The following is a 72,089-nucleotide window of genomic DNA, read 5'->3' as shown; positions in this document are numbered from 1 at the left end:
CTGGGCCACTGTGCACATCTATGGTAGGGGTCTGTCGCCAGAACGCCCCTACAGGTTCACTGGGAGGACAACTTCCTTTGAGCCACAAGCCATCCAACTGGCAGCCCGAGAAGCTATAGTTCAACTCCGGCACTTGTCGCCCAGAGTTAACTGTCGCTCGTTCTACTACTACCCCAGTCGTGACGGGTATGGTAGGACGCCCCAGGTTGCCAACGGAGATCACGAGACGGATCCTACACTATTGCATCTGGTGCGCTATGTAAGCGCACTGGAGCAACTGTTCGATCAGGTCACCCTCGATCTGATCTCAGCACGTGGAGAACTGGTTCGCCGAGCCCCGGCGAGGAGAGAAGTGGAGCCCGACGCCGACAACCCAGTCGTGCTGTTCGGACACCCGATCGATCCCTTGAGGTCTGCCCCAGCCATCAACCAGAGTGCTTTGGTGTCCCCAGAAGCGCTTCGTCGCCTTTTGGGAACCCACTCCAACGGGATTGTGGCCAACAACCCCCGCGATGGTCATCACCACTACCCCGACCCTGCAGCCCCTCAACCCCAACCAGTAGATCCCGACGGTGATACCCGTGGGGAAACCTCGGCGTCTGCAAGACCAGCCCACTTAGACATTAACGAAGTAGACTGAGCCGCTTGAGTAGTATCAAGCCTTAGTTTACCTCCGCTTGTAATGGTGTGATCTTGTATCGCCTTTATTAAATGATGTCTGCTTGTGCGTCCCTATTTTTGGAGTAGTAGCTATGCATATGTACGTTGGCGTACAGTTGCATTTTTAAATTTTCGGGCGCAGCTACCAAGACCAACTTCGACAGCACCCACAGTAAGGCGTTACATTTATGTGATGCGTATATCTGTGGCTTTGACCCAAGTACAGGATCGACAACCAGTTACCCTTCACCCCGGTAGATAACCCAGCCCCGATGCTTTATAAAGGCCACCTCGTGACCTTGCCGAGTACCCCTCGCCTTGTGCACAACACCCACAGCCATTCCTTTGCCATGCCGACCCCCAGTATTTATATGAGAACCCCAGACGCAACCCCGGGTAGTTTTGTCAAATTATTGTGGGACTTTACCTGCAGTACCATGAGTGCCACCCATCCACCCCAGTACGAGTTGCTCAAATCGAGGATCACCCCATCCACCTCGAAGTATTGGGCAGTGGTGCACATCCCTCCCGCGTACCCAAACCAAGACCCAACGGAAGTTTCCTTCGTGGGAAAGTCCATGCCGACTCCGCATATGGCCATAGAAGCTGCTGCGTACGAGGCGCTCGCTCGTCTTCGATTCGCGGTACCCTATGCCAGCGAACGAGGATATTATTATTTTCCGAGTCGTGCAGCACCTGGAGAAGTTGCATCTTTTCCCGGTGGACGAATTGAGAGAGATCCAGTACTGGCCAACCTTGCTCAGTACGTTATCGCTCAGGAGCGTTTGACTCAGCGGGTGATGGGTTATCTTCAGAGCCTCGCTGATTTAAATCCTCGGATCGCTATTGGCAGACCACTGAGGCCTGACCAGGAGAGGCGCATTCATCGACTGGTCAACCCGCTTCCCCCGATAGAAGAGGAGTGTGCCCCAGTACCAGAGGCGTTTTCTCAGGACCCTGTCTTTTTGCCATTTTCTTTGTAAACGTCACCACTGTATTTATTATCCCGGTACTTACTTTTGTGTTGTAACTTGTGCATGGTACCCAAAATTGGTGCGACAGATCTGATTTTTGGCTTCATTTATGTGAGCGGTTTTACTGCTGTCATTTTGTTTTATCTGATTTTATTTTTCTCTCACGAAAAATTTTTGTAATGAGTTTTCTTTCCCCGAGTTGTTGCAGCATGTATATCTCCACGACATAGATTTTCATTCACACAGCATCGTAACAGCAGAGTCACAGCCACAACCACTCGACCTCGTGCACTAATTGCAAAACCTTCGTACACATTGTTGCGCCTAACTGATCACACCCGAGGACACCACAGTCTCAGTGAGAGAGATCTGTGAGCGATAACTCAGGCGCGAGCTGCCCTAGCACACTGACAGCAGTTAGCCCTCGATGCCGCACCTAATCCTCGTGATCGCCGCCGCCGCGAAGAGCTAACACTCGAGCGGCAGCATCACGACGATCGTCTAGGATCATCGCACACAGGAGCACGGATAACCCCAGCAGCACCGCCAAACCTCCACACACCAGGACCACATACCAGTCCGGCATCGCCTCCGCCATTAGAGCCTCGTCTCGAGCTCCTGCTAACTGCAATGGAGGAGAAGGAAGGAGAGGTAGAAGCGAGGCCAGGTGTGAGGAAGAAGAGAGGAGCACCGCGATCGTTTTATAGCTCGAGATCGGTGTACGGTGGGCGAGGTCCACCAGCGTCACTCGTCGCTCGACCGCCGGTGTTCCGAGGCGAGTCCGCGAGCAGTGCCGACAGCACACTGGCCCGCGAGGTGAGTGCATGCTGCCCCGGCAGCTAGCATGCCGCGCACTACCGCAGTACGGCCTAGATGCCCTACGAGCTAGGCATCGCCGGTGGAGGAAGCGCGGGAGAACACGCGAGAGAGAAGAGAGAGCCAGAGGTAGAAGAAGAGGCCGACAATGGGCCCCGGGTCCACCTGTCAGCCAGAGAGAGCACTGTGCTCTCGGGTGCGACCAGCGTGTTTTAGTAATTTAGAATTTATTCTAAATTACTGTATCTGCTTAGAAATATCTCGTTTTCCCCGACCGTGGATTTTGCCACGCTACGCCAGGGTACCACACTGTGGTTTTACACCACTAATTGCCCTCTCACTGTAGCCGCTTGGTTTTTGCACAGTTGAAGGATTTCTTTTGGTAAATGCAATGATTGTTCAAAACAGCTTTTAACAAATCTCGAGGACAAGATTTTTCTTAAGGGAGGTAGTGTTGTGACACCCCAAAATTTTGACCTTGATTTATTAATTTAAAATTTTGCCAGGAAATAAAACTTTTCCATTTGTCTAGTTTTGTCCCTTTTTGATATTGTGGATTTTTCCTCTAGTGGAAAACTTTCCAAAAATATTGTTAGACTTGCATACTCCCTCTATAAAACAATTCTTTATCAGTGGGTTTAATTGCAAGATTTGTTTTTTCAGAACTTTATTCTTTTAAAAATGTTTTCTTTTGAATTTTGGAGCCTGTTTTGCACTGCAACCATTTGACAAATGCATTTAAAATTTCCACCAAAATTTGGGGATGTCATGTAATGTCTCCACATCACTTTTATGCAAAAATATCTTTTGTCCATTGGAGATTTTGAGCTCTACACCAACTTTTCCAATCTGGTCCAGTAGGCATTTTTGCACTGCAACCTATTTAAATACTTCTTTAAAAATTCTTCCAAGTGTTTGGAGATGTCAGTAGATGCATACAATTCATCCTCATGCAAAAAAACCAGTGATGTTCTTTGGAAAATTTGAGTGAATCAACCTCTTTTTCATTTTGGTCCAGTTTGGTGATTTGTACTGCAACCCTATTTTATTTTGCCCTAGTGACCCTGAGCTTTTTCCTACCTTTAGCCCTCCCTGCAAAACCCTTAAGTCCGGGAGAATGGACCCATTGGAGGATCTTAAGTGCATGCAATGAGACCCTTTCCTTTCTGTCCAAAACTATAGTTTTGCAAAACTTGCACTAACAAGTTTCTGGTTTCTCCCAAATGACCTTACCATCATCACCTACAACTAGAGAGACCCTGATCTGGAGATTTTGGCCCCTCCAAGAGTTGCCTAAGTGCACTTGGCATTCTGTCGAACACTTGGTGTGCACAGTCAGTTTTGGGCATGTTTCCTAGTTTGCACTATGATCTTGCTCCAATGACCCAGCAACCTTGTCCACTAAACTCCTAGCTATTCCTATCCTAGTTCTGTTAAGTGCCAACCTCCCCCTCGCACTCTAGGCCACCCTAGCATTTCGTCGAGCACGTCCCGTGCGTGCTCCGGGCGCGCCCAGAGCACACGTTTTGCACGCGCGCGCACTGAGCCGCCGCGTCGCACTGCCGCCCTCGTCGCGTCCCGTCCCTGGCCCCTGCTCGCCTGCTGAGCAGCGCACTACGCTCGCCCTCTCTCCACGCCACCTCTGGCCCCCTACAGCGCCACTGGCAGAGCGTTTGGCGGCACGCCGGCGTCGGCAGCGAGCCTCTGCCATGGACGGCGCCGCCCAAACCACACCAGCGCGCCAGCTGCCCCTGTGAACAACTTGAGCTTATCCCGAAGCCCGTCGGCACGCGCTCGTCGCCGCCACGTCGCCCTGCAGCTACAGCACGGCTGTCGCCGGCGATCTTATCCTCAGCCGCCGCGGTCCAGCCCCGAGCGCCTATTTAAGGGATCCCCGAGCTCGTACAAGACCTCAAGCGACCTCATACCTTCCCCCTGGTTCTTCCCTAGCCGTGGATTGGCCGGGAGAGGCCATCATCCCCAACTCCGGCCGGTTCGGCCGCCGCTGCCATCCGGTGCCATTCGCCGCAACCAGCCACTCTCCCGCCCATCCAGCGCCACCAACCGCTTCCCCTCGTCCTTGCGGAGCTACCCAGCACCTCAGCCTCGATCGGAGACCACCGGAGCTCAAAAACCACTTCACTCCCGTAGCCCCCTCCGCCGCGGAACTCGCCGCCGGCGACTTCTTCCACCCCCGACGACCCAGCGACCACCGAGAGGACCGCCCCGGTCTAGCGGGTCCATCCCTGCCCTCAGGTGCCCTCGGGGAGCCACTGTGGCATGTTTGTTATTTATTTACCCCTTCACAAGCCCTTTATGTGGCGTCGCTCAGACGCCCGACTGCGGCATTGTTATTTTATTTACAACTCTTCGAGGAGTCATTTCAGACACTCGGTCAGTGCATTCTTTATTTACTCCTGTATTGCATATCCATGTTTTTCGTGCATGAGTGCATCTTAGATTTTTGTTTTATTCGTGACAGACGTATAATCAGGAATACTTCAGAGCATGATTATCCCTTGTTATATTATACCCGTGTTCTTAATGTTTGCGAGTACATTCAATCGTACTCACTGGCTTGTCCCTGGCTATTGTCTTGGCCAGATTTCGCGCATGGAGATAAGCATCACGGTGACAGCCCCGGAACCTATGCAGTGTCGATAGCAGCCTCGTGAAGATAGGAGTTACCCTGGTCAGCTGTTCTTGTGGGAAATGGAGTCCCATAGACGCAGATGAACCACAAACCGCTTCCGCCATCAACCTCTAGAAACCAAGTGTTGTACTCCTAGGCCACAATGGTCTTGTACTACATATTTTGTACTTTGCTTGGAATTCTTGTATCAAGTTGGTGCCTCATCAGCTAACAATAATCCTGGGGCTGGTGAGCACAAAGGCCGTTTCTTTTGGGAAATTAATATCCCAAAAATCCGGTCGTGACACATTAGTCCCTGAACCAGGTTTGTCGTCAATACTCCAAAATCAATTAGGGGTGGCACTAGGTGCACTTACAAAGAGAAATAGGAAAAAGAAAACAGAATAAAAAAAGAAAACATAGAAAACCCAGGTGCAAAACATAGAAAAAAGCAAACAGGACGAATATGGGCCCGGCGACTACAATACCTAGTGTATAGAGGGTGTGCGTCCTGATTGAAATTGCCCTTAAGCGGCGCCTAGGCGCCGAATAGGCGTCGGGACGCTAGCGACAATTATTTCTTTTTTGATGCGACAGTTATTTCTTTTGTCACACCTCGTTACTTCACATCTGCTGAAGAACCTCATTACTTGACAAAGCGTAGAATAAAGAACAAAATCCGTAATTAAGGGATACTCCTTGCAAAGATCACTCTATCTCTTCTGTTGGTGACAAAAGGCGCAATGCATGTGCGATAGTTGGCACCACCTGTGAGTTCTGCGTTTATTTTTGTAGATTCTTTTTCTTTTCAAATCTATTAAACCGTGTGTCAAAACCACAAACCATTTTCACTATTGTGTTTTTCGCGTCAAGATCATCGAAACTAGCTCTGATGTTAATAGTTTTAGACAATTTTTTTGAAGACCCTGGGAACAGAAAAAGAAAAACTGAGAAAAAATGGAAACAAGAAAACTGAAAGCACAATTTCTGGCTTTTCACTTTAAGGGCGGAAGCACTGCTATGCTTCACCGTAAAGCACAACTCTATTTTTCACTTACCGAAAGCATAGTTGTTTTTCACTTAGAGCAACTATAGCAGATGCCGTATATCGCGGTACTGTAAAATCAGTTTACCAGATAGCGTAAACTGCTTTTGCGTTACTGCCAAAAAAAAGGGCGACGCTCTGGCAAGGCTCGGGCCCTGCTCCGGCAAGGCTCATGCAATGCTCCGGCAATTCGCCTACTCAGGCAATGCTCCGGCGGTTGTTGCCGAGCTCCTTCACCTGCTCCGACCGCCCGCCTACTCTGATCATGCTCCGGCGGCTGCTGCCGAGCTCCTCCGCCTGCTCCAGCGACACTCTGTCTAGTTCCTTTGCTCGATAATCCTAGACCTACGGGTCTTTACGTCACTGTTACATGACCCCGAATTTCAAGGTGGGGCCAATCCTCCAACTAATGATAGTCCTCCAAATCACCCCCTACATAACATACATAATGAATTTAACGTAGATGCAGCATTGCTCTTCCTTGCTACTGAAAGCAGCCTCATGGTTTTTTATCTTTGCCATTTAATTTTTTAAATTTAAAACATATGCAATTAATTAGTTGTTTGATAATATGGAAACAATCAACAAAGTCTATCAAATGTTTGGATGATGGATACAATGTCCATGATAAGAATAGAAGTGGGGGCTACTTTGAAGGAAAAGGTTAGTTATAGGCCAGACGCTACATGGGATTATGAGCTTGTCCGGCTGGTGGGCTGAAGACTTGTAGCCCTCCGAAAAGCCTTCAATTGGTGCCCTGTTCCTTCTCATGGGCTGGACATTTCTGGGTCTAGGCCTATTCAAGAATGACTGCTTTAAGCAATTGGCAGGTTTACTGCCTATATATTAAGAGAGAAAAATCATACAAAGTTGGTGTTACAAATGTTGGGTTGTTACCGGTGGGCACACCGTTGTTACATTAGCACTAATCAGGGTCTGGTTCACTTGCATTTTCATCATCGGATAGCCGGTGAATGGAAAGGTTTAGCTGATGAATGCTTGCTTTGTCCCAACTTTTACCACCACAAATTTACATTCTGTGGGTATTGATCTTCTCGGACAACTTTCTTCTCTTCTTCAAGCTAAAGGGAGGGCTCCTGCAGGTGAAGGTCACACCAGCTACGTCTGAAATGCCCGCGACCCTAAACAGGGAACCACAGTCTCAGTCCTAGAGCATCACGACTGGGCCGCCATTCATAAAAATGCATCTGGTTTATTTGGCTTACTCCAGTATCTCACGAAGACCTAACACTTCTAAGATCAACGTCAAACATTTCTCGCTATCTATATACACCTCCTTGAACGGTAAAGATCAAAAGTAGTCTGCGGCTTCAGTGATCGAACTATCAATGGGACGGCACGGCATGTTGGTATTATATAGCTGCACCATTTGTATGGAGTCATGAGTATGGTTCTTGCTGTTCATGCTGTCATACAACCTTCGTGCTAAGCTAGGCCAACTCTTTCAGAAGAGGAACGAAACCTGTGATTGCTTCATGTGATTCTTCTTCCGTAGAATCCGAGGCCTAGTGTGATTTGTTTCCTTTCAAGGTACGTACAACGGACTGGGCCACCGGTTGTCGGATTGGTGGGCTGAAGAGCAGTAGCCCTCAGAAACAACTTCAATCTCACGGGTTGCACATCCTTGAGTCTGGGCCTGTTCTTGAATGCCTGTTTTGTCCCAGCTTTTAGCGCAATAAACATACATTCTGTGGGGATTGATTATCTCACGCAACTTTCTTCTCTTCTTCAAGCTATATGGGTGGCTCTTGAAGCTGAAGGTCATACGATCAATGTCCGACACGTGTGCGACTCTGAACAGGAAACCACTATCTCAGTCCTAGAGCATCAAGGCTGCCTCGCCATTTGTACAAATGCATCTGATTTATTTGGCTTACTCCAGTATCTCACAAAGACATAACACTTCTAAGATCTACGTCTCGTTATATATGTAGACCTCCTTGGACGGTAAGATTTGTTAAACCAAAATCAGTCTGCGGCTTCAGTGATTGAACTATCAATGGGACGGCAGGGCATGTTGGTATATATAGCTGCACCATTTGTATGGAGTCATGATTCATGAGCATGGAACGAAACATGTGATTGCTTCACGTGATTTTTCTTCTTTTGAATCCAAGGCGCAGTGCGCTTGTTTCCTTTCAAGGTCTACGTACGCAACGGACTGGGCCACCGGTTCCGGCTCGTAGCCAGATTCGGACTCGGCCAGGCTCACCAAACCGAGCGCTAGCAGAAGAAGCAGGACGCCCGCACCCATCAATAAAAGCAGATGCCTTCTGTGTTTCTCTCATCTTCACGAACGAGCAAACTCACGCGCACGTATTGCTACGTATTGTACTACTACTAGGGCAGACATGGGGGCGCGCGACGAAGCTCGCGCGGCTGACGGCCTCGCTCGCCGTGGCGGTAGTGCTGATGTCCCTGTGCATCGCCATCGGCGACGCCGACACGAGGGCTGTCCCGAGCCAGAGCCACCGTCTGCGTCGCCCACGGTTCCACTACAAGTCCGACTACCTCTACATCGCCGACGCTTACATGGGGCCGATACGAGTCGGGCCCAACGGCTACCTCTACATGCGGCGACAGTGCTCGCCGTGGCAGCTCACGGTCTGCCCCTTCGCCTCGCGGATGGAGCTGTCGTTGCTCCGGGGATAAGCATTGTCTACGTACTTTAGTCACGGTTCACACCACCAGGTGAAGCATCGACGAAACGTTCTAGTACGAAGAGCAAGTAATAGCTGACCGGAACCGATTTTTTACAAGGAAGCGTTCATGAGTCAACAAAGCTTCAAGGGCTGGATCGACTGAGGGGCAAACATCTGCATTGCATGCGTCTCCATGTTCACAAGAAAGTATACAAGCACCAAACGTACAGGTCGCCCGGCTCAACTGGCAGTTCGTCGATCGTGCCTAGATCTGATGTACGCAATGAGCTGAGACCATCAGTTGGTCTACGCCGTGTATTTCCTTTTTTGGACATATTTGCTTTGTGATATATAGTCGCCATCAATTGGCATATGCTAGTGCCCGCTTGGAGTTTAATTTCCTTTTACGAACGCATTTCCTTTTCTCATAGTTCCCATGTGCACAGTTTGTAATAATCAATGTCTTCAGTTCTCTTTAGGTTCCAATTTGCACTTTTTTAGGACAAGCAAGTTTGGCACCTGGGTGTATATACACCCTATATGAAAAAAATAGTAATCAATAAGGAAAAATCAGCGATTTTATTCAGCAAAAACACCAATCCTGTACAAAAGGAAGAAGTGAGTAATTCTCTGCAAATTTCCTCTGAAGGGTTCAAAGGAAAATACTTGGTCTGCCGGCTTACATTGGGAAAGCAAAAGCCAAAACTTTTCAGTACTTAAAGGAGAAAGAGTGGAACAAGATACATGGATGGAAGGAGAAATTACTGTCGAAAGCTGGTAAAGAAATATTAATAAAAGATGCAGCACAGGCTATCCCAGTGTACACTATGGCTTGCTTCGACATCACAAGAACTCTATGTGATGACCTGAGTTCTATGGTCAACAGATTTTGGTAGAGTCAAATGGATAAGGAAAATAAGATCCACTAGATGTATTGGGAGAAATTATCAAAACCAAAGAGTGAGGGAGGACTGGGTTTTAGAGATTTACACTCTTTCAACCTAGCTATGCTTGCAAGACAAGCATGGCGTCTACTACAGAACCCATCCTCATTATGTGCTCCAGTACTAGCAGCAAAATACCACCCGAGAAGCTGTATTTTAGAAGCAAGGCCCAAAATGGAATCTCCTACACATGGCGGAGCATTTTGAAAGGTGTACAACTGCTTAAGAAGGGGATCATTTGGAGGGTAGGATTTGGGAGTAACATAAATATTTGGTCAGATCCCTGGATTCCTTGAGGCATCACCAGAAGAGTATCCTCACATAAAGGCAGAGACAGTAACTAGGGTAACACTAGTAGAAAAAGGCACATTTGTCCCGGTTCATAAGGCCCATTTGTCCCGGTTCGGCAACCGGGACTAAAGGGTCGGTACTAAAGCCCAAAACCTTTAGTCCCAGTTCGCCCACGAACCGGGACAAATGGGGCTCCACGTGGCCGCTGCGGCTTGCCCAGGCAGGGGGGCCTTTGGTCCCGGTTGGTAGCACCAACCGGGACCAATAAGCGTCCACGCGTCAGCAGTTCAGGGGCTGGGGTTTTTTTTGAAAGGGTGGGGGGTTTGGGGGTTTTGAGGGTTTTGTAGGGTTAATTTAGGGGTTTCATATATTGTGTTAGCTAGCTAATAAAGAGAAGTGTCCTCTCTTATCTCCGTGCTTGGTCGACGCTACGTACTATACGTATAGAAAGGACTTGACACGCTAGCTAGTAAGCAAATGAAGGAAACCATTAAGTACACAAGATCATCATGAACATATACAAAAAGAAGTGATCGACCTCACTTTCTCCGAGATATTGGTTGAACAACAAGTTTTCGTACATCTATCCGACGCTACTAGCTACATATATACAATATAAGTCTTACAATCCCTAGCATCTTATGTCAAGTTCCACATGGTATTCTCCGTCTTTATCTATGACATGGTCAAGAAAGAATCCCGCCAATTCCTCTTGAATTGCTTTTATGCGATCTTGTGGTAGGAGTTCATCCCGCAGCTGCCAAAGCTAATTTGAAGAAGGGGGTCAATACATATATATGAATGAAACTCAACACAAATGATGGTAATAATATAAAATTGTGAATATTATTGCTTACGCACTTCATAATCTTCTTTAGAGTAGCCCCGCTTGTTAGAGGTCGTCGCGTTGTAGATGTACTCGCAAATGTAGTATCCATAAAAATTATTCCCGCCTTCCTGCCACAACCACTTTACGAGAAATAGAGGTCAATCAAACTGATAATCAAGCATTATAAATGGTATTGATGAAACTAGCTAGAATCAATGGGAGATGCGCGAAACTAGCTAGCTAGTAGTACTTACTTTCGGGTGTGTAAATCGTAGCTTCCCCGGCAGTCTCAGAGCTTCTGCGGTGAACACTTTCCAAACCCTGCGAGACAAAAAAATAATTATTACTTGATATCAGGAAATGAACATAGTTGCCGATATGGTGCGATAATGATCGATTAAACTTACTTCTCGAGCATTTCAGTCATGGCCGCATACTCCTTGGGATCTTTTCGTCTTGAGTCTAAAACAGTTACTAGTCCCTGCTCAAGCTTAATCTCTAGGAGAATAAAGTGGAAGCTACGCACGCATGCATAGCTCATCAATTACATTACTATAACCTCGAGTAATAAGGGAAACCGAATATGCACAAGACAGTAACACTCACTTGAAGTTGTAAGGAAAGAGTATTTTATCTTTGTTTTGATTTTGAAGCAACGATTTTAGCAAGTTGGCCTCGACTTCTTTGGCATCAAGTTTAACCGTCCATTCATCTATGAGATTTGTGTTAATGAACCCAATATCATAGGTTTGTCTTTTCATGCATTCGACGATCTTCAATCTACATAATATAGTGAGGATAATTATATATACATGCAATGAAAGAGCTGAGCTATATATAGAGACTTAATTAGAGAAGTAGTACTTACAGACAGTAGCAAGTGACGATTATTTTATCGAGGGCCTTTTGATTGAAAAACTGGAAGACCTCCTCAAATGGAACAGACAACAGATCATTTCCAACGAGATCGTGCTCCTCTTTAACTCTCAGCGTCAAAATATCCTTCCCAGACTTGCAGGTGTCCATGTACCACTTATGGAATCTTCGCATCATCATTGTTAGAGGAGGATGACCAGGTTTGACGAGAGGCTTCCCGTACCGGTATTTGTGTTCGTCCACCTCCATTGTATCAAAATGTGCATCATCGGACGGGTAATCACCAGGATTGGTACCGGGCAGCACCCCCAGCAGATTTGCGACGATATCGCTATACACCTTCAGCGGGGGGCATGATTGGTTCGCCTGTTCGCCGAGCTGGGGAATTTTTTTCCCACTTATTTTTCGTTCTTGTAACCTTTTTTCACTTGAAGTGGTTCCTGACCGGCGCGCTTCTTGCGCTGCCTTTTTAAGAGCGCGGACATGGTTGTCATCCTTCTTGCGCTGCCTTTTTAAGAGCGCGGACATGGTTGTCATCCGGCGGAGCGGTGGTGGTCACTTCAGGGCATCCAAAGTGCGCTTCATTTTCACCGGATCTATCTTCTCCTCCGGAGGTGGATGTTTCTTAGCTCTTTGCGTTTCAAAGAAGTCCTTCACATAGGCTTGACAGATCTCCGCATTTTCCTCCACGGTCCTCTCATATGGTAACTTCCCTACAGGCTTGAGAGATGGACCGAATCTGTATTGCCTCCCGCCTCTGGCTGTACTGCTAGACGCCAGAGCGGTCGGAGCGGTGGCGTATCTCTTCCTTTGTTTCTTACGAGGCAGAGAAGGAGGAGGAGTGCTACGATGCCTCGGAGCAGCCAAAGCGGCGGCGGATCTCTTCCGCCCTTGCTGACAAGGCAGAGGAGGAGGCGGGCTGCTCGGGCACGCCGGCGCAGGCGGAGAAGGAGGCGGAGTGCCCTGATCACTCGCCGGAGGAGGAGGCAGAGGAGGAGGCGGAGTGCCCTGACTCGCCGGAGGAGGAGGAGGAGGCGGCGGCGTCCAGTTCGGAAGGTTGATGAGCTCCCTCCGCCATAGACATGGAGTCTTCAGAGGAAGACCCAGCTGAGTCTCCCCTTCACCGGTAGGGTGGTCAAGCTCGAGCTCCTCAAATCCTTCTGTTATTTCATCGACCATCACAACGGCATAGCCTTGTGGAATCGGCCGGCAGTGAAAAGTTGCGCCGGGTTCAGGAGGTGCAACAGAGCCGACAGCCGCCTTGACTTTGAGGTGCTTCCATCGCGTCATAAGGTGGCAATATTGAGACTCCGTGATAGCATCCACGGGGTAGCTGGGAGCCATGAAGTCAGGCTCCTGAAGCAGCTCGGTGGAAGCCATGCTGCTTCTCCGATGAGATGGCGGGGTAGCTTCTGGGGTAGCTTCGACATGTCGCTTGCTGTGAACTGTTTGTTCCTCTAGCGCTTGTACCCTTGCGTGCAGCTTCTACAGTTGGGTCTGCTCCACTTTCCTCCTCCTCTCCCGGGTTTTGTAACCGTCTGCGTCAGGAAACCCAGCCTTCCATGAAATGGAGCCTGGTGTGCCTCGTGTCCGTCCAGGGTGCTCGGGATTCCCGAGGGCCTGTGTGAGCTCGTCGTTCTCTCTGTTGGGAACGAACGTCCCTTGCTGTGCTGCGGTGATATACTCCTGAAGCTTCGTGATGGGTATTCCCAGTTGCTGGTTCGTCCAAATGCACTTCCCTGTTTCAGGGTCCAACGACCGCCCAACCCCGAAGAACCAAGTCCTTGACGGTCTGGCCAGTGCAATGTCTCTGGTTCGACCCCTTTATCAAGCAGGTCATTCTCAGCCTTGTCCCACAACGGCCGGGCTTTGAGGTAGCCACCTGAGCCCGTGCGATGGTGAAGCTCCTTCTTTGCAGCATTTTTCTTGTTTGTCACTGACATCTTCTTACTCTTCTCCGATGTCTTGTGGGCCACAAATGCGTCCCAGTGATCTCTTATCTTCTCAAATCGGCTGGTGAATTCTGGAGTATTGTCTTTGTCGACAAACGTTGATTTAAGCTCATTCTTCCACCTCCTGAATAGATCTTCCATCTTCTTAAGAGCATGAGCCTTGACCAATGACTCTATAACTGGCTTCTCCTGATCCTTCTCTGGCGGTAGGGTGAAATTTGCCTTCAGCGTGGTCCAAAGATCAGCTTTCTGCCTATCATTGACATAAGACACCTGAGGGCCTTTGTTCTTAGGCTTATACCATTGGTGGATGCTGATCGGGATCATGTCCCTAACAAGAACCCCGCACTGAGCAGAAAATGCTTCCTTGGTCCGGATGGGTTCAATCGGTTGGCCATCGCGCGCGATTGCTGTGATCGTGAACCTTTCATCCTGGCGCAACTTTTTCTTCAGGCCTCGTCTCGTTACCGAAGTTTGGCTCGATCCAGAGGGCTAGAAAAGAAGAAAGAAGAGAGTTAATATGTGTACATACCAAAACAATTAATGCATCAATTAGCTATAGTCAGCACAGGCTTAATTAATATATATATACCTGGCCAGACTCCGTTCGGTCATCGGAGCTGTCATCACGGTGTCCTTCTTCCACCGGCATTCGGTTACCGGAGCCATCATAATCATGTCCTTCCTCCTCCATTATTCGATCACCGTAGCCTGCTTCACCCTCTCCTTCCAGACCATCGGTGTCGTTGAGATACGACAAGACATCACCTCCGGCGAGGATTATGTCCCCCAACACCCGTTCTGCTTCCAAGTCTCGGTGCTCCATAGTTTCTGCAGATATTACAACATGGCAATTATTATACAAACATGACAGATGGATATATTATTGGCAAACGTAGACCTAGCTAGCTAATCACAACAAGGAATCATATTAGTGGCCTCGACGCTTCTCTAGGGTTTGGGGTGGCCTCGGCAACGCTTCTAGGGTTTGGGGTGGCCTCGACGACAACGCTCTTTTAACTTGGTAAATTTGGGTGGCCTCGGCAGCGCTTCTAGGGTTTGTGCCGGACCGCCTCTCTCATGATTGTCCGACGTCCTGACCGACAAGGGATTTAACAAAATGGCGCCATTCTGGATGTGCAGAAAATGGTCCATATTTTTCCTGATCTCATCTACCCTTCTATATGTCACGTTGTCTAGTGTCAAAGAATTCAAGAAAACCATGACTTCATCATTAGCCTGAAATGACAGGCGCATAATGGTACGAAGCTCTTCAAAGTTGTTTTGGAACGGAGTTCCCGATAAAATAACTCACTTTTTGGTACAAAGTTCAGCAAGAGCCTTCCGAATATCGCTATTTGGAAGGCCTTTGCTGAAATTCGTACCAAAAGGAGAATTATTCTATCAGGAACTCCGTTCCAAAACAACTTTGAAGAGCTTCGTAACATCATACGGCTGTTACTTCCAGCTAATGATGAAGCCATAGATTTCTTGAATACTTTGACAAACAACGTGACATATAGAAGAATATATATATATATATATGTGTGTGTGTGTGTGTGTGTGTGTGTGTGTGTGTGTGTGTGTGTGTATATATCAGAAAAAAATTGGATTAACTTATGCACATCCATAATGGGGGCATTCTTGATAAATCTGGACCATTGACCCTAGACCGCTCGGCGATCCACGACCCTCTATACCCTAGTTCCCGACCCTCGACCCCCTCGTGTCACGTTTGTCTAGTGTCAAAGTTTTCAACAAAAACATGTGTTCATCATTAGGCGAAAGTAACAGGCGCATGATGGTACGAAGTTCTCCAAAGTTGTTCTGGAACGGAGTCCCGGATAGGGTAATTCGTCTTTTTGTACAAATTTCAGCAAAGGCCTTCCAAATAAGTTGTTCTGGAACGGAGTCCCGGATAGGATAATTCATCTTTTTGTACGAATTTCAGCAAAGGCCTTCCAAATAGCGATATTTGGAAGGCCTTTGCTGAAATTCGTACAAAAAGACGAATTATCCTATCCGGGACTCCGTTCCAGAACAACTTTGGAGAGCTTCGTACCATCATGCCCCGATTACTTCCGGCTAATGATGAAGCCATGGATTTCTTCAATACTTTGACACTAGGCAACCTCTCGACCCCTCGGCGATCCTTGACCCTCGACCCCTCGACGACCCTGGACCCTCGACCGCTCGGCGATCCACGACCCTTTACCCTAGTTCCCGACCCTTGACCACCTGATGTCACGTTTGTCTAGTGTCAAAGGATTTAACAAAACCATGTCTTCATCATTAGGCGAAAGTAACAGGCGCATGTTGGTACGAAGCTCTACAAAGTTGTTTTGAAACGGAGTCCCAGATAGGATAATTCGCTTTTTGGTACAAAGTTCAGCAAGAGCCTTCCGAATATCGCTTTTTGGAAGGCCTTTGCTGAAATTCGTACCAAAAGGCGAATTATCCTATCCGGGACTCCATTCCAGATCAACTTTGCAGAACTTCGTACCATCATGCCCCGGTTACTTCCGGCTAATGATGAAGCCATGGATTTATTCAATACTTTGACACTAGGCAACCTCTCGACCCCTCGGCGATCCTCGACCCTCGACCCCTCGACGACCCTCCATCCTCGAACCCTCGGCCCCTCGATGACCCTCGAACCCTCGACCCTCGACGACCCTCGACCCTCTACCCTAGTTCCCGACCCTCGACCCCTCGGCGATCCTCGACACCTTCGTTCCCGATAAAAAGTAAGAAGAGGAAGAAGAAGAAAAAAAGAGGAGAAGAAGAAGAAGGAATAGAGGAGAAGAAGAAAAAACAGATTAAAAATCTATTTTTTCTTCTTCTCCTCTATTCCTTCTCCTTCTCCTCTTTTTTTTCTTCTTCTTCGTCTTCTTATTTTTCTTCTTCTTACTTCCTCCTTCTTCCACTTTTCTTCTTTTTCCTTATTTTCCTTCCTCGACGATCCTAACCCTAAACAGTACAACTAACGACAACGACTTCGCCTGCATACATATGAACAAATATGATCGATCATCTATGAACAATAAAAACATCATATGATATATGAACAAAAAAATCACATCTATGAACAAAAAAATTCGTATGATCATATATATATGTAGAAAAACACATCATATATGACGTTGAACAAAAAATCATCATATGTGCATACATATATATCCATACATCAACATATATGCAAAAAAATCATATATATATATATATATATGCAGAAAAAAAACATATATGCGGGGAACACAGCGGCCACGTCCACGGCGGCGGCGGCGGGGGGGCAGGGCAAGGGCGCGGGGCCCACTGGGGGGCGTCGGCGATGGCGAGGTTGGGGCCGGGCTGAGGCAGAGGCGGCGCGCGTGGGGCAGGGCAGGGGCCGGCGCGGGGAGGCGACGGCAAGGTCGCGCAGGCGTCGGTGATGGCGACGGCGACGGCGACGAGGAGCGGGTGGCGATGGGGCAGGGCGCGGCGACGGGGCCGGCGACTGCGATGAGGAGCGGGCGGCGTCAGGGCGCAGGGGAGTTGGCGACGGCGACGAGGCGTGGGCGGTGGACGGCGTCGGCGTGAGCTCAGGGGCGGGGCATGGGCACGGGCGACGGCGACGGCGTCGGGCAGCCTGGCGGCGTCGAGGAGGTCGGGGACGTCGGAGGGGAACTGCGATGAAAACTGAAAATTTTCACAAGTCTTACTTATATACACGAAGCATTGGTCCCGGTTCGTGGCACCAACCGGGACCAATGCCCCCCTTTAGTCCCGGTTGGTGCCACCAACCGGGACAAAAGGCCTTGTGTTGCCCGCGTCGCGACCAAAAGTTTAATCCCACCTCGCTACTTGAGAGAGCTCGAGAGTGGTTTATAAGCGCTGGTGCGCCCACCCTCTCGAGCTCCTCTCAACTGCAGGCTTTCAGGCCTAATCTGTCACTATGTGCCTGTGGGCCTACTAGGCCTGCTGCGGGTCTGAATCCTGGCCCATGGTTGTGTTTATAGTCGTATTCAGGCCGAGATGGCCCAGTAGGTGGCACTTTTTTTAATTTTTACTTTCTTTGTTGCTTTATTTATTTTATTTTGTTTCTACTTACAAGAAAATACTTATTGTTGCTATTTTTATTTATTTTATTAAAGTTTATTTATTTTACTTTATTAAAGTTTATTTTGTTTCTACTTATTTATTTTATTGAAGTTTATTTTATTTTATTTTATGTTGTTTCTACTTATTTCGTTTATTAAATTTTATTTTGTTTTGTTTTGTTTCTACTTATTTAATAAAGTTTATTTTGTTTCTACTTATTTATTTTGTTTTGTTTCGACTCATTTATTTTATTTTCTTTTTTATTTATTTTATGAAAATTCTTTTTGCTTGTAATGTTTTTAACAGAAAATACTTTGATAATTTTAGTTGCATAAATTTTATATAATTTTAGTTTCAATAATACTAGAGGTTTATAAAAGCTTTTTAGTTGATTCCTTTAGCTATTAGAGTTTCATTAAAGTTTTCTAGTTCATTCTTTTTTCTATTAGAGTTTCATTAAAGTTTTCTAGTTCATTCTTTTAGTTTATTATTTTTGCTATTAGAGTTTCATAAAAGTTTTCTAGTTCATTCTTTTTTATGTTAGTTCATTCTTTGAGCTAAATGACCCTGAAATTGAAAAGCACTTCAGATGAACTCTGAAAAGGTTGAAAATTGGCAAGGTTTCATCATTTCACCCACATAGCATGTGCTAAAAAATTGAGAGGGTTACGACAAAAACTGGATGCACTTCGTGTACAAATTGGACAATCTCTTTCGAAGTATCAGGGTTTCATACGGAAACTCATCTGTTACGAAGGGATTTCATTTTTTAACTTATTTGAACTCCAGACTTTTTGTGTGTTCAAAATGCACCATTCAAAGCCACATCATCAATTTTCAACCCTTTCTGACTTTATTTGTTATTTTTCATGCATTTACTGATTTTTTTTAGCTATATGACCCTGAAAATGAAAAGCACTACAAATGAACTCTGAAAAGGTTGAAAGTTGGCATGGTATCATCATTTCACCCACATAGCATGTGCTAAAAAGTTGAGACGGTTACGGCAAAAACTGGATGCACTTCGTGTACAAAACGGACAATCCCTTTTGAAGTATCAGGGTTTCATACGGAAACTCATCTGTTACAAAGGGATTTCATTTTTTTGAACTCCAGACTTTTTGTGTGTTCAAAATGCACCATTCAAAGCCACGTGATCAATTTTCAACCCTTTCTGACTTCATTTGTTATTTTTCATGCATTTACTGATTTTTCTGAGCTATATGACCCTGAAAATGAAAATCACTACAAATGAACTCTGAAAAGGTTGAAAGTTGGCATGGTATCATCATTTCACCCACATAGCATGTGCTAAAAAGTTGAGAGGGTTACGGCAAAAACTGGATGCACTTCGTGTACAAAACGGACAATCTGTTTCGAGGTATCAGGGTTTCATATGGAAACTCGTCTGTTACAACATGCATTTCATTTCTTCACATGTAACTACAATGATATTCTAGATCAAAAGCATCATCATAATAGTTGTGGAGAGAAAGTCTTCACTTTTTCTTTGCTTGTGTCCTTTGCTTATTGCGCCGTAACCATGGGTATTCTTCATCGCTTAACAGGGTGCTTGGGTCAGCCTTGACTTTGAAGGGATGAATTTCATGAAACTTTTCATAATCTTCAGACATGTCTGTCTTGCCCTCCAATCCCATGATGTCTCTTTTTCCTGAAAGAACTGTGTGGCGCTTTGGCTCATCGTATGATGTATTCGCTTCCTTATCTTTCCTTTTTCTCGGTTTGGTAGACATGTCCTTCACATAGAAAACATGTGCCACATCATTGGCTAGGACGAATGGTTCGTCTGTGTACCCAAGATTATTCAGATCCACTGTTGTCATTCCGTAATGTGGGTCTACCTGTACCCCGCCCCCTGACAGATTGACCCATTTGCACTTAAACAAAGGGACCTTAAAATCATGTCCGTAGTCAAGTTCCTATATGTCCACTATGTAACCATAATATGTGTGTCCTTTTCCCTATCGGTTGCTGCATCAAAGCGGACACCGCTGTTTTGGTTGGTGCTCTTTTGATCTTGGGCGATCGTGTAAAATGTATTCCCATTTATCTCGTATCCTTTGTAAGTCAATATAGTCGAACATGGTCCCCTGGACAACGAGTACAGCTCATCAGAAACAGTGTTGTCACCTCTGAGACGTGTTTCCAACCAACTGCCGAAAGTCCTGATGTGTTCACATGTAATCCAGTCGTCACACTGCTCCGGGTGTTTGGAGCGCAGACTGTTCTTGTGTTCATTGACATACGGGGTCACCAAGGTAGAGTTCTGTAGAACTGTGTAGTGTGCTTGAGACCAAGAATGCCCGTCCCTACATATTACTAGATGAAGACTCATAGGAAGCAACACAGTTCTTTGACATTCTCGAGATACCGGAGGGTAATACTCGAGGAAGATCAAAATAGAGGTTGCGGAGATGTATTGATCTGCAAAAGACACGTGCTTTAACTTGTCTGAGAAATGGGATCAAGGAGAAAATATGGTCGGAACCACGATTGCAATGGATCAATTTAGCGGTACCAGATGATATTATAACAAGGAAATAGGTATTATTGCACTACAAAAAATACACTTCCGTGATGATACGTGTTTGTCACAGTAGGTCACGTTTTCTATCATGCATGTACATCCATGACGATATTATGACAGAATCAAGATAGTCATACCTACGCTGTCATAGAAGTGTTCCATGACATTACCAAAATTATCATCATGGAAGTGTCCCCTTCCATGACGATAAATGGCGCGTCATGGAAGTGCTTTCGTCAAGGATAATCGACACGTGGCATCCACCGTAACGGGTCGCTATCGGGTCCAGTTTTGGATCCGATAACCCGTTACCAGCCCGAACCAATGGGGATTTCCACATGTAAAATTCTCATTGGCCAGAGGAACCACGTGTCGGCTCACCGTTGGGACAGATGTCATCCACTCATTGGACCGGAGGCGCCTATGATACGTCGACACGTGGCATGGCCCAACGGAGGCCCATTCCGGTGAAAAGGCCGGCACGTTTGACTTGGTCAAAAGGTAGAGGGCCAGCCCACGGAAAGCCTGTTAACGACATGTTCGTATATAGCCCATTTACGGCCCGCTAACTCATGGCCCGTTACGGCCTATCCGAATTAGGCCCAGTAGCGTCATCTGGGCCGTCCAATATGATTCCAGCCTGTTGTAACTTTCGGCCCATGTATGGCCCATGACGTCTTTTGGCCCATATGAGGCCCTTTGTAACTCTTGGCTCATTAATGGCCCGTGGTGAAACTGGCCCGTAATGAACAGTGTATTGCTTTATACCCATTAACGACTCATTATTCCATTGGGCCGTTTTCAGCCCGTGTTATCTTTCGGCCTTCTCAGGGCCCATTTATTCTTGGGCTCATTTCCAGGCTTCAGTTACCTACGGCCCGTTATTGGCCTTTTCTGCTTGTGGGCCAAATTCAGCCTGTGGTTATAGTCGGCCCGTTTGTGGCCCGTTAACCGTTGGGCCTTTTTCATAGCGTCATCAAATACGGCCGATTAACGATGGCCCGTTATGGTCGGCCCATGAACGGACGATTCCAGCTCTAGCCTGTATACGGCCCATAATGTGGTCCGTTATTGGCCCATGTTTGGCCAATCGATCATATACGGCCCGTAGAAGGCCCATTGATGCTACGGCCCGTAGAAGGCCCATTGTTTCTACGGCCCGTAGAAGGCCCGTTGTTTCTATGGCTTGTAGAAGGCCCATTGTTTCTATGGCCCGTAGAAGGCCCATTGTTTCTACGGCCCGTAGGAGGCCCATGGTCACTGCAGTAAACATGCAGCCCATGGTTATTGTGGCCTAGTTTTAAAAAATAGGTTATTGCGGCCACTAGCAAACCGTGAAAAAAGAACTGCACTAACTACAAGCAAACAAATAAACAAGACAACAAGAAAATAAATAAGCAAGCAACTTACGCTAGGCTATCACGGCTACGAACATAACAATTCCAAGAAAGTTAGCATTCAAGTATAGTACCGTTAGGCAACAAATCAATAAAGGTGAAAGCAGCGCCACACCTTCCAATGTAGAAAAATCAACCAACCAAGTGAACCTAGGTCCAATCGACCGAGTTACATAACCTGCATTCATTTGTGAAAAGCATGTAAAAAATCTATAATTCCATGCAAAATTGGGAGAGAGAGAGAGAGAGAGTATAGGTAGGAAGGAGGGGACACTGCCCGACGAAGAGTTTTTTTTGCTGAAGGAAGGAGAGGAACGAGGAAGGAGAAGCTAGGCGGTGGAGTTATATGAGTGCATTGACTAAAGAAGGAACATGAATCGGAAGTGTAACTGACCTACAATTATTTGTGAGTGATGCGCATCGATTACCATCAATGACTTCAACTGTGATTTACTACTTCCGGAATCGCCGCCGAACAAAGATGAATCGACAGGGGGCAATTCAGTGCCCCCGCCCCACCGTCACATCGCACCGAGAGGCTAGCTGGTTGGTCTGGGATCTCCATGTTTTCGTGCGGCCGTGCAACAGACCTGACTGAGGCAGCCAAGCGGATCAGTGTAGTCGCCCCGCGAGGTGCCTACGTCGCGTCGATCAAACCCTAGCATGGTCGTTGCTCCCGCATCGGTCGCCCGTCGTTGAGCCACCACGTCAAGGGTTGGTGAAGCTGTCGACATGCTTCATGTGGGGAGACTGGTACAGCCCACTTGGCCCAATTTAACCCAGAACGTCTAAAAAAGTTAACGGAGCAACGGCCCAGAAAGATCAACGATCAGTATTAGCGAACGAAAGAAGATTAGGTGCGATCCATAGCTAATCTGACGGCCGAAAATGCTTAAAACTAATGATCGGACGGCCAGAGGGCTATAAAAGTGCTCAGTTTTAATGTCTTTAAATTGAGTCTCCTCCAAGCGTGTCTTTTCCAGTCAGTCTCCCCTCATACCGCGATTGAGGGAGACCAATCTTCTTAAGGCCAGAAATGAAGTCAACACAAAACCCAATGACATCATCTGTTTGATGTCCCATGGAGATGCTTCCTTCTGGCCTAGCGCGGTTACAGACATATTTCTTTAGCACTCCCATGAACCTCTCAAAGGGGAACACATTGTGTAGAAATACAGGGCCCAGAATGAAAATCTCGTCGACTAGATGAACTAGGACGTGCGTCATGATATTGAAGAAGGATGGTGGGAACATCAGCTCAAAACTGACAAGACATTGTGCCGCATCACTCCTTAGCCTTGTTAGGACTTCTGGATCGATCACCTTCTGAGAGATTGCATTGAGGAATGCACATAGCTTCACAATGGCCAATCGAACGTTTTTCAGTAGAAGCCCCATCAATGCAACCGGAAGCAGTTGCGTCATAATCACGTGGCCGTCATGATACTTTATGTTCTGAAACTTTTTATCGGCCATATTTATTATTCCCTTTATATTCAACGAGAAGGTAGACGGGACCTTCATACTGAGCAGGCATTCAAAGAAGATTTCCTTTTCTTCTTTGGTAAGAGCGTAGCTGGCAGGACCTTCATACTGCTTTGGTGGCATGCCATCTTTTTCGTGCAAACGTTGCAGGTCCTCCGGTGCCTCCGGTGTATCTTTTGTCTTCCCATACACGCCCAAGAAGCCTAGCAGGTTCACGCAAAGGTTCTTCGTCACGTGTATCACGTCGATTGAAGAGCGAACCTCTAGGTCTTTTCAGTAGGGTAGTTCCCAAAACATGGATTTCTTCTTCCACATGGGTGTGCGTCCCTCGGCGTCATTCGGAACAGATAGTCCACTGGGACCCTTTCCAAAGATTACGTGTAAATCATTGACCATAGAAAGTACGTGATCACCGGTACGCATGGCGGGCTTCTTCCGGTGATCTGCCTCGCCTTTGAAATGCTTGCCTTTCTTTCGACAATGATGGTTGGTCGGAAGAAATCGACGATGGCCCAGGTACATATTCTTCCTGCATTTGTCCAGGTATATACTTTCGGTGTCAGCTAAACAGTGCGTGCATGCGTGGTATCCCTTGTTTGTCGGTCCTGAAAGGTTACTGAGAGCAGGCCAATCATTGATGGTTACAAACAGCAATGCATGCAGGTTAAATTCCTCCTATTTGTGCTCATCCCACACACGTACACCGTTTGCATTCCACAACTGTAAAAGTTCTTCAACTAATGGCCTTAGGTACACATCAATGTCGTTGTCTGGTTGCTTAGGGCCTTGGATGAGAACTGGCATCATAATGAACTTTCGCTTCATGCACATCCATGGAGGAAGGTTATACATACATAGAGTCACGGGCCAGGTGCTGTGATTGCTGCTCTACTCCCCAAAAGGATTAATGCCATCCGCGCTTAAACCAAACCATACGTTCCTTGGGTCACCTGCAAACTCAGCCCGGTACTTTCTCTCGATTTTTCTCCACTGCGACCCGTCAGCGGGTGCTCTCAACTTCCTGTCTTTCTTACGTTCCTCTCTATGCCATCGCATCAACTTGGCATGCTCTTTGCTTCTGAACAGACGTTTCAGCTGTGGTATTATAGGAGCATACCACATCACCTTCACAGGAACCCCCTTCCTGGGGGGCTCGCCGTCAACATCACCAGGGTCATCTCGTCTGATCTTATACCGCAATGCGCCGCATACCGGGCATGCGTTCAAATCCTCATACGCACCGCGGTAGAGGATGCAGTCATTAGGGCATGCATGTATCTTCTGCACCTCCAATCCTAGAGGGCATACGACCTTCTTTGCTACGTACGTACTGTCGGGCAATTCGTTATCCTTTGGAAGCTTCTTCTTCAATATTTTCAGTAGCTTCTCAAACCCTTTGTCAGACACAGTATTCTCTGCCTTCCACTGCAGCAATTCCAGTATGGTACCGAGCGTTGTGTTGCCATCTTCGCAATTGGGGTACAACCCTTTTTTGTGATCCTCTAACATGCGATCGAACTTCAGCTTCTCCTTTTGACTTTCGCACTGTCTACTTGCATCAACAATGACCCGGCGGAGATCATCATCGGGCACATCGCCTGGTTCCTCTTGATCTTCAGCTTCCCCCGTTGCAGCATCACCGTATTCAGGGGGCACATAGTTGTCGTCGTCCTCTTCTTCTTCGTTGTCTTCCATCATAACCCCTATTTCTCCGTCCTTGGTCCAAACATTATAGTGTGGCATGAAACCCTTATAAAGTGGGTGGGTGTGAAGGATTTTCCGGTCAGAGTAAGACTTCGTATTCCCACATATAGGGCATGGACAGCACATAAAACCATTTTTCTTGTCTGCCTCAGCCACTTCGAGAAAATTATGCACGCCCTCAATGTACTCGGAGGTGTGTCTGTCACCGTACATCCATTGCCGGTTCATCTGTGTGCATTATATATAATTAAGTGTGTCAAAAACCATTACAGAACATCATGAATAGATAAGTGACCAAATTAATAGAAGTTCATCATCACATTAAAACCAAAGTACATACATAGTTCTCATTGAACAACATATAGCTCTCCAGAGCATCTAATTAAACCATACATTGAAACTATCTAAAACATTTCAATGCAACAACAAATGCGATCATAATCGCAACCAAGGTAACAATTGATCCAACGGCATAATGATACCAAGCCTCGGTATGAATGGCATATTTTTTAATCTTCAAATGCATTGCGTCCATCTTGATCTTGTGATCATCGACGACATCCGCAACATGCAACTCCAATATCATCTTATCCTCCTCAATTTTTTTTATTTTTTCCTTCAAGTACTTGTTTTCTTCTTCAACTAAATTTAACCTCTCGACAATAAGGTCGGTTGGAATTTACGGTTCACATACCTCCTAGATAAATAAAATCTATGTCACATTGGTCGACATAATTGTCATAAACAATAAATGAACCAAATAGTTATAAAAGATAATATATACCACATCCGAATCATAGACAGGACGAGGGCCGACAGGGGCGGATACCAAAACCATCGCACTATATAATAACAAGCAATAATAAAAGTAAGAAAATTAGACAAGTATCTATCTAATAATACAAGTAAGAATTTTTTTTTTAGAAAGAAGATAAGAACAAGAGGCTCACCACGGTTGTGCCGGCGACAAGATCGGCGCGGGCGATCAACGGCGGTGAAGACGGGGATGGGACTTGACGGACTGTTAAACCTAGACAAATCTTGAGAAAAATGAAGCTTGGAGGTCGAGCTTCGAGAGGAGAAAGCTTAACTAGTGTGGCTCGGGCATTTCATCGAACACCTCATGTGCATAGAAGGTGAGCTAGAGCACCACAAAGCTCTCCCCTCGCCGGCCAGAAAAAACAGAGCAGTGTGGAGTGCTCTTCTCGCCGGCGATGGGGTATATATAGCCACCTCATTGGTCCCGGTTCGTGGCTGGTACCAGGACTAAAGGACCCCCTTCTGTCCCGGTTCCAGCCACGAACCGGGACCAATGGATGTGGGCCAGGAGCGAGGACCATTGGTCCCGGTTCATGTCTGAAACCGGGACAAAAGGGTTCAGACGAACCGGGACCAATGCCCACGAGGCCCCGGCCGGCCCCCTGGGCGCACGAACCGGGACGTATGCCCCCCATGGGTCCCGGTTCGTGACTGAACCAGGATTAATGGGCTGGCCAGTTCTGAACCAAAGCCATGTTTTCTACTAGTGTGAATGAGCTTATAAATCCAGTCACGAATTCATGGGACACCGATTTGGTATACCAAACCTTTAATGCAGACGATGCCGAGACAATCCTGAAAATCCCCATTCTGGAGAACACGAATGACTTCATTGCATGACATTTTGATAAGAAAGGTGTCTTCTCAGTGAAATCTGCATATAGACTGGCGGCAGATTCAGCAAAAAGGGATTCAAGGCATGGTCTGCCATCTTGTTCGGAGGGTGCGGGTGAAACTTCCAATTTCAACTGGAAAAATATTTGGGCGTTACCATTGCCAAACAAGGTGCTGCATTTTCTATGGAGGATGGTGACACACAGCTTACCCCTCAAAACAAGGCTGGAACACAGGGGGTGGAGGTAGATACCAGATGCCCTGTATGCTACCGTTTTGATGAGGATGGGGGACACTGCTTCTTGAAATGCAAAAAAGTGAAAAACATATGGAGAATGGTCCAGATGGAACACACCAGACTGAAGCTCATTCAGTGTCCTGGTCCTTTTAGCTTGTTTGAAGAGGTGTTCCAGCTAGAAGAGGAAGAAAGAATCAAAGAATTAAGGTGTGTATTCTATTTTGGAGATGGTGGCATGAGAAGAACAAAGTGGATGCAGGAGGGGAGATGAGAACTCCTCAAATTATTTTAGCTTCAATTGATTATTATGTGCTTGTTTTCAGGAACATCAAGGAAAGAAGTATGGCCAAGAAGCAACATGTTAATCATGGGTGGTCTCCTCCCCCAAATGAGTTTATGAAAATTAACACCGATGGATCTTTTCATGAAGTAACAAGTACAGGCGGATGGGGTTTCGTAATCAGAAATGATTTGGGCGATTTGATTGCTGCAGGGTCAGGAAGCTTGGAGCACTTATCAAATGCTCTCCATGCCGAAGCACTAGCTATGCTATATGCTGTTAACGCCGCATCTAGAATTGGATGCAGCTGAATCATCCTGGAGACTGATTCTGCGGCGCTGAAGCAAGCAGTTTCAACTGAAGCTTATAATCTAGCTGAACTGGGAGCTCTTTTTCAGGAAATAAAGCACCAATTAAGAGTCGCTTTGATGATGTAAAGTTGAATGTTTGTTCAAGAACATGTAACGTAGCTGCGCATACTTTGGATGCGCTAGGAACTGAATTAGGGAATGGCAATTTCAACATCTGGGTTGGCCATTTTCCTGAATTTGTAACAAACCTTGTAGCTGGTGATACTGGCGGCAAGTAGTTGGTTATGGAATACATGTTTGTTCCTTTAAAAAAAAATAGTAACTACAAAAAAAATAAACACTATATACATGGAGATATACAAGTTACTATTTACTACAAAAAATAGTAACTACAAAAAAATAAACACTATATACAAGTCAAAAAATAAAATGGAGTTTTTTTTAAAGAAACTTGACCTGCTGTTGTATTCGTATAAGAAGTTTGGCCATGGAAAAAGAAATCCATGGCATTGTTGGTGACAAAAAATAAACACTATATACAAGGAGATATACAAGTTACTATTTACACGTTTTGTCTTTGAATTTTTCTTTTTTCCCCTGAAGTCGACAGGAATTATTTCCTTCGTGAAACTTTTTATATGAGTACAAAAGGTCAAATGTATTTTTAAAAAGTTTCAGATTTTTTTGACTTTTCTTGAAATTTGTATATTTTTCTCATACCAGGTGTATATACACACACGAGAGCCAAAGGGAATTTCTCGTAAGACTGGACAAGCACGCCTAATTCCTGAGTGTATATACACCTTATATGAAAAACAAGTATTACAAAAAAGTCAAAAAATTCTGAAACTTATTTTAAAATAAACTTGATCTTCTATTGTGTTCGTATAAAATGTTTAGCCAAGCAAAAAATCCATTTTATTGTTGATGAAAAACAAACAAAAGCAATACTATATACATGTTACTATTCACACTTTTTGTCCTTGAATTTTTTTCCCTGTAGTCGACGCGAATTTTTTCCTTCGTGAAACTTTTTGTACGAGTACAACAGAAGGTCAATTTTATTTCATAAAATCTTTCAGAGTTTTTTTACTTTTTCTTGAAATTTTTATGATTTCCCCATATCAGATAGATGTATATACACCCGAGAGCCAAAAGGGTATTTCCCATAAGACTGGACAAGCACGTCTGGTTTCTGGGTGTGCATGCGCCATAAATATAAAAAAAGTAACTATGAAAATAGTCATAAAATTCCAAAACATTTTATGAAATAAACTTGACCTGCTGTTGTATTCGTATAAAATGTTTGGCCAAAGAAACAATTCCATGGTATTGTTGGTTAAAAAAACAAAAATCAACACTATATACAACTTACCATTCACACTTCTTGTCCTTGTGATTTTGTTTTTTCACTGAAGTGATGGATATTTTTCATTGGTGAAACTTTTTTTACGAGTACAACAGAAGGTCAAGTTTATTTTTTAAAAGTTTCAAAAAAATTGATTTTTTTAAATTTTTGTATTCTTTTTCCCATATCAAGTGTATGTGCACCCAACCACCAAAGGGTATTTCCTGTAAGACTAGAAAATCCCCTTTGGCTCTCGGATGTATATACAGCTGATATAGGAAAATTTCAAGAAAAGTAAAAAATGTGAAACATTTTTGTTAAATAAACTTGACCTTCTGTTGTACTCGTATAAAAAGTTTCACGAAGGAAAAACTACACGCCGACTTCAGGGCTAAAAATAAAATCTCAAGGAAAAAGTGTCAATAGTAACCTGTATATAGTGTTGTTGATTTTTTCACCAACAATACCATGGAATTTATTTCCTAGGACAAACTTTTTATATGAATACAACTGAAGGTCAAGTTTATTACAAAAAAAAGTTTTGGAATTTTTTGATTTTTTTTCAATCACTATTTTTTCATATCGGGTGTTTAGACACCGAGGAGGTAAACGTGCTTGTCCTTAAGACAGGACAAGCACATTTGGTTCGTGGGTGTATATACATCCTATATGAAAAAAAATGTAATTACAAAAAAGTCAAAAAAATGAAACTTTTTTTAACTAAAGATGACTCTCTGTTGTATTTGTATAAAAAGTTTGGTCTAAGAAAAATATTCATGATACTGTAAAAATACAAAATCAACATTATATACAAGTTATTATTCACACTTTTTGTCCTAGTGATTTTGGTCTTTTTTTCCTGAAGTCAACGGGCATTTTTTTCCCTTCGGTTAGTGCACAATTAGATGTACTACCGCGCTCCAGAATTAACTGTCACTAAAATGAGTGATTCTACAACTGTCATTGGAATGAGTGAATCTGCAAAATGTGTCTACATACACTCATTTCAACGACAGTTAACTCTAGATGGATGGAATAGTAATTAATCCTATGACGGTCTTGGAGTTCACCATTTGGTTAGAGCAAAAAGTAGATCTATCTAGTGGTATGTCATATCAAATGATGCATCACGTGAACCATTTATCAATCCGCATACGCTACAAAGAGAAGAAAAGACAATAAAATAAACACATTGCTCTGTGAATCGACTGGTTTTGCTAACCTTAATATTTAGTCAACTCCTAAATAATGAACATGCCATATACTTTTTCTGTCACGGACTGATAATGAAAATGCAACCTTCACATTGACAACAGAGAAGTAATGTACACTGATGTGAGTGTCAGGCACGTTTAAGTTAGTTTTTCCCGGCTGCGGCAAACGGTTTTCCTTCTAGTATGTGGCTATGTGCTCTGTTTTTGGATGCCATCCAAAAGTATGAAAGGCTTGTTAAGAGATCTCATGGACAAAGATATAACAAAAGGTTACAAATGGATTGTTCAAATAAAGTAAATCAGCCTGTCATAGCGAGACACATTAGATGTATGCATGCGTATTCGACACCGACTGTTTCTACCCTTGAGTGGAGTTTCCGAGCATGAACTTTGTGAACTGTGAAGCGTTATCCAAAAAAGGAAACTTTGTGAAGAGGAGCTCATACTCTTTTCGTGAAAATTCCATAACTGATGGTTAATGTTTCAAAATTTCTGTACAAAATCATGCACGTAATATTGATAAATCATATAATTCTGCAAAATTCTAACTTCACATGTGTGAGAATTAAAATATTCTAGCTCGAAAACTACGACTGCATTTCGCCTAGCAACAGACTACTTGTGTCGAATGCCAGTGCGCCATGTAGTTGCTGTCGAGATGAGTGAAGTTGTCGCCCACGCCCATGGCCATTGGGTACCCGTACCCGCTAGATGGTGGTGTATTGACGTAGTCCCTGCCGGTGACGACCTGAGCGGAGTACTCGGGCGGAAGAGTACCGTCGGCGAAGTCAGGGTAGCACCCAAGTGGCATGACTGCATCGCACAACTCGTCGGCAACCCACATGGTGAGATCAGTCCAGTCGTAGTCAGCATTGCCAAAGCCAGGCGGGAGCATCTCGCCGCCGCTGGAGGAGTTGTTGTAGTCAGCATTGGCGAAGCCCGGCGCGAGCATCTCGTCCTTGCCGCCCGAGTAGTTGTAGTCAGCATTGGCAAGGCCTAGCGCGAGCATCTCGTCGCCGCCGGCCGAGTAGTTGTAGTCAGCATTGGCGAGGCCTAGCGTGAGCATCTCGTCACCGCCGGCCGAGTAATTGTAGCCGGCATTGGCGTGGCCTTGCGAGAGCATCGCGTCGCCGCCGCCCGAGTAGTTGCCGCCGACGCACCCTGACTGCGTCCGGAAGGGATCGTCCCATGAGAATTGCTCGAGTAGGCCCTCGTTGCTCCCAGCGTGGAACGGCACCATCTGCAGCTGCTGGAAGCCGGCGGCCTCCATGTCCACAGGGTTGCCGCCACCCTGCCCAAGCTGCTGCGGCATGAGGGCTTCGTGGGAAGAACCCTCGAGCGGGCCGTGGCCGCCGTCGGCAGGTATGCCCAGCGCCTCCATCCTGTCTCCCGTGGCTTGCAGTGCAGCGTCGATGGTCTCGAGCAGCCCGCGCGCCTCCTCCAGCGTCATGTCGTTGAGCGCAGCGTCCCAGTCCGCGAGCGCGCCGGGGCAGCCGTGCCGTGTCCGGGCGAGCTTGGCCCTCTCCTTGCCCAGCTCCGTCTCCATGTAGCTCCGGTGCGTGTGCCGCGCGCGGGTCTCCGCCGGGACGGCGCGACGGTACCTCTCGAGCACTCCCTCCTCCGACTCCCACACGAGCAGCGGAGCCCCCGCGCCTGCGGCGCAGACGAGCGCGACCGGGACCGCGCAGAGCGTGGCGAGCTCGGACGCCTTCTTCTGCAGCCCCTTGGTCCTCCTGGCGTGCGTCTCGGCGCGCGCCCGCGCCTTTTCGATGAGCCTCATGGGGACCTTGCGGCGGGCCATCGTGGCTGCAGACCGGCGGTGCGCGTGCTTTGCTTCTTCCTCTGCTCCTCCGATCAGACCCGCTTGGCTTGGCTTGGCTTGGCTGGCTGGATGGAGCTCTCCGGCGAAGCGGCCGGTATATATAGGTAGAGTACGGGACGCAGGCTTCTGTCCGCCGGAGGCGGAGGCGGAGGCGGATTCGTCCGTCTCTCCCGAACGCGGCGGCCGCCATGAGTGCTACCTAGTGCCTAGGCAGTAGGCACTAGGCTTATTAAGCTCCGTAATCTTGCATCAGTCTGCCTTGGCGCCAAACAGATGATGCTGTAGGCTGCTAGTTGCGGTTTAAAACAGTACTTGAGGCCGTGATTAGCCAGAAAAGGCAGGTGATTATAACGACTCCGGAGATACTGGTAGAGGCCGTGAATCCGGTTTCTACTTGGCGCAATTAATGCGGCACCATTGAGGAGGTTCCCCGATCCCAGCACGGCCAGCACCGTCGCGGGCGCGTTCGTGCACGTCCTCCGGAGACCGATGCTAGCCGGCGGCACGCCCCTGCTCAGGACGCAACGGAGCACTGCGCCGCCCGCCGCCCGTCGCAGTTGGAACTAATCGGGGTGTGGGTTTCAGATACATTTTGCTGATGCAGAGTTCAGTGAACCTGCTGGACAACCTGCACCGCTGAACCAGCACCAAGTAAAAGCCAGGATACATATTTGTACAGTTACTAAGCTCCCAAAAATTACAGCGCTCACAGCGCTCCTGGGTTTTTTTCCCAGGGTGGACCCCATTTGTTAGGGAAAGGTTGAGGCGTGGCTTCCTTTCTTATCTCCAGCACCTCCCTGTGCAGCCCCGTATTACTGCTATACAGACGATATTCACATACGATTTCAGCACGACACTCCATCTCACACCATCCATTCAAGACGCCAATGTACAGAAAGTTGTTGGATTTGGCATCGGCTCAGGATCGTGCAAGCAAATGGCGTCTGTGAAGTAGTTTCGTAATCATAGGGTTAACTCCGCCCCCACCGCCGCCGCCACCCGCCTCATCTCCGGAGACCTCAGGCCTTGGCTCTCCTCTAGCCCATGGATTGGCTCCTGCACCCCGACCCCCCTTCCCACGAGCAGCCCCCTCGCCTCCACACCCTTGGTCACGGATGAAGCCGGAGCTCACCCGCGCAAGCCCGAGCGTACAGACGCTCTTGACAGAGAGAATCGACACTGCCACCGCCCCGAGCTCTTTTATCTCCCTTCCCGCCTCGATGGCCACAGCCCCGCAACTACGCCCACGGTCCGACCTCAACTCCTCTCCCTATGCTTTCTTCTCTGATGCATCTACCTCTCATCCATGTCGCGCCGGCGGCAGCGAGGGATCCATGTTGCGGTGGCGATGGCGAAACAATGCAATACTAGATAGTTGTGTGCATCAAACAATGTAGAGGCCAGATTTTTTTTCCTTTTTGGAAAAAATGTAGCCCTATGATTATCTTAAACCCTAAAAGCAATTCTGGTGGTACATTAAAGATGAATCCTGCTAGGAAGCTCAAACTACAAGTGTTTTGTTCTTTCAAGTTTTTAGTCGCTATGAACACACTGGCCTTTGTGACCATGCCTCATGGGTTGTCCATGGTCCACTCATCTCGCTTGGGAAATCTACTTGAAACCAGTGTTCCCATGAGGGAGACCCACACGAATTGAATGAAGCGAACCACAAACAGAAACAAATTGTATTTCTCGTTTGTGAAGAGTATGTTCTTTTCTCAAGAACGGTAATGTACACATGAGAACTAGGCAAGAACTGTATGAGACGATTTTGTGTTGAGATACACCTTCACTTATACTCCTATATGTCTATAAATAGTGTGTGGCTAGGAGTCGTGAGAGCATGTTTTTCCTTGTCGAAAGATAGCTCGGTATGAATGAAAGTGTTTTGTTGTACGCATGGCGTTTCATGAGATATTTGAGTAAACCAAACAAATAGGCATCCACCTTCGCCTCCTCCTTTCCAACCACTACCGTCGCCATCTACACTATACATCTCCCAAATCCAACACTATCCCTCGCAAGTCGAGGTATTTAGTTTGGATCCAGGGTTATGTGGATACAATGGTAGCAGGTCACCTCTTATTGAGAAAGTTTGAGGTATCAGATGCTATCAATGGAAAGTCAAGTGCCCCTTGGGGATCCACTTGTGGAAAAGTAAGACCGGTCTATCCACATCAACTGATACAATTATTTGATGCAAGCAATGGACTCGGTGTTGATGAACTTGTGGAAAGATTGTAATGGGAAGGTGTTATTGTTGATCATGTGGAAGACTCCGTGAAGAGGGAGGGTTTTTTTCCTGATGAAGGTCATGAACGCATTATGCAGTCAATCAGGTACGCCTACTAGAAAATGGATGGACTTACTAGAAAACGGAAACCGCCCGGAATCTGGTTGTTTCTTTAGATGCTTTTGTCAAATGAAGAGAAACATGGTTTACGTGTATCAGTCAGGCAGATATGGTATGACTTGAGATCAAATCCTTCCTTGATGAAAAAGTCAATATGTGAGTGTGTGTAACATAATCTTTTTGGGAGAGATCACTTGCAACCCTTATTGTTGAATTATGATCTCTGTGTGACAGACCTCCCCAAGATGGAAATCAAATACCAAACTCTTGTAAATCAGTAGAAACTTCAACATCCGCAGCCTTTCAAAATAAAAATGGGATAATCTGTAGAATCAACATCACTCGCTATCTCCTGGATCATGTCAAAATTCAGCCCATGCTATCACGATAATGACAGGATAGATGATCATGTCAAACGAGAGTATGCAAAGTACCATATTAAATCATTAGTGTGGACCTTTGTAGACGATAGAAAATATTGTGTCTCACCTAACGGGAAGCGGTTCGCATTTGTTAAGCATGTGAGGCTTACCTGGCGCAGAAGGAGGGAAAAATTATCCCAAGGTTGTCATACAAATAATTTTTTCTCTACATACCGTGACTAAAAATAGTGAAGATTGCAACCCAACTGGCACAAATCATATCATAAGGGAGAACAAAACCCATGATAAGTTGAGTATGGATGCCTCTACTTCTTGTGTACCAGTGTAGCTAGATGCAAAACTTTCCCCACAGACATTGTCACTGCTTGCTAGTTACCATGAAGTCACCACTTTTTCCGAGGGACACATTAGTGAAACCATGAGGATGAAGCTAGAGAACCATATCTTGGCATTAGGTTGGATTATTGACTTCAAAGAACATAAAATTACAATGCTTTAACGTAAACCAACGTCACACTCTACGACTCACTTCTCTCTTCGATCTAGAAATCTTCAGGTAATTTAAGAATTATGGGATGAGATTCAGAGCATAAAGATGAGAAAACAGAGACATGGAATGGGAGGGTAGAACTCCTTTCATACTAGCGGTGGCTAGGATTTGTTTTAGCAATAGCAAATGGGTAGATATGCTCTCCATACATCATTGTTGGCTTTATAAGTCAGCTCAGTCTCATGGAAAACAAACGGAAATGACGAAAAGTAATAGAGCTAGTTAAAAAGAAGGAAAAGCAACAACGGTAAACATTTGCTAATTTCATTCAACTGGAGCCGTTGGATCTTCATAAATAAAAAAGGGTATCGGGAATCTAGGTCCATTCGATAACTGAAGAACTATTGCTGCTGTCACATGTTGTTGGTTTTCAATTTCTTCAGAATTTCAAAACTTCAAGTTTCAATTTTTTTTCAAAACTTCAGATCATGACAACCAAATATTTCTAAGAGATACCGGTATAAAGTTAAAAAAAGATACCGTTATATGTCACTTGTCTGGGAGACTATGTCTCTATCTTTCAAGTACTAAGGAGCTTCGCGGTTCATTGTATTAATAAACAAGTTAAAGGGAACAATATTAAAGAAATTCCAGACAATCACAATTATTTGGCAGCGCATAGAGTAAATCTTGATGCAACAATTTCATGGGACATGGCAAGACTTGGTAAACAAACGTGAAAATAAATCTAATGGTGTAGGAAAATAAGTAGATTGTGCTGGTTCATTCGTCGTTTGACCTTCAATTATTTTCTACACTCAACATGCAACATCACACATTCCATGTCAAATTTTGGTTTTCTAGTTCGTTTGCTATATTTAAGCCATTAGGTGCATTATTAGGAATTTAAGGGTTACTAATTCAAATTTGAACCGAGTGTGTATGGGAAAGTTGCAAAATTGGACAGAAATTCATACTTATGTTCTAGAGTATATTTTTAGGCTTAAGCAAGAAAAGTAAAGGAATTCAGAACATTAGGGTGTCAAAACTCAACCCCGCACATGGAGGTTAATAGTTTTTTAATTCCAAAGAATGTAAATGAAGTCTGAAAACATGAAACTTGGCATGATGTCATTATATAATCTCTGGATGCCATGAATTATTTTAGAAGGTCTCGCAGATGTGACATACATTGTTTAGCAATCAGACCATCTACGACGAAGAATCATGGTTTCGAGAGGAAATGTGTCGGTTCTGAATGGGAAGTGTCGGTTCCTTCATCGTTTTACCTCGATTTTTTTTTCTACACTCAGTATACACCATCACATGTTCCAGGTTAAAATTTGAAAAAAAAAATCAGAGTCATTTTGCTATATTGAGCCATCAAGTACATTCCTAAGAATTTAAGGCTTAATAATTGAAATCTGAGAATGCATGAAAAAGTTGAGAAAATTGGGTTTAAAAATCCTATTTGTATTCTTGAGTCTATGTTTAGGCCTTATCCAAGAAAAGTAAAAGAATTCCAAACACTAAGGTATCAACACTCGACCCCAAACATGGAGGTTAGTAGATTTTTAATTCAAAAAGAGCAAACAAATCTGAAAAAAATTGAAACTTCGTGTGGCATCACTATATGATCCTTAGATGTCGTGGAAACTTGTTTATAAGGTTTGGTAAATATTTTGGCATATGCAGTTTACAAATCGGACCATCTTCGATGAAGAATCATTGGTTCGAGAGGAAACGAGTCGGGTTTATAGGCAAATTGTTGGTTTCTTCATCGTTTGACGTTCATGTTTTTTACACTCAACATACACCATCACATTTTTATGTCCACTTTTAGAAAAAAATTGGGGTTTGTTCGCTATATTTATGACATTAAGTGCATTTTTAGGAATTTAAGGATTGCTATTTTAAATTTGAATTGAGATTGCAAAATTATTTTTGCAAAATTGGGTCTAAAATCCTGTTTATGCTCTTGAGTCTATGTTTGAGGCTTATCCAATAAAAGTTAAAGAATTCCAAACATTAGTGTGCCAAGTATCGATCCCAAACATGGAGGATGGTATTTTTTTTAATTCCAAAAAATGCAAACAAAGTTTGAAGACATGAAACTTGGTGTGGTATCATTATATGATCCTGAGATGCCATGGAAAAAAATTCAAGAATGTTTCGCAAAAATTGTGGTATACATTGTTTGGAAACCAGATCATCTCCGACGAAGAATCGTGGTTTCCAGTGAAGCGTGCCGGTTTTAAATTCACAATGTCGGTTCCTTCGTTATTTGACCGTGAAAATTTTTCTACGCTCAACATACACCATCACATGTTCCACGCGAAAATTTGAAAATTTTCAAGGTCCATTTGCTATATTTAAGCCGTTAAGGGCATCTCCTATGGCATCCCACAAAGTGGATCGACTATCCTTCCGTGGATGCATCCGAACACCCAACTGCATGCCAGAAATGCCCACCCACATTTCATACGAAAGTAGAACCAACAGGACAAATTTCACGCAAACCAAACCTAGCTCATGCAAAGTTCAACATATTACATTAAAACCGGATGATAGTTGACAAGTTTAAATAAATATACTACGACTAGTATGGGAGCCTAACCTCATCGCATGAACTTCATTGTTGTCCGCTCCATCACCATCGTCATCGTCATCGTGGTCCTTCCAGCGGCAGAAGGGAGCGTAGGGGCCTGCCTCTCGCCTTCCCTTGCCGCCGTCGAAGGCGCTGGCGCGCTGCGACTCGGCCACGCCAATCTTGATGAGTTGGTGGTTGAGGCGACGCCGACGCTGCATGGACATCACTATGGTGGTCCTAGACTTGTCACTCGACCAAGGCAACGTGAGGTAGGGGTTCGCGAGGACTTAGTCCGACGCGACGTCGGACGTCACTAGCACAGGTCTACTATGCGTGTTGCGCAACTCCCATAGCTCCGCCTCCCACGCCGCCCTCTGGGCCGTCGTCGAGGTGTTGCGTGAGAACATGTTGCAGCTACCTGCCCGAGGTAATGCAGCAAGCATCCGCGTGCATTCGCGATTGCCAGAGAGTCTTCCTCCTCCTTCACGGTGACCAGACACCACTAGCTTCTGGTCGGCCGACAGGGAGGTGATGTCGGCACCCTCTCCTTGTCGCGTCACTGCGTGATGCATGACGGCGATGGTGGCTTCTCCTTGACGCGGCGTCCGATTTGGATACCGCGGTTGCGTGTGGGAGGGGGCATCTCCTCATTTCCTTCATGACACAGCGGTAAGGCGGTGACAGAGACGCTAGACCACGATCGCGGAGGGACCGCTCGAGCATGACCTACAACTGCAACTAGAACTACTTGCCCATCATGGCGGCCTTCAGGAGGAGGGGCGGCTACTAATGTGCCACGTCGTTTGAGGAGAGCATGACCTCCTCCTTCTCGGTTGGTGCGTCCGCATTGAAGCGGGACCACCTCCCCGTCTTGTCACGTCGCTCTGCCCGGCATGTGTCCACTCTAGAGTGGCAGACTACCATTAATGCACGATGAACATTCGAGAGTGGTATGCGCGAAGAGGGTTTTGGGTGGGACCACGTTGTCTGGTGCGTATGTGGCACGAGTCCAAACGGCCACAAATCTCCCCCGCGTTTGGTTCTAGTTTGCGGGAATTCAGACGCACTGCGCGTCCGCGGGCATATGTGGCTCCGCGTTGCATCAAAAAATGATTCGGAAAAAGCCTAGGTTAGCATGGAAAAGTTTGAACCGAAAGTGCATGAAAAAGTTCACAAAATTGGGCTAGAAAAATTTATTTGTATTCTAAGTCTATGTTTAGTCCTTATCCAAGAAAATTAAAAGAATTACAAACATTAGGGCGTCAAGGCTCGACCCAAACATGGAGGTTAGTTAGTGGCGGTGCCATTTCTCAAGAAAAAAAGTTAGTGGCGGTGCCAGAAATGTTGCCTTGTGTAGTCAATTTGAAATTGCGTAGTCAAATATATGAATTTACACAAATTTATTCCAATATTTCTACACCTATAAGCTAGTTTCACCAAAAAGCTGGGTAGTCAATTGACTACCCAGCTTGTACGTGGCTTCGCCACAGTAGCTTTTTAATTCTAATGAATGCAAATGAAGTTTGAAAAACATGAAACTTGGCGTGGTGTCATTATACGATCCCTAGATACTGTCAAAAATATTTGAGAAGGTTTCATAAAAGTTGAGATGTGCACTATTTAGAAATTAGATCATTTCCGACAAAGAATTGTGATTTCGAGAGCAAACGAGTCGTGTTAGAAGGCAAAGTGTCGGTTCCTTCATCGTTGGTTTTGGCGGTTGTGTTGGTGTCTTGTGGTGGGGTGCATGAATGAAGGGAAGCAATGGCATTCTTCTTCTACGACCGCATTGGGTGAAGTTGACGGTGCTAGGATCAAGTGGACACACAAAAGACCCCGGTCGAGGTACCACAAAGCCTCATTCTCATCGCTTTGCGGTGGTCCGGTTCATCGGCCCGAAAGCATCCTTGTATGTGATGGTGCTCCTTCAGTTCTGGGTATGATGGTAGTTCCCCTCTTTCTTCAGCGTTGTCTCGGCGATGGTAGGGGATGATGATGAGCGACGTTTTGACGTGGAACAAGATTTTGCTGAAGTGAATACCCAAGCCTCTATTGCAGGCAAAGATTTTGCCTCCAGGTTTCACCACTTGGGTGAAAGCAACATCTGAATGTTTGGCTTGCGGGCACGTGTATTAATTTGGGATTGGGGGGGGGGGGGGGGGGTGTTGGGTGGGTGTACAGTTCCGCTGTGACTCTAAGGCTTCGGTGAAAATTTTCTTAACGTGATGCATACTTCACGTGTGGCTGTAGCGTTTTTGGTGGATGCGGGACATTCGATTTGTTTCCTGCCACCCACGATCTGTTTCTTTGTTGGCTGGTGCATGCCGTGCGTTGACTGTCTGTTACGATCTGCATGCATACGTGATGGACGGCCGCCAAAATTGATAAATTTGATCTATGGATGAAATCAAATCACAAAATGATTTGTCTGTGAAATGCTGACTTTTTGTGTGACACCCGACACGAAGGCGCCACACTACATTGTGCAACGCCTCACAGATAGACGCTACACGCCTGGCCAGCGTCGCACCCGTGTGATCCGAAAATTACTAAGTCAGTGTGCAACGCCTGAGAGCTAGGCGCCACACTATACAGTGTAGCGCCTAGCTTCTAGGGGTTGCACTAGTGGTTGCTTCATTTTGTAGTGCAACCACTAGTGCAGCGCCTAAGAGCTAGGCGCCACACTATACAGTGCGGCGCCTAGCTCTTAGGCTCTGCACAATGACTTAGCAATTTTTAGGCAGTCTGGGGTGCAACGCTGGCCAGGCGTGTAGCGCCTATCTGTGAGGCGTTGCACAGTGTAGTGTGGCGCCTTTGTGTCGGGCGTCACACAAAAAGATCAGCCGCGTGAAATAGTTTCATGAGCAGTTCATTCTCTGATTTGATTTCGTCTACATGTCAAATTTATCAAATTTGCCCTTAAATCGTGGGCATCACACCATCTTATCCCTATCCACTCTTAAGATATTTTGGCTTTCTTTCCTCTCGATTTCTCTCCATCTCTCTGGAAGGCTCCCATCAAATCCGTGCACGGCTCAACCACCGTTCCGCCACCGTATGAGCCTATAAAAACTGCTCTTCCCGTCGCTTGCTCCCAGCACATCGTCGCTCGACATGCATGTTTCTATGTCGCCATTCGTCGCTCGGCCGCCATCATCCGCCTTCGTCAAGGCCAGGCCACTGGCGTGCGCCATCAGGGCACGGGCGTGGCTGCGGCGAGCCTCCACTAGGCCGCGTATTGGGGAGGAGCTGAATCGCCATCGCCACCATACCGAGGTTGCCGCTACTGCTCATGGGGATCTCCATTGCCACAAGACCGAGGCATCCTCTGGTGGAGCGGCGGACACCACAGAGCAGCGGTGGCCCGCCCAACCTGCCGCCGCTTCGAGGTCACTGCTGCTGTGTCGACCTCGCGCCTGCCGTTGGCACCTTGAAGTCTCCGGTCCACGTCTTTGCTCAGGGAAACTGTCGCCTCGGGTAGGTTAGCGCTGAAGGCAATGCGAGGAGGTTCTCTCTGCCCTCGGCTGAACTCCTCGATGGCGAGCGCGCAAAGGTTGTGTGCTCATCCCTCTCTTGGTTATGTACCTTGCTGCCCGCGTGTGTGCTCCCGCATCCTGCTGTTGCGTCATCTGCATGCGCAGGAGCAGTAGTATGCTGCTGCTGTGTGGTGGGCATGTGCACTTGGTCCGTGTGTGTGCTAGCTAGGTGAGGGTCACTGCTCTCTCTATAACTTTTTACAAAGAAACCTCCACTCTCCATCATGCATATCTCCGCAGGTAGGCAGACGCTTCCAAGATCAAGAGAAAAGGTCCTTGGATGAATAGCTTTTGCTTTTGGTGACATGTGATGTGATTTGTTGTGACACTTCAGGTATTAGCACGCGTATAGTACTGGTTTTGACTTATGAAGTGTACCCTACATTATGTGTCTATGCTGTGTGTTTGGGGCTGCTTATTTCTAGGCAGCTCAATAGGAATAGGGTGTGTTTTATCACCATCAGCTAGGGATCCACTACTTTATCCTAAACTGCTATTAAATTCACAAGAGGGAGCATTTCAATAACAAAAGATGTCTCGCAATGGTTTATAATATCATGCATATATGTATGATGCACCAACAGTTCCATTTTTGTAGCTCTATTGCGTACCAAAAAAATTGAATTGACAATGTCTGAACAAATATGAAGTAAAAAATTATCATGAAAGGGAATTGTTTTATTTTTCAAAACTAATGAGGTTGGATCTGCTTAAAGCACGTATTCATCAGTTAACTTCACTTTTTAGGGTAATTGCATTTTAAATCTCCACAAGAGGATAAAAACAGTACTCTTTTGGAGATCATCTAAACAAGATGGACGGGCTTCACACCTCCTGTGCCATTTTATGTGTTTTAGATTTTACTTCAGAGAGCATTCATCAGTTTGTGTTCTAAATTTTACTCCAGACAGTGTCTTTGGACTGACGCCACTCTGGAGAGATAACTTTAGCACGATTGATGGTTGCTTTTCTTCCCCTGTTGACATATCTCCTTCCTCTAGATGTGAATATATTAATAAAACAAGGAATTTTTAATATTACTGTCTGACGGAGTTCGCAGATTATTCAAACTTTTTGCAGCTATGGAGATCTGTCCGGACGGTCTTCTGTCCTACCTCTGAATCGAGGATATACTGTCGCTGTATATGAAGTGTAAATATTCAGATATGTAAGCTGCCTCCTAACTTCTCTTTACAGATTTATTATCTATGAAATGCATGCAAGCAAGTCCTATCTTACAGACAATTACTCCCTTATAGATAAATCCGTTGATTCATAAATTAATTGGCCGGTGATCGGTAGATAGTCAAGTGGATTGATACCTGGAGTTTAGAGCTCAAAGTCCTTCTAACTTCTCTATTTGGCTGTATTTTCTTGACAGCTTTGAGAGAAGAAGTACTGTTGGTCATTCCTAACATGTATATTTTAAATACTAGAGAAGTGAATTGATAGTTCATTCAGTAGAGTATTAGTAGATGATGATTTCTTTTCTTTGCATTCAACTGGTGTATATCCTGATATGTTTAGTCCGTTCCCAAAATAATTTGTGAAGTAGCCTTAATAATTATACACCTTCTCTGTGTATTAGTACTCAGTTTTTTGGGGAGCTGGAAGAAGCCAGCTTATCATAATATGTGAAAATGAATTTATTTACCTGCAGTGCCTTTTATCAGTTGACAAAGTTGTTTGTTAACTAGTTAGTTAGGCATTACAGTGAAGCTTGGCCAAGGGACTTATGTTGAGGCCTACAAGGCTCGAAGAACTGTAAGTAAATTGGTGCCCTTTGATGTATATTCATTTGTCAACTAATACTTGGCCATACTAGAGAAAAGCGCACACACCCCTAACAGATTCTAAATGTATACTTGGACGACCTTTAAATACCTGGATGATATTCCGCATAAACAAAGCCATATCGTCATTTTAACGCAAGAAGCAAGCAGTGTCCCATAACAAAGATAGCTACTGCTTTTGCTGAGTAGCAAATTCATTACTTACGGGGGCATCAAGAAGAGCTCTCTGCACAAAGGATTCATTACCTGAGCAAGGCATACAATTCAGGCGGCCTTTCATGGATTCACCTTAACTGATAGCATATGACCATGAGATTTTATTTCTTGAAATATAAGACCGCACCACCCTGCACAAAGAAAACAAGAGTTTTACAGCAGGTAAGCGGCCACTGTGAGAAATTGAAGATAAAACACAACGTCATCATTCAACAGGTAAAACCAAATTTGAGGTGAAGTCACTAAATTGAGTATTTGTTTCCCCATTGGACATGTCGGAATTCACAAACATCCAAAAGGAGAAGATAATGTATCGGCCAGACTATCAAAATTAGAAATTCTCTGTCAGGCACAACCAATCCATGAACCTAGACAGCAATACTAATAAAAAGTTATATTTTTCCAGCGAACACTCCCGGGCTGCCTCGAATTACAAGAATTTGAACTTATCCTCGAATTACAAGAATTTGAACTTATGGGGGCATCAAGAAGAGCTCTCTGCACAAAGGATTCATTACCTAAGCGAGGCAAACAATCCAAGAGCCCTTTCAACATTTCACCTTAGATGATAATATATAATCATAAGTTTTATTTCTAGAAACATAGGAGCTGCACCACCCTGCAAAAAGGAAATAAGAGTTATACAAGTGTCCAGTAGCCAGGGTCGCATTTTTTTAGAAAAGGAGGATGACCCCCGGCCTCTGCATCTGGGAGATGCATACGGCCACTTTATTGATTATTCTCGAGGACCTTACAAAGTATTACAAACAATATACCTGAATCCACCATCTTGGCAACATATGCCGCTACTCCTATCCATATGATGAAGGGATGCTAGCTGGGCCACTACCCAAACCACTCACCTAAGCCTAACATCAGAAGCCGGAAGCCCCAGCCGAGCCACATACCGGGTCTGGGGCACAATCCGGTCAGACGCACTCGTGTGTCGTCGCCGCCATCTTCCACAGGTCCGTCTTTAGATCATATTGAAGCTTCTACCTTGTCTGGCCACTCTGCCATCGACGTCACCATGACGCCAGACAGCTACCTCCTCCTGCGCGAGTCCATCTCCGCGCGTCGGACGCCGAGCCTCCACAGCTCCATGCCGCCGATCTCCGCCGCCATCAATGTGTGAGATGAAGTACCGCTCCACCATCCCCTTAGCCATCACTTGCTCCAAAATGATGCCCCCGGGAGGGAAAGCGATAAAACGCCATCATCGTCCGATCCGGAAGACCCAGATCTAGGGTTTTCCCCGGAGCATCCCGAGCCTGATGACGCAGACTGCAACGACGATGCCTCGACAAGGGAACGACATCTAAGGTGCCGTCATCGTCCGCCATGACCGTAGTCGGCGCGATTTTCATCGGCAGTTGCTCCACCAGACGTGCGCCACCGACGTCGCTGGTCCCTTCAACCGGAGTAAACTCCAAAAGGATGCCCTAAAGAGGGACTACGACGCAACATCGCCATCATCGCTCAATCCCAAAGAGATCTAGGGTTTCCCCCGGAGATGCCCGCGCTGTCAAGAACCAGACAAGGGTAGAACGGATCTGCCCAGCTGCCGACGAGTCGCACCCGCCACCGTGCCGACGGCAGACCAGCGATCAAGGCCCACGCTTGGGCATAGATCCGGCCGCGCCGCCGCAACCCGATCCGGTCACGCTGCTGCCGTCCCTGGCGGCCGCGACGCACCAGTTCGCGAGGCCTCCTGCCGCGGGGGAGCGAAGTCGCCAAGGCGCCGCCACCACCCGCCGTGGCGTCCGGCCCGCCGCCACGCTCCGGCCCGGGGGCGCCGGCCCGCGCCAGCCCCATGCAAGCGAGAGGGCCCGAGTCCCCGCCGCCGCCGGCAACGACCAGGCTTCGCCTGGCCGCGCCCTTGGGCGGCGGCGAGGGAGGAGGAGGAGTGGGGGAGGGCCGGCCGACGGGATCTGGGGGCCTCCCGGCCGCCCACGCGGGGGGCGACTCGGGAGGGGGAGGGGGAAGAGTTAGTTTTTTCTATGCCCTCCTGCAACAAGCTTCAGCAAACTACAGCCAGGGTCGCGTAACTGTGAGAAATTGAAGATAAAACACAATGTGATAATTGAACAGGTAAAACTGAATTTGAGGTAAGGTAACTAAATTGAGCATTTGTTTCCCCATTGGACATGTCGGAATTCACGAACATCCAAAAGGGAAAGATAATGTATCGACCAAACTACCAAAATTAGAAATTTTCTGTCAGGCACAACAAATGCACCAATCCATCAAGCTAGACAGCAATACTAATAAAAGTTACATTTTTCAAGTAGCTAGGGCTGCCTCGAATTACAAGAATTTAATCACTATTCTTACTAAGAAACAAGTAAAGTACTGAAGTAGTACATGTTAGCATCAACCTCATTATTCTGCAGAGAAGCTCAATTCAGGCATAACAAACCAAGGAAACACACGACGACCAGAAACAGTGAGTGAAGCAAAGGAACGGAACCTGCGACACGCCGACACCTGAGGAGGAATTCGCCATCCCTGCCGCCCAACGCCCCAACCCAAACGATACCCCACCAGACATGCACGGGGACGATATACTCACTCCACGAGCAGCTCCACGGATCTTGGCCCTCTCCGCGGCTAGGGCGACGGACTGCGACGGCGAGCACGAGTCCATGGAGGGGATCAAGCAGCGCTTCGCGGCGGTGCATGTGTGGCTCACAGGTCGACCATGGGCGGTGCGTGTTGGAAGAACTCACGTGTGGTTGCGGCAGTGCGCGGACAGGCGAAGCTCGCGGCGCGACGGCGGCCGGTGCGTGCGTGCGCGTAGTTGCCGTGAGTGGCTACCTACGGTGTGGCTGTCGCACGACACACGGCAGCGCTCGGCCCCTTCGCTGCTCCCGCCACCTCTATAACTCACGGTGGCGAGCCGGCGATGTCTCTGCGGCGAGCCAACGCTACGGTGTGCCGCACAAGAGCAGAGAGAGCATGGCAGGATAACCTTATCTCTTTGGTCATTTTACATTTTAGCACTTAGGATTTCCCTTATTCGTAACTAAGTTCTATAGCTTGCATGTTACTTTTCAGGCACACTTCTAAATGATTCCTTTTTATGCATGTTTTTAATCATATGGACCCGTACAAATTTTTTTGGCGTTCCACCACAATCGATTGGTGAAAGGAATGAATGTGGTTATTTGACACAGCATGGAGTATGATTTCGGCGTGCCATACGATTTTGGAAAATTCCAAGAGTTATGATAATTATGCACTTACACTTTAGTAGAAGGGCTAGAATACACACTAGACCAAAAGATTAGCTTTCAATTTACAAAAGAGTTGCCTAAACTTAAGAAATATTTTGATTAACAGTTCTGATGTTGCTATGTACACCCTCCGTAAACTAATATAAGAGTGTTTAGATCACTATTTTAGTTATCTAAACGCTCTTATATTAGTTTACAGAGGGAGTATCAGTTTATTCTTTGACATGTTTTTCTTTCGTTGTTGATAGCAATCAACATGACGTTATTTGATCTACTATTTTAACAAATGGAGCTTTGCATATGAAAACTTACATGAAACATGACCAGGAACATCATTATGTAACATCACAAAAGAGTAATATACGGGAGGGCAATGAAGCAAATTATGTTTGAATGAAATTTTTTATTTCTACTTTAACTCGCAATCGATTGGTCAGTTCTGAATCAAATGCATATCATATTCATGCCTCTTTTATTTGTTCAAATTCATTGTTGGATGCACTGTCGCTAAGCACCTATAGATCACACGGAACAATTTGCAAATGCTTTGCATCATTTCATTGGAGGTACCAATCCGGCGGAAGGCTCCACAAGAATGTTATAAGCTACAAATGAGTGCAATGTGTCCGGTCTTGCTTCAAAAAAAGGGCTATGTATAATTTCCATCTTGCAAGACGAAGCACTCATGCTGATAATAAATGTATTCTTTGCAAATTGTTCCTGTGCATGTCTTGCTTTTTTTTACTACAAAGTTATGACTAAAAACACATGCTCATAAAACTCTTATTTTTTATCACACGAAATTATATATATATATACACACACATAATGTATATACGGGGCGCGGCGTGCCGCCACGCGGGCATGGCTAGTTCTGCTTTTACATCTTGCGGAGTCTTTGGTATAATATTGCAAGATATCGATGTATGCTTCTTTTGGTGACCGCATATGTACTGTTGTCATCCGTTTGTCTGACGAAGTATAGATGGTTAATTAAAATAAACTAGTCAAACGTCTATATTTAGAACCACCGCATGCAATGGCTGTGACCACGAGCACCACTTTTCCATCTGCTTTTCCAACCACCGCTAACCCATTTCCTCAATCGTGGAGTATGGATGCAGCGTCCATGTTGGTTGTCACCACTAGCGCCTGAAGTAGGGGCTCTGGCTCAAGGCGTCCTCGCTGCATCCATACTCCACGATTGAGGAAATGGGTTAACGGTGATTGGAAAAGCAGATGAGAAAGTGGTGCTCGTGGTCACAGCCATTGCATGCGGTGGTTCTAAATATAAACGTTTGACTAGTTGACCACCGCTAACCAACCGGCTGAAGTATGCCATGGTTGCTTATGTTGGTGGCGCAAGGCGAGGCATTTCCCCACAGTTCGTCGTTGATGCTCTGGCGGCGGAGGCCGGCATCGACTCGGAGTGGGTCTCGGTGCACGACTTCCGGCCGGAAGATTTCCTGGTCATCTTCGCGTGCCCTGAGCACCGCAACAGCGTGGGCTCGCGCCCGTTCCTCCAGCATCAGGGCGTGCGTCTCTACTTCCGGCAGTGGACTCGCCAAGCTCAGGCGGTGCACGTTGTGCTTCGGTACAAGGTCGATCTCGTCCTCGAGGGCATCCCGCCGCATGCATGGGACCGGGAGGTGGCGGAGGACCTCCTTGGCTCTGCTTGCCTTGTGGACACGGTGGCGCCGGAGACGTACTCCCGTCAAAACCTGTCCGCGTTCAACCTGTCGGCGTGGACGGCGCACCCGGAGTTGATCCCCACCCTTCGCTGGCTGGCCATTCCCGGGCCGGGTCTCGTTGATCCCCTGATGGAGCTTGCGTTGCTGCAGTACAAGGTCTTGATCCACCTTGATTCGGTGACTGAGTTCGGAACTTGGGAGGAGCCGCTGTTCTTGGGTGCTTCGTCGGACAGCGGACAGAGCGGCATCCCTGGCTCCGATGGAGGGCCGTTCGGTGGTTCTGGTGGTGGCGCTGGCGGCGCCGCGCATGCTCATTGCCCGCCATGGCAGTTCGGTGTTCGTGATAGGAGGGGCTCGCCGAAGATGGGCGTGGCCTCCGCTGGCATCGGCTCGCAGGGCGCTGTGGGCGGGGCTGGCCAGGCGTGGCGGCTGCCGCCGATGGCTGCCCGACAGGTGGAGCCGCTGGTGGGGTCTCCCCTGACGGTGCGGCACAGGTTATCCGTCAGAAGCTCTGCTTTTGACCGGCTGACGCGAGAGGTGGGTCCGGTAGATGATTCTGGGACGAGGACTGGCGGGAATTCGAATTCGCAAGGCGGCAACAATGGAGCTCAACGCGGGGCAAGCACACCGGGCGTGAGGAACGAGGATTCTGCTGGGCACGGGGATTTGGTCCTCGCCACCCACGCTGAGACAGCTGGCCAGGTGGGACAGGATATCTCGCAAGCGTGTGGGGCTCTGGCTCTCACCAACACCGCGGCGACAGATGGCCAGTTGGGTGTGGACAACGGTCGTCCCACCAACGGCGACAAGATGGATGAGACAGGTCCGAGGCCCACCATGTGCACATCGGAGGTGGGGACGGAGCTGGTTCTCCCACCACGGATCCCACTGCACGCTAGCGTGGACAGGATGGCCTCACTGCCAATCATTCAGGAGGTGCTGATCCCAAGCGAGCCGGTGGGCCAGGGCGCGTCATTGGGTGGATCGCATGCCACGGTTTTGGGCAAGGCTGCTTCGGCCCCACCCCAGTCTGGGAGTTCGCTAGCCAATAACGCGCTAGAGGTGGCGGACCCTGCTGGGACCCCCGATGGGAATCATGCCCATGCACCATGCAGCGACGTGGGCACGTCCTTGCCCCCGGATCAGGCCCCCCGGATACTGATATTGCTATGCAAGCGGGCACAGTTCGTATGCCGCAGCCGAATGATGCTGGAATTGGTGCTGCGCTGGAGACTAATGGTGCATGTGGCACGGAGGCAGTGTAAGCTGAACGCTTGGGTAATGATACGACCATGGTGCTGGGACCGGTTAATTCCATTGGCAATGAGGTTGATGAAATGGAGGGCATGACTGCCCAGGAGGCGGACGCATACGCTAAACTGAAGACGTTTTGCTCCAACATCATCAAAAAGCTTGCGCCACCGCTCCTCAAAGAGGTCGAAGCATCAAAGTTAAGGCCAGATGTCATTCCCTTCACACCAAAGCGCACCAACAGGGCCACGAAAAAGAGCTCAGCGTTGAGTCATACTAAGGAGAACCCGGCGGAAAATGTGTTGTTGCACGCTCTCGGTTTGGTCCCGGATGATCTAACCGTGGATGATGGTGTCGTCCAAGAGCTCAAGGCGTTGTTTGACTCACCACTAAAAGAGCAACACGTTCGGATCATTGTTGGCCTATTTGGCAAGTCCATCCCGGCGGCTCAGGAGCTGCATGCGAGCCAGGCGATGGTGGTATGCACAAACTAGGTGTCTTCCTCCGGTGTTGGTGACATATATCTTCCATGGATATGCACCCACAAGTAATCTGCTGGAATGTTAGGGGCCTTAACAATCCAGCGAAGCGTAAGGCCGTTCGAGACATTGTTAGCACGGTGAAAGTGAACTTGGCGTGTCTACAGGAGACGAAACTTGATGTAATTGATCAATATATGGTAATGCAATGTTTGGGGCCATCGTTTGATGGTCATGCTTATTTGCCGGCGGTTGACACGCGGGGTGGGATTTTGTTGGCATGGGATATCACAACCCTCACCGTGGACAATGTTGTGCTTAATGACAACTTTCTCACCGGGTTGGTGCACACAAAAGTTGGGCAACCTTGGTGGATTACGGTGGTGTATGGCCCACAAGGGGATGAGCTTAAAACCCAGTTTTTGGAGGATCTCAAGAACCGGAGGGTCGGATGCCTTGGACCGTGGATGGTCCTGGGTGACTTTAATATGATCATCAGACCGACAGACAAGAATAATACCAACATAAATCGGAGGATGATGAGCAAGTTTCGAGATTTTGTGGATGAGCATGAGCTCAAGGAGATGTACATGCACGGCAGAAGGTACACTTGGTCTAACGAGAGAGATGCCCCGACCCTGACGAAGATTGACAGAATTCTCAGCACAGTAGATTGGGAGTTAGATAATGCAGAATACCTGCTTCAGGCGCTGTCTACAGGGGTCTCGGATCACGCACCTCTCCTGCTCACCACAAGTGTTGGGTTCAGCCCTAAGCATAGATCCAGGTTCGAGATGTTTTGGACCAAATTGGATGGTTTTGAGGAAGCTGTTACTGAAGCGTGGGTTTGTGACCCGGACATAGTGGACCCTTACAAGAGGCTTGACACTCTTCTGCGCAATACCGCACGTCACTTGCAGGCATGGGGCCAGCGTAAAATGGGCAATGTTAAGATTCTAATGCGTGTGGCGCGATGGGTGATACATAGACTCGACTGTGCCCAAGAGAACAGAGCTCTGGGGCATCTTGAGATTTGGCTTCAGAAATCTTTGAAGCAAGCGTTGTTGGGTCTCGCAGCTCTAGAGCGTACCATTGATCGGCAAAGATCCAGGATGAAATGGCTAAGGAGGGAGATGCTAACACCAAATTGTTTCAAGCGGTGGCGAATGGACGTCGCTCCAAAAACTTCATTGCTCATGTCAAGAAGGATGGTGTGTTGATCACTGATCAGGAGCTTAAGGAGAAGGCTTTCTTTGAGGCATATGAGAGATTGATTGGCTCTGAGCATGCTAGAGAACACTCGGTAGACTTGCAATATCTGGGTATACAGCCGCGGGATCTTAGCGAGCCGGAGATCATGATTACGGAAGAAGAGGTTTGGAGCGTCATCAAGGAGCTGCCCCCGGACCGTGATCCAGGGCCAGATGGGTATATTGCTGCCTTCTATCAAAAAGTGTGGCACATTATTAAGAACGATGTCATGGCTGCCATACACAAGCTATATGTGGGAGATGGTAGAGGTTTTGCGAAGCTCAACAAGGCGCACATAGTGCTCATCCCAAAGAAGCCGGATGCTGAGGAAATTGGTGACTATCGTCCTATCAGTCTTACCCATATCATCCCTAAGCTGTTTGCTAAGGCTCTTGCCAATAGATTGAGGAAGCACATGAACGACATTGTGGAGTCTAACCAATCGGCTTTCATCAAAGGCCGACATCTACATGACAATTTCCTCCTAGTGAGGCAAGTGGCTAGGAAGCTACATGCTAGGAGAGCCCCGGCGGTGTTCCTTAAGTTGGATATTTCGAGAGCTTTTGACTCCTTGTCATGGCCTTTCCTATTTGAGGTCATGGAAGCCAAAGGATTTGGCACTCGGTGGATGAGATGGGTTGCCATTCTACTACAAACAGCTAGTACAAAGATCATTGTCAATGGAATTCCAGGTGAGAGCTTTTCACACGCCTGTGGGCTCCGACAAGGAGACCCAATCTCCCCGATGCTATTCGTCATTGCCATGGACGTCTTGACGGCCATGATTAAAAAGGCTACTGAAGTGGGAGTGCTCAGTAGGACACCTGGGATATCTCCAATGCAGAGATTGTCCATATATGCTGATGACGTGGCCATGATCATCAAGCCAACTAGTATGGATCTGAGCTTCATAAGGAATGCCCTTGATGCTTTTGGCACTGCCTCGGGTCTGCGAGTAAATTACAGGAAGTCATCGGCAATTGCGATCCGAGGAGACCATGAAGATAAAGCCAGAGTGGCTACGTTTCTAGAGTGCAACCAGGGAGATTTCCCTTGCAAGTACCTTGGCTTGCAGCTTGCAATAAAAAGCCTAACCAGGGCAGATTGGCAGCCAATGTTGGATTAGGTCCGGTACTTTGTCCCAGCTTGGCAAAGGGGTCTCATCCAGAGGCCGGGGAGACTCATCTTGGTGCAATCCGTCATCTCGGCAAAACCTATTCACCACCTTATGATTGCGGATGCTCCGGCGTGGGTGTTTGAGGAAATTAACAAGTGGATGAGATCTTTCTTTTGGGCTGGAAAGGATAAGATAAATGGTGGCCAATGTCTAGTCGCGTGGGATACCATCTGCCGGCCAAAGTGCTACGGAGGACTTGGCATCAAAAACCTCAATTGGCAAGCTTTGGCATTGAGAGTCAGGTGGGAGTGGCTTAAGCGCACGGAGCCTAGCAGACCGTGGCAAGGGCTGCATATGATTGAGGATAGGGACACTCGAGAGCTGACAGCCTTGTGCATATCACGGTCGGTATGGGAGACCGGGTTCTCTTTTGGCGAGACCAATGGATACATGGATTTGCCGTAGCTGATGTCGCTCCTTTGTTGCAAGACACCGTGCAACCGAGGGTGGCAAATACAAGGACTGTGCAACAGGCGCTGACCAATGGTAGATGGCAAGGGGACTGTCAGGTTACTTCCTTCATGGCGCAATTGCAGTTTGTGCATCTTTGCCATGCGATCACAACGGTGGAGAGAAATCAGGACCAAGAGGACGGGTTCACCTGGACTTGCACGGCTACGGGTCAGTACTCTGCTCGCGCTATCTATGCCAGCTTATGCTCTGGACTGCCAAGATCGCCTATGAGCGCGCGTGTGTGGAGGAGCTGGGCCCCGCTTAAGTGCAAGATTTTCGCTTGGCTAGCGATGCAGTATAGGCTCTGGACTTCCGACCGCCGCGCAAGACACGGCCTGCAGGATGAGCCATCAACTTGCTACACGTGTTTGCAAGATGAGGACAACGTAGATCACATTCTGTCGACATGCGGATATGCGCGTGAGGTTTGGTTCCTCATTTGCGACACGCTCCACATCAACGTGCAGGACCGTCTACCTGATGATACGACCCTTGAATGGTGGTTGAGAGAGAGAAAACAATTCCACAAGGATGACAAGCGAGGGTTTGACACGTTGCTCATTGCGGGCATGTGGGCTGTTTGGAAGCAACGTAATACTAGAGTCTTTACCGAGTCGATCAACAAAAGGATGCTAAGGAGCTTGCCACTATGATCCTTGGTGAGGTAGCCGAGTGGAGGCAAGCAGGTGGTGGTGTTGGTGGCCTACAACGATTTGTGAGGAATTAGCTTAGGCGTGCTATGTGGTGTTGGTGTTGTGTCTGTGTGGCCGTGTGTGCGCACTCGAGCCACACTTCTTGTAATTATGCTTTCTACCTTCTATAAAAAATATGGTACGCCTGGCGTACTCTCGAAAAAAAAACCACTAGCGCCTAGGGAGCAAGAGGTGGTCGTCGTCTCGGAGAGCGCCTCACAGCCGGCAAAGGTTCTGTTCGACGGGGTGATGGAGAACAGAGGTGTGTTGGGAACTTGTGCCTAGGACGCGCCTTCCATCCCCATGCAGCGGAGACAGATAACTGTGTTGTAATCTTAACGTCGGGCTACAAGGTGTACGAGGAAGACAATGGCCCGCGGCGTTCGCGGACGAGACCACGGAGGAGGTTGCACGAGGACCCTAGGCTGCCGCAAGGAGAGAACGGCCGGCGGCGTTCGAGGAGGAGACCGTGGAAGGGATTGCAGGAGGGCTCCTGGCTACCTGCAAGGAGCGAGCAGAACGGAGGTTGAGGGAGGACACGGGCTGTCGGCGAGGAGCACTAGCGGCGACATGGCGGCGAGGAACAGAACGGGGCAAGGAGAGATCGTGCCTCGCTTCTTTTGTTTTTGGCCGTGTCTTACGCTTGGAGCAGGTAGGACGTGAGCAACTCCTAAACAGAAAAATTACAGACTGACTAAACTAAACTTTACTCCCACTAGGTTGCTGCCTGCTGGGTTAACACCTCTAATCAGAGCCATTGATATGCCTCAATTTTTGTGCAAAAAACTTCCCGGAAAGCATAGGAGTACATTTCAATCGAGCAATTTCATTACTAACTAGCCTAACCCGTGCGGCGGCACGCCGCGCTCGATGATCACTCGTAGATGTTCAATCTACTGATTCAAGAGTGGATCAGTGCACGCTGATTTAATCTCAGAATAATATATAGAGAACTGTATATAAAAACACAAACACACTACATAGATAAGCTAGAAGTAGTTGCTAGTGGATTAGATCATCCTAGTATATCCTCCTGCAGGATTGGTGCCTGTGATGAAATGATTTGCAAGTTCTTGGATACATCCGACGGGAGGGTGCGCGCCCGTGTATGTGATAATGGGATCGTCGCTGTCTGGGCGTTGGGGATACATACGAAGTGGTAATATATCCAAGAAGCCATTGCATATCTTTGCCAAAATCATTGGCTATCTTGCAAACTCGTTTTGCTTTGTGCTTACTTGCCGGCGGGCCATATTGAATTGCCATTGCTTTGTTTGAGCCTTCTCTCTTGCTGTAAACAGCCTTTCCTTTGTGACTTCAAGGGCATAGTAATTATGATCATTGATAGAAATATTATAGTCTGCACAGCGCATACAATGCACGTATGCAACCCGATGAATATACCCCGCCGCATACAGTGCACGCATGCAACCCGATGAATATACCCCACCGCATGCAGTGCACGCATGCAACCCGATGAAAATACCCCGAGTTCCAGAGAGTTCAATTGATTAAGTTTGCATCCTGATGATTGTTACATGCATTGAGTTTTACTTGATAGCATATTAGCATGGCCTCCCCTGGTGCGCCTTCGCCTTAAGAAGGCAAGTTGCAGAGTGCAGACACGATGTCGACGACGACGACGACGGGCCAACTGCTCTGCTACATGCGATGGTCGCCGTCGGGAGCGTCGTGGCCCTGGAGACGGCATGGCTAACGCTCACCGTATCCGCTCGCTGCCAGTCGGCGCGGGTTACAACGGTGGCGAGGGTGGCTCCCGGCGCAAGGCGGCCGATGGAGACATGGCCTCCAGCTTCGCGGCGCACGCAGCCGAGCCCCGGGCGGACGGAAGTCACGACAGATGACCTCCGTGCGCTGATCCATGCCTCCGCGGTGCACGCCTCTCCGACGCACGTCCCATCCCGTCCGGGTCAATGTGTCCATCTCGTGAGCGTCGTTGAGAGCGGGAGGTGTGGCGGCAGGAGAGGAGCAGGCGCAACGTGGTTGAACCCAGGCGCGTCGTGGTCGCTGGGGGCCGCAGCAGGCTGTTGCGGGCCCGCCAGAGGTGGAAGCGGCGAGGGGACAAGGAAGGCCGGCAGCGCGCCGCCCGGGTGGACGTACCGCGATGATGGGAGGAGCTTCGGTGGCGTCGTCCCCGGCGGCAGAGGCCCCGTGGCGTTCTGCCGCGTGGAGATCGCCTAGAAGAATCATGCACAGGAGGCGAGCGACGCACAGAGCGACCAAACCGAGACGGCGAGCGAAGATGACAAGATGAAACACCTCGCAAAACGATAGACCGATCCGCCGAAACAGCAGGATCGCCAGCACGGGCCGAACCACCTCGCCGACCAACTGTAGACCCCCGCGAACGACAAGGCTGGCCAGGACGACGCAGACCATTACGACTCGACGAAGAAGAAACCATCGAAGCATGTATAAGACGCAACTGAAAACCACATGTACAACCGAAAGAACCAAAGGAACCTATTTATAGCCTCGCACAAGAGGGAGGAAAGCAAAAAATCTCCGGAAGGCAGCAGAGAACCCGCACCGATCAGCAACGTCCCGAAGCAACGTCGACAGCGGCACCGCTAGCACCGTGTGGACAGAGTCACCGAGGTATGGAAAGCGGCAGTGCTCCCTGACAAAGAACGACGGCACCGCATTTGCTAATCCTGACAGATCTCGAGAAGTGCGGGATAGCGACAGCACAAACGGACCAACAGCGGTCGAGCAGCAGAAAGCGACGCCACAAATGGACCAACAGAGACTCAACAGAATCAGTGCAGACAGCGACGCGAAAACCGAGTAAAATCCAACCGTAAATAGAAATGAAAGGAGGCATATAAGAAGAATAACCAAGCCATCTTACCACACATGCAATCAAAAATACTAAACCCACCAAAAGAAGCATCACAGCAGTTCAAAAAATTTGAAACAAACTTCTGAACACACAACGCCTTTGTACACAGCCGGGTACCAAACAAATACACGTGCCGCATTCAAATTTACCCAAACATCATTTTCATCCAAATGGATGAATAATAGAGCGAAAAAGCTCCCGGATATAGAGGCTTGGTTATGATATGCCTCTCTGAAAGGATCGATATAGTTGACTAGACGGGGGTGAATAGGCAACTAACAATTTTTAGCTTTTCTTTATCAAATTAAACTTTGCAACAAAGTAGGTTGTCTAGATATGCAACTAGGCGAGCAACCTATATGATGCAACAACAACAAGCACACAAGCATGCAATGGATATAACACAAATAAGCTTGCACAAGTAAAGGCACGAGATAACCATTTGGTGCCGGTGAAGACGAGGATGTGTTACCGAAATTCCCTCCTTTTGAGGGGAAGTACGTCTCCGTTGGAGCGGTGTGGAGGCACAATGCTCCCAAAGAAGCCACTAGGGCCACCGTATTCTCCTCACGCCCTCACACAATGCGAGATGCCGTGATTCCACTATTGGTGCCCTTGAAGGCGGCGACCGGACCTTTACAAACAAGGTTGGGGCTCTCTCCACAACCGAATTGGAGGCTCCCAACAAAACCACGGAGCTTCACCACAATGGAATATGGCTCCGAGGTGACCTCAACCGTCTAGAGTGCTCAAACACCCAAGAGTAACAAGATCCGCAAGGGATGAGTGGGGGGAATCAAATTTCTCTTGGTGAAAGTGTAGATCTGGGCCTTTTCAACCAATCCCTACAAAATTAACAAATTTGATTGGGTAGGGAGAGAGATCGGGTGAAAATGAGCTTTGGAGCAACAATGGAGCTTGGAGGAAAAGAGGCAAGTCAACTTGGAGAAGAAGACCCCCTTTTATAAGGGGAGTGACAATCCAACCGTTACCCCCGGTCAGCCCCGCACAGGGCGGTACTACCGCTGGGGTGGGCGGTACTACCGCTGTGGCCAACGGTACTACCGTCCCACCTCGCGGTACTGCCGCGCAGTAAGAGGAGAGCGAGAAGCAGAGCAGGACCTGGACCCAGAGCGGTACTACCGTGGGCGGTACTACCGCTTCTACTGCCGCAACTAGTGCCGCAAAAACCGACACGAGAAGAGAGCCCTTGAGTCGAGGCGATAGGAGCATGGAGCCGCAGCGGTACTACGGCTGAGGGCTCTAAGCGGTACTACCGCTGTGGAGCGGTACTGCCGCTTGTAGCACTCGGGCGGTACTACCGCTGTGGTCCGCGGTACTACCGCTGGGACCAGACCTCAGGGAGGAGGCAGCAAGGGAGCCCTCAACAAAGCGGAAAGGCTTAGAGGGTGCAAAGGGAATGTGTACGTGTTGATTCCACCCTAGCCTAACCAATGCGGACCCCCTCTTGATAGTACGGTGACTCCTATGACACAAGTCCACCAAAACTGAATCGAAAGGGCTACATTGTCTTCGCTTCAAACTCCGAGGGGAGGGAATCGTCTCGTGCCAAAGGATAAATCTCTGAAATACTTAACGCACACGATTAGTCCGCAAAAGCATTGTCATCAATCACCAAAACACTTTAGGGATAAATATGCCCTTACAATCTCCCCATTTTGGTGGATTAATGACAATACGAGATTTGCACAAATGGGAAAAATATAGGACATAAGCAAACCCCACATCTCTAAAATATAGACGGGCTCCCCCTAGATGTGTGCTATCTAGATAGGTGCTTTGGACTGCACGACACACATACTAGGATCAACACTCCCCCTATATTTTATAGACAATGCATATCTTGCAACAATAAGGCTAACACTAAGCAAGATAGTAAATATGAGCATAATATAAATAACACAAGATAACATAAGCTTAATAAGATGCGATAGAGTGCATATGTCTTACACCATATGAAAGAAAAGTCTCACGAGCACAAACCAAGCCAAAGCAAACAAGGTTCAACACGAGAAAAGAGTTTGCGAGAAAGACAGGCAAGGCAAACACGCCACACAAACACACGCTCACGACTCGACAATGACAAATCCCTAAGCTCTCTCCCCCTTTGGCATCGAGACACCAAAAAGGCAAAGAGCGCTGCTAAGACTCCAGGTGATAGCAAATTGAGGGGCTCTATCATCACATCCTGGCGGGATCGTCTGCACTGCCATCGTCAGTCGGAAACTGCTCGGTGTCTGAATCGGTCCACGGACAGTGCTGCTGAATCCACTCCTCCTCCTCAGTGATCTGGCCCTCAGAACCGCTGGCAACGGTCGCACCCAACTGATGCATGAGCTCCTTGTGACAACCCCTGGCCTGCTTCTCAGCCACATGAGTCATGTACTGACCATGAGACTCCATGCAGAAGAGCTTCTTCATCTTGCGCTTGAGCTTCTTTGCCCAAGAGGGCTCTGCTCCAGAAGGCTCATAGTCATCGTCATCATCAGCATCAGCCTCGGTCTCCATGTCAGCAGCTCCAGACGGAATGCCAGAACTCGGAGCTGCGGTGCCCCAGTTCTCCTTCTTCCTCAGACGCTTGATCTCATGAGAAACTAGATCCCCAGTCTGCAACAAAACCTTAGGATAAACACGCTCCCAGGCCTTCTCAATGAGCAACATGATAAATGGTCCATAGATAGGGCATTTGCGCTCAAAGATGGCGGAAACCAACTCAGACCACATGACATGAGAGATATCCAAGGATTCTCCAGTGTTTTCTTCCTTCTCATGTTGACAGAAAAGAAGCATGTCCACAAGGAAAGAGTGTACCATATCCGAATTGCCAATGCGAGGGAAGAGAGTCTCCCTGAAGATGCGATGGAGAATGCCTAGAAATGCAGGCAGCTCATAGGTCTCCTTCTGAGTCACTAGGTGAATCTTCAAGGTACAGTATGGCCAGAGAGATTGCTTGTGAGTGGAAGTTGCATTGCGGTGAGGACGAAAGCCAACTGGGTTCTCAAGACCTTGATCCTCAATTTGAAGAAGCTCCATGAAGGCCTTCCACTTGACAGAGAGCAGCCTGCCATTTGTCATCCAAGTCAGAGTCCTGTCCTCATCTGTGCCAAGATGGACGGTGGCATAAAATTGAGCCACCAAATCAGCATCAAAGTCCTTGTTGAACTGCATGATCCTGAGAATGTTCAACTGAGTGCACATCTGAAGAGCCTCCCCAAAGTAGACATGATCCTTCTCCATAAAGTCAACGTCGATGGAGCGAACAGCAACAAAAAGATTCTTCTTTGATTTGATCACATCAAAGTAGATGGCATACTGAAAACGGTTCCAGAACGGGCGGTTGACCAAGGCGGGTTCTTGATCGACCTCATAGGGGTTGCGCCAACGCTTCTCCCAGAATTCCTTGGCAGACATCTCGGTCACAGACTTGGTCCTTGGCTTGGGCTTGGACGCACTCATCTTCTTCATTTGAGGAGGAGGCGGAACACTGGATGAGGCCGCCGTTGTCTCAGAGGTGCGGTAGCGCTTGGAAGTTGCACGCCCGGGGTTGACACGGCACGCATGCTGCTCAGAAGGACCATCACCTGGAACCAAACACACGGACACACGAAACAACCAGAAAGAACGAGCATAAGCCACCAAACACAACAAAAGAGATCAAAAAATAGCAGGAATAGGATGGAATTGGGCAAACAGCGGTAGTACCGCGATCCATAAGCGGCAGTACCGCCCAAGCGATAGTACCGCTCCACTGGGAGCGGTAGTACCGCTCAAGACGGGGAAACGGCGGTTCCCTACTACCGTGGTCAAATCCTGCACTACCGGACTACCAAATTCAAAAATACTCCTACCAAAAATCAATCTAAACAGTCTAGTCGCCTTCTCCAACCTACTCAAGCCTGGATTTAGCCAAAAATCAAGAGATGCAACCACTATTGCCCCTAAGACACTAGATCTGAAATGTAGACAAAAAGAGAGGAGGAACGGGGGCAATACCGGCATCCATGGCAAGAGGACGGGGTGGGGATCGACACCACCAAAGGAAATGGAGAGGGACGGCCCGGAGACGGCGGCCCTCCGGAGCCCTCCCGCGGCGAGTCGACGCTGGAGAGACGAAGAGGAACGAGGGGGCGGTGCGAATGGGTATGGAGGAGACGAAACCTCCCCCTGCCCCGACATAACCCCCTGGTCCCGCCCCTCAACGGTAGTACCGCTAGGGTGGGCGGTAGTACCGCTTGTCAACATAAGCGGTAGTACCGCGCACCACCAGCGGTAGTACCGCCCAGCAAGACTCAACGACTAGACACAAAACGGCTCGGCTCAAAAAGAAAAGAAAACAAATGGCAAGAAGAGGAAACTAAGACTCAGCAACGAGAACACCAGCAAGAGGACAGGAAAAACACACCTCTTCAAGAGAGGGCGGTGGCCGAGGTCACCTATGTTTGAGTCAAGAGGTATGGCGCCGCGAAGATTTTAACCTTGGGCCCATGACCAAAACTCGTCTTTGAAGCACCAGTACCATCAAAAATGGCTAATGTGAAAGACTTGATCAATTTATGCATAATGGGGGGAGGGAGAGTTCATTGAGAGAACAACGCTCCCCCTATGTCCATGCCTACACCTAAACGAGACAACAAGTTGAGTACGGTGGGGTGTGAAAGGGTTCAAGTCACATTGCTCGAATCAATGATATTTAGCTCATGCCTTAACTCGCGAAATCTTGCTTCATCCAAGGGCTTCGTGAAAATATCTGCAAGGTTATCATGAGTGTTGACATAGTTGAGCTCGATCTCCCCTCACCTAATGTGATCCCGGATGAAGTGATACCGAATCTCAATGTGCTTCGTCTTGAAGTGTTGAACCGGGTTGAGAGAAATCTTGATGGCACTTTCATTGTCACACCAAAGAGGCACTTTGTCACAAATGACACCGTAATCCTTTAAAGTTTGCCTCATCCAAAGAAGTTGTGCACAACAACTACCGGCCTCCACATACTCCGCTTCGGTGGACGAGAGCGACACACAACTTTGCTTCTTAGAAGACCAACTTACCAAAGAGCAACCAAGGAATTGGCACCCTCAGGAAGTGGACTTCCTATCGACTTTGTCTCCCACCCAATCCGAGTCGAATAACCTACAAGCTTGAAGTTTGCTCCTCTTGGGTATCATAAGCCAAAGTTTGGGGTATGAGCCAAATATCGAAAGATTCGCTTGACCGCCACAAAGTGGCTTTCCTTAGGTGCGGCTTGAAACCGTGCACAAATTCCCACACTCAACATGATATCCGGTCTAGATGCACAAAGGTAAAGCAAGGAGCCAATCATGGAGCGATATACCTTTTGATCCACCGCTTTACCATTGGGATCAATGTCAAGTTGGCACTTGGTGGGCATTGGAGTGGAAGCCGGCTTGACATCACTTAGCTTGAATATATTTATCATGTCTTGAGTGTATTTGGCTTGGTTGATGAAGGTTCCTTCTCTTCTTTGTTTGATCTCGAACCCGAGAAAGAACTTCAACTCTCCCATCGAAGACATCTTGAACTTTGAGGTCATGAGAGCGGCAAATTCCTCATTGAAAGCTTTGTTAGGAGAACCAAATATAATATCATCAACATATAGTTGGCACACAAACAACTCCCCTTTGACCTTCTTAGTAAAAAGAGTGGGGTCGATTTTCCCAACTTCAAATCCACGATCTTGCAATAACTCGGTAAGGTGGTCATACCACGCATGTGGGGCTTGTTTAAGGCCATAGAGTGCCTTATCGAGTTGATACACATGATCGGGGAAGTAGGGGTCCTCGAACCCGGGGGCTTGTTTGACATATACCAACTCATTAATAGGACCAGAAAAAGCACTCTTCACATCCATTTGTTGCAACTTAAAGTTATGATGAGAAGCATAAGCAATTAATAAACGAATGGATTCAAGGCGAGCAACGGGAGCAAAGGTTTCACTGTAGTCAATACCCTCGACTTGGGAGTAGCCTTGTGCTACCAATCTTGCCTTGTTGCAAACTATTGTCCCATGAGCATCTTGCTTGTTCTTGAATATCCATTTGGTTCCAATGACATTGTGGTTCCCCGTTGGCCTTGGCACCAATCTCCACACCTTGTTGTACTCGAAGTTGTTGAGTTCTTCATGCATGGCATTGAGCCAATCCGGATCTTCAAGAGCCTCATAGACCTTTTGGGGTTCAACACAAGAGACAAACGCGTGATGTTCGCAATAGTTTGCCGATTGTCTACGAGTGCTTACCCCCTTTTGAATGCTTCCAAGCACATTCTTCATGAGATGACCCTTGGTAGAGAGCTTGGATGCAATCTTGGCGGCACGACGCTCCAATTCCTCCTCGAGGGTGAGTTGACGAGCGGTCACTTGATCATCTTGAGCGCCGTCTTGAGCTTGTTCTTGATCTTGAACTTGCTCGGAGGAGAGAACTTGACCTTGGGCATCACTTGGTGACTCAACACCGTCTTGAGGTTGATCTTGCCCTTGGTCATGTTCATGAGGTTCAGGGCCTTCACTTTGTTCTTCGAAAGCGTGTGGGTCTCGGGTTGGTGATGGTTCCACTTGAGTGGAACATTGTCCTTCTCCTTCGGCCACAAGGGGTTCCTCAATGGGTAGGATATGACCAACACCCATTCTTCTTATGGCTTGGGGAGGAATTTCATCACCTACATCACAAGTACCACTTTGCTCCACTTGGGAGCCGTTATTCTCATCAAACTCCATGTTACATGTCTCCTCAATAAGGCCCGTGGACTTATTGAGAACATGGTAAGCATGGGAGTTTGTAGCATAACCAACAAATATGCCCTCATGAGCTCTAGCCTCAAATTTAGACAAACGAACACCTTTCTTGAGAATGAAGCACTTACACCCGAACACCCGGAAGTACTTGAGGTTGGGCTTGTTACCGGTGAGAATCTCATATGGAGTCTTGTTCAAGCCCTTGCGGAGGTAGAGCCGTTTTGATGCATGACACGCGGTGTTGATGGCTTCGGCCCAAAAGTTGTATGGACACTTGAACTCCGCCATCATGGTCCTTGCCGCATCCATCAACGCTTGGTTCTTCCTCTCCGCTACACCATTTTGTTGAGGGGTGTATGGAGCGAAATATTGATGCTTGATCCCCTCATCACTAAAAAACTCATCCAAGGTGTAGTTCTTGAACTCGGTCCCGTTTTCGCTTCTTATAGTCAAGATCTTTGCATTGTGTTGACGTTGGGCTTCATTCGCGAAGTCAATGACGGTTTGTTGGGTCTCGCTCTTCCTCTTGAAGAAGTATACCCATGTGTATCTTGAATAGTCATTCACAATCACCAAGCAATACTTTCTACCCCCAAGACTATCAAAGGATGGAGGCCCAAAGAGATCCATGTGAAGGAGCTCCAAAGGCCTCTTCGAATAAATGATAGTCGTGGGAGGGTGAGCCTTCTCATGTAGCTTTCCTTCGATACAAGCACTGCAAGCACGATCTTTAGCAAAACTAACATTTGTTAGTCCACGAACATGGTCCCCCTTGAGAAGACTTTGCAAAGATCTCATATTGACAGGGCTAGACGGCGATGCCAAAGCCATCCCACGTCAACTTTAGCCATTAGGCATGTCGCGGTCTTAGTGGGTCGCTCCGAAAAGTTAATCACATAGAGAACGTTTTCGACATGCCCAAGAAAGGCTACTTTAAGAGTCTTGCTCCACAAGAGGGCCACAGTATTAATATCAAAGAAGGTGGCAAAACCCATGAGTGCAACTTGACGAATGGAAAGTAAATTGTATGCAAGGGACTCAACAAGCATGACCTTCTCGATCGTGAGATCATGAGAAATGACAACCTTGCCGAGTCCCAATACCTTAGAAGACGAGGCATCACCCCACTCGAGATTGGCGGGCATAGATGGAATCTTGTGCACGTCCACCACCAAGTCCTTGCTTCCGGTCATATGATTTGTAGCTCCACTATCGAGCAACCATGATCCCCCACCAGAAGCAAACACCTACAAGAGATCAATGCTTGGTTTTAGGTACCCATTTTGTAATGGGTCCTTTGATGTTAGTGAAAAGGGTCTTAGGAACCCAAATAGACCATTCAATGTACTCATAAGGAGAACCAACAAATTTGGTATAAACATGCCCATCACTAGCACGGCATAACACATAAGAAGGGTTAAAGTCGCCGGCTTTGTTGGAAGGAGTGGCATTGCCCTTCTTGACACCACCACCCTTTGCATTGTTCTTCTTCTCCTTGGAAGCACTCTCTCCCTCCTTCACAAAAGTTTGCTTGAGAGGAGGAGTTCATTTGGTCTTGTCATTCTTCTTCTTGTTCTTGGGCTTGGGTGTGAACCCAATCCCCTCCTTGGCTACAACTTCCTTTTGATTACTCAAAAGGTCGTTGGGGTTCTTCTTACCTTGTATGCACGACACAAGGCCTTTCTCAAGTTGCTCCTTCAACTTTGCATTCTCCTCAATAAGATGCACATGCTCACAACAAGGGTTAGTAGCATTTGCATTATCAATTAAAACCATATGAGGAAAGGTGGCTTTCTCCTTGGTTAGCTTCACTTGAAGTTGATCATGAGACTCTTTAAGACTGGCATGAATACCCTTCAAGGCCTTGTGAGCCTTGTCAAGTATATCAAACTCCTCCTTGAGTCTAGCAAGATCAATCTCAAGTTTGGCTTTCTCGGAATTTAGCACACGAGATACAACAAGAGCATGATCAAGATCTTTCTTTAGTTTAGCATGATCATTGTTGTATGACTCCTCAAGAGCAAAACGAAGACCACGCTCTTCGTCAAGAGCATTGGAAAGATCTGAAATCTCATCGGCATAGTCACGACTATGCCCCTCCATCTTAGAGATGGTATCTTTGTGAGCCTCGATCATGTCATTGGCTTCACCAAGTTGTTCCAAGAGAGCAACGAAATGCTTCTTGGATTTACCCTTGAGTTTACCCATAAAGGACTCAAACTCATTCTCCTCCACATTAGACCCCTCATGTTCATCAATGCAATCCATCAAAGAAGGGTGATTAATGATGGTAGTTTTGATGTTGGGGGTTACCTTGTTGGTGGCTTTAGCCATGAGGCACTTGGCGGTGATGCTCTCATTGGGTGAGTCGAAGAGAGACACCCGTGGAGTCGTCACAATGGCAACGGAGGCCATGGCACCCGACTCACAATCTTCATCATACTCATTGTACTCTTCTTGTACCACCAATGCCTTGGGAGGAGTCTTCTTGGTGAAGTTGCTCCTGTTGGGGAAAGACTTGGCCTTGTCCTTTCGGATGAGCTTGCCACCATTGTCTTCCCTCTTCTCATACGGGCACTCCGCAACAAAGTGGCTCACATTGCCACAATTGTAGCAAGTCCTCACACATTGCTTGACCTTTGCGCCACTTGAATTGTTCTTGTTGAAGTTGGGCCTTGAGTTCTTCTTGCTCCAGAATTGCCTTGAAGCAAGAGCCATGTGTTCATGATAGGCATAGTTTGTATCTTCGGGGTTGCTCTCCTCCTCTTCCTCTTCGTCCTCTTCCTCCACATTAAGCTTGGCCTTTAGTGCAAGCTTGGGCTTCTTTGCTCTCTGAGAGCGTAGCACCGCATTGTCGGCGGTCTTGTCCAAGATGCTCATAGCCACGAACTCATCCAACACTTCACTTGAGGACAAGGTGTGGAAGTCCGGCCTTTGAAGAATGACGGAGGACATGGCCTTGTGGTAAGGAATCATTGCCTTGAGGAATTTGCGCTTGATCCAATTGTTATCCGTGTCTTTGCTTCCATGATCTCGGAGAGAAACCGCGAGTTTGGTTACTCTCCGATAAAGCTCACGAGGTTCTTCATCTTCTTTCATTGCAAACTCATCGGCTTCATCTTGCACAACTTCATAGTTAGAGCGTTGAATGCTTGCACTTCCCCGGTAGAGGGAAACAACTTGGTGCCAAGCATCTTTGGCCATGGAGTAGGGCCGGAGATGAGGAAGATCTTCGGGTGGAATTGCTTCTTGGATGATGAAGAGAGCATTCTCATTGAATTGATTATCCGCGGCTTCTCTAGGAGTGAAGTTGCTTCGGTCATGCGGATAGAAACCTTCTTCAATGATTCTCCAAAGATTAGTATTCACATGATTTAAGTGACGCTTAAAGCGATAGACCCAAGAATCAAAGTCCTCATTCTTCACAATCTTAGGGGCAGGGCCGACATGATTCAAATGAGTGGAGGAACCAGTCCACCATAGACAAGTGGAGGTTCCACATGGGCAAAGATGCCGGTGCCATTTTTACCACTAGAAGAAGGAGCTTTCTCACTAGTAGCTTCCCCCTTGTCGGAGTTAGCATCCGTAACCTTGTTAGTGGGTTCACCCACTTTCAACGGTACGGTGGATAGTTTAAGCCCTTCTATGAATTTATTAAACATGCTTTCAACCTCGGTCGTCATGGAGGTCTTCAATGTGTCCAAAGCCACATTAAATTCCTCACGAGAGATCGCGGTTCCCCCATCGGCCGTAGACGAGATTGGATTCACACCGGAGTGCTCCTCCGCACCATCTACGGTGTCAACCATACTCTTCGGACGGCAAAGTCCTTAATAAAGAAACCTGACTCTGATACCAATTGAAAGGATCGATATAGTTGACTAGAGGGGGGGTGAATAGGCAACTAACAATTTTTAGCTTTTCTTTACCAAATTAAACTTTGCATCAAAGTAGGTTGTCTAGATATGCAACTAGGCGAGCAACCTATATGATGCAACAACAACAAGCACACAAGCAAGCAATGGATATAACACAAATAAGCTTGCACAAGTAAAGGCACGAGAAAACCAAGAGTGGAGCCGGTGAAGACGAGGATGTGTTACCGAAGTTCCCTCCTTTTGAGGGGAAGTACGTCTCCGTTGGAGCGGTGTGGAGGCACAATGCTCCCCAAGAAGCCACTAGGGCCACCGTATTCTCCTCACGCCCTCACACAATGTGAGATGCCGTGATTCCACTATTGGTGCCCTTGAAGGCGGCGACCGGACCTTTACAAACAAGGTTGGGGCTCTCTCCACAACCGAATTGGAGGCTCCCAACGAAACCACGGAGCTTCACCACAATGGAATATGGCTCCGAGGTGACCTCAACCGTCTAGGGTGCTCAAACACCCAAGAGTAAAAAGATCCGCAAGGGATGAGTGGGGGGAATCAAATTTCTCTTGGTGGAAGTGTAGATCTGGGCCTTCTCAACCAATCCCTACAAAATCAACAAGTTTGATTGGGTAGGGAGAGAGATCGGGCGAGAGCTTTGGAGCAACAATGGAGCTTGGAGGTAAAGAGGTAAGTCAACTTGGAGAAGAAGACCCCCTTTTATAAGGGGAGTGACAATCCAACCGTTACCCCCGCTCAGCCCCGCACAGGGCGGTACTACCGCTGGGGGGGGGGCGGTACTACCGCTGTGGCCAGCGGTACTACCGTCCCACCTCGCGGTACTGTCGCGCAGTAAGAAGAGAGCGAGAAGCAGAGCAGGACCTGGACCCAGAGCGGTACTACCGTGGTGGTAAGGGCGGTACTACCGCTTACAAGCAGTACTACCGCTTCTACTGCCGCAACTAGTGTCGCAAAACCCGACACGAGAAGAGAGCCCTCGAGTCGAGGCGGTAGGAGCACGGAGCCGCAGCGGTACTACGGCTGAGGGCTCCAAGCGGTACTACCACTGTGGAGCGGTACTGCCGCTTGTAGCACTCGGGCGGTACTACCGCTGTGGTCCGCGGTACTACCGCTGGGACCAGACCTCAGGGAGGAGGCAGCAAGGGAGCCCTCAACGAAGCGGAAAGGCTCAGAGGGTGCAAAGAGAATGTGTACGTGTTGATTCCACGCTAGCCTAACCAATGCGGACCCCCTCTTGATAGTACGGTGACTCCTACGACACAAGTCCACCAAAACTGAATCGAAAGGGCTACACCGTCTTCGCTTCAAACTCCGAGGGGAGGGAATCGTCTCGTGCCAAAGGATGAATCTCTGAAATACTTAACGCACACGATTAGTCCGCAAAAGCATTGTCATCAATCACCAAAACACTTTAGGAATAAATATGCCCTTACACTCTCAGTACTACTTCCATAGGATGCTGTCATGTATCCACTTTCGAGCTTTGTTATTCTTAACATGGTACAAACACAGATACTCACACAAACGCACACCCTATCCTGATCAACACATCTAAGATACTGAGCTGGCATAACATTTTGAGAATGAAAAAATCATCACAAACGCCTTCGTTGTCGATGAAAATGTCACGTACCACTGAACGATGTTGTTGCCGAGCCCTCTATGTCTCGCATGGACGGAGGTAGAAGAAGAACCGGAGGAGACAACACAGAATTTTGCCGGCGACGAACGCCGCCATGGGCGCGCCAACGCCCTAATATTTTCTATTTTCAGCTGACTCAGCTTATACGTACACAGGGAGGAGCTATATAGCACACACACGCCACACCCCACTCCTGCCTGCTCGCACACGGCGCGCTCCCACGATCCGCATGCCCAGGCCGCGCGCACGGCGCGCTCCTACGCGCTCGACGCGGCTGGAGTCTGCATGCATCGCCCGCGCCCACTCGCCAACAACCTAGTCCTACTCTCCGCGCCACCGCACACACACACGCTATGCACACCATGACACACTCGTGGTTTATTTCCTAACATACTCTCCCTAAACCATGACGTCGCCGTCCATCTTGACGTACAAGACACCGGCTCCTCGTTGACTGTCGCGGGGAACACCATCTTCTTTGTCTCCGACGACACACACCACTGAGCACCGACACAAGATACGCTGTCGAGCACCTCCATTGACCGACACACGGCCAGAGCTTGACGCAGCCTCCATCTTTTGCTCGGCGACACACGCCGAGCTCCTTCTCCACCCACACCAGTTACAACGCACACGGGAGGTTTTATACCATGGACACACCCAGGGCACGAACCCACGCCCCCCTCCACGGGGAGCACTCGGTCAAGCCCGCTCAGTCCGCGCCCCCGATGCGCACGCACACGCCCCGGTCGCGTCGAGCCCGCAACAAACCCACTCACGCACCCCGACGTTCGCCAACAGACTGGCTACACACACATGGTGATGAACTCTACACACAAGTCAGACCAAGCCTGGACATAAGTCGTACAGTTCCCATACACTAGTCAGAACATGCCCAGACTATGGCCAGACACGCACGCCACGACCATGATGCAGCCCGAACCGCGCCTGACACACCCCGCGCGCGCACGCACACACGCCCGACGTGTCTCGCCGTGGCTGCTGCCGCCCGACGCCATGGTGTGCCTCCAGCACGAGCCGCCGTAGAAGCCATGCAACGCGGCACCTCGCCGGCCGCTGTCGCATCCGCACCGATGCGACTACCACCACACTCCACCGTGTTGCGCCCTGTCGAGCGCCACTTGCTGCCGCCACGGCAGCCCGCAGCTCCGTGCGCCGCCGTGTTGCATCTCAGTGCCACACGCGCGCCGCAGCTGTGGTCTCCGTGTCCGCCGCGCTCGCCGCGGACGCCACCGCACGCCACGGCACCCTCGAACCTGGTCGCTCTGATGCCAATTGACGTTGCCGAGCCCTCTATCTCTCGCATGGACGGAGTTAGAAGAAGAACTGGAGGAGACATCACAGAATTTTGCCGGTGACGAACGCCGCCACGGGCGCACCAACGCCCTAATATTTTCTCTTTTCAGCTGGCTTAGCTTATATGTACACAGGGAGGAGCTATATAGCACACACACGCCACACCCCACTCCTGCCTGCTCGCACACCACGCGCTCCCACGATCCGCATGCCCAGGTCGCGCGCACGGCGCGCTCCTACGCGCTCGACGCGGCTGGACTCTGCATGCTTCACCCGCGCCCACTCGCCAACAACCTAGTCCTACTCTCCCGCGCCACCGCACACACAGAACACACACGCTACGCACGCCATGACACACTCGTGGTTTATTTCCTAACAAACGAACATCGCCGAAAAATCTGAAATAAATCGAAAAAAAAGCGAACGCTAGTTTGTTTTTGAAAAGGAGGATTAACCTAGGCCTTTGCATCAATATCATGCATGCAGCCATATTATTGAGCATGCAAATGCAAACGCTAGTGCCAAGCCTAGGAATTAAACCGTGGTGAACTGATTCAACCACGAGGAAGCTACCCATTCTAGTTGCGCTCAGTCACCACTCTGAAGCTTTGTTGAAGCCCACACATCTTATGTGCAGAGTGGAATTTTCCAAAATTACACCACGTAAAATTGAGGGTCCAATCTAGGTGAGTAGCTAAAGAACAATAACCAGTATTCTAGTTTTTGAGTTTTTAGATTGGCTCATCTCAGTAGGGAGATCCTCCTGAAATCAGCAAAGCCAGAGCCGAGGGAGACCCAGATGAATCTAATGAAGCGGCCGCGAGCAAAAACAGATTTATTTTCTTGTTCAAGGACGGCAATGTTCACATGAGAACTGGGAAGAAAATGCATGAGATGATGGTTTTGTGTTGAGATGCGCCCTTCACTTGTATAAATAGTATGTGGGCGTGGCTAAGAGCCATGAGAGCATATTTTCCTTCACGAGTGATAGCTCACAATGCTTGAAAATGACATTTCTCTTCTTTTTGTTGCGTACGTAGAGAAACATTTAATGGGATATTTGAGCAAGCCAAACAATTAGTACTAGAAAACAGCATTTGTTGGAATACATCGATCGTGCTAAGTTTCTTGGTGCCAGCGCCTTACTCCGATCCAACACCTCATTTGAATCCTTCTTGATGCCTCTCCCAGTGCAATTTAGTTTATTACATATTAACAATGCAATACAAAGACTGGTTTATAAAAGTTTCCTTCATGGAGATGAAGGCTTAGAGGTGGCGTCCAGCTATGCCCACAGCGCGCCGCCAGTGGGTGCAGGAGGAAGAAAACTTCGGCACTTTTAAGGATTTGATTGTAATTTTATCTTTTCATATGAATGTGTACGAAAGGGCCTATCATACTTGATAAATGACCTTAGCCCTTTTCGCCAAAAAATTACAATACGAAGACTTGTTTTCAACACAATGCGGTTCATCCCCATCATCCAAATTATTTTCGATGGTTCGATCTGCAATTTGTGGTGAAGATTTAAAATAGAAAGCCCGATCTGCCTAATGAGTAAAATTATAGACATAAATCCTACGAAACACAAACTCCAATGGTTTCTGAATGAAAAATATCAACGGCATAGACAGTGCATGAAGGAAGTGTTGCTTTGTTTCCATACTAGTAACGCTGAATGGCTGAAGTACACACCTATGTTGTTTTTCCTTCTAAAGCACGCCATTGTATGCTAATGATGCTTTCTCTACTTTGCATGCATGTCACACAACAATGGAATTGTTCATACTTTTGTGTTACCTGCAATATTATTATGTTGTATTTGGGTAACAAAACTATTGTTGGTAAGGTATTGCACATATGTACCCACCAAAGACTACATATCACTCTCTGTGAGCAATATCGAGAGATCGCCTACAATGGCCCCCACCTGGGTTGGCCCCTTAACCATATTTTTCCATTCGCATTCGCTCGGGAGTGGCACGTTCGCTTCGGCATAACAGGCCTAGTTTGCCGGTTTTTAGGAAGCTTCTGCAATTTTCACCTGGTTTTGGGAAGGTTTCGGAAGTTTTTTACGTTCTTTTTTTCTTCTTTCCTTTTATTTGTTTGTTTTACTGTTTTCTTTATTGTTTTGTGAACATTTTTCAATTTCATGAATATTTTTAAAATTCGCAAACACTTCTTCAATTCGCAGACATTTTTAAATTCTTGAACATTTTTCAAATTTCTGAACAATTATTAAAAATTTCACC

The 72,089-nt window shown here is 47.5% G+C and overlaps 1 long non-coding RNA gene, 1 other non-coding gene and 1 pseudogene across 7 annotated transcripts; 2 read left to right on the top strand and 1 right to left on the bottom strand.

Annotated features, from left to right (window-relative positions):
- Nucleotides 1–23,826: 23,826 nt before the first annotated feature.
- On the bottom strand, nucleotides 23,827–47,094 carry LOC109751255 (uncharacterized). Of its 6 annotated transcripts, XR_012189401.1 has the most exons (5): nucleotides 45,594–47,077; nucleotides 43,900–45,171; nucleotides 43,642–43,742; nucleotides 43,154–43,254; nucleotides 30,389–32,390 (listed from the first exon to the last, which is right to left on the bottom strand). It is a non-coding gene; the product is annotated as an uncharacterized protein (transcript). The 6 variants fall into 6 exon arrangements; XR_012189405.1 differs by lacking the exons at nucleotides 30,389–32,390; nucleotides 43,900–45,171 and adding an exon at nucleotides 23,827–25,124 and having other exon boundaries at nucleotides 45,594–47,057; XR_012189403.1 differs by lacking the exons at nucleotides 30,389–32,390; nucleotides 43,900–45,171 and adding an exon at nucleotides 25,196–25,593 and having other exon boundaries at nucleotides 45,594–47,049.
- On the top strand, nucleotides 33,685–40,222 carry LOC141027695 (uncharacterized; annotated as a pseudogene).
- On the top strand, nucleotides 40,320–42,767 carry LOC120968018 (uncharacterized). Its single transcript, XR_005761948.3, has 2 exons — nucleotides 40,320–41,448; nucleotides 42,195–42,767. It is a non-coding gene; the product is annotated as an uncharacterized lncRNA (long non-coding RNA).
- Nucleotides 47,095–72,089: the final 24,995 nt, after the last annotated feature.

The sequence above is a fragment of the Aegilops tauschii genome, chromosome 7, assembly GCF_002575655.3.
Source record: "Aegilops tauschii subsp. strangulata cultivar AL8/78 chromosome 7, Aet v6.0, whole genome shotgun sequence".
NCBI lineage: Eukaryota > Viridiplantae > Streptophyta > Magnoliopsida > Poales > Poaceae > Aegilops > Aegilops tauschii.
Note: the sequence above shows the minus strand (reverse complement) of the source record. Positions and strands in the feature narration are given on the sequence as shown.